At 45.6% G+C, this 72,089-nt stretch overlaps 4 protein-coding genes across 4 annotated transcripts; all 4 read left to right on the forward strand.

Annotated features, from left to right (window-relative positions):
* Nucleotides 1-12,697: 12,697 nt before the first annotated feature.
* LOC144124026 (uncharacterized) lies at nucleotides 12,698-16,142 on the forward strand. Its single transcript, XM_077656704.1, has 3 exons — nucleotides 12,698-12,705; nucleotides 13,822-13,852; nucleotides 15,558-16,142. The coding sequence occupies exons 1-3, from the start codon at nucleotides 12,698-12,700 to the stop codon at nucleotides 16,140-16,142; spliced, it is 624 nt and encodes a 207-aa protein (XP_077512830.1).
* Nucleotides 16,143-22,204: 6,062 nt separating this feature from the next.
* On the forward strand, nucleotides 22,205-27,692 carry LOC144124027 (uncharacterized). The gene is made up of 3 exons (XM_077656705.1): nucleotides 22,205-22,300; nucleotides 26,586-26,732; nucleotides 27,099-27,692. Exons 1-3 carry the CDS (start codon nucleotides 22,205-22,207, stop codon nucleotides 27,690-27,692), a joined length of 837 nt encoding a protein of 278 aa, XP_077512831.1.
* A 9,729-nt stretch (nucleotides 27,693-37,421) lies between these two features.
* Nucleotides 37,422-42,493, forward strand: LOC144124028 (uncharacterized). Its single transcript, XM_077656706.1, has 3 exons — nucleotides 37,422-37,434; nucleotides 38,962-39,050; nucleotides 41,900-42,493. Exons 1-3 carry the CDS (start codon nucleotides 37,422-37,424, stop codon nucleotides 42,491-42,493), a joined length of 696 nt encoding a protein of 231 aa, XP_077512832.1.
* Nucleotides 42,494-50,909: 8,416 nt separating this feature from the next.
* Nucleotides 50,910-54,160, forward strand: LOC144124029 (uncharacterized). The gene is made up of 4 exons (XM_077656707.1): nucleotides 50,910-50,921; nucleotides 51,527-51,673; nucleotides 52,040-52,599; nucleotides 54,133-54,160. Exons 1-4 carry the CDS (start codon nucleotides 50,910-50,912, stop codon nucleotides 54,158-54,160), a joined length of 747 nt encoding a protein of 248 aa, XP_077512833.1.
* The last annotated feature ends 17,929 nt before the right edge of the window (nucleotides 54,161-72,089 follow it).

Consider the following 72,089-nt stretch of genomic DNA (forward strand, 5'->3'; position numbering starts at 1 on the left):
GTAGCTTTATATATTGAGGAAATCAATCCTGATCCACAACATGTGAATACCCTGAGACCGCACAAAACTTTCCAACGCGATCCCGAACAGACAAGTAAACTCTCAGGAGGCGTCGCAATTGTCCCTCAAAACGGCGTTCCTGCAGAAGAATTTAAAACTTAAGACAAAATTTGAGGCGGTTGCTGTCAGCATCGGCAGCTACAAAACAATAACAATATGGTCATTTTTCCTCACAGCGCACCAAAGACGGGACGACAGCGCTTGTTTGTGTCTTGCCTTGGTCATTCGTCGCGTCTTCACGGCGCTGATATTAAAAATGAACACACACCAACTTGCCCAAATTTCTGCTTTACACAAACAGCAATATGTTCAGCATATATTCACCCTCATATCACATTAACGGTCCAAGATTGAGAAGCCCTGATTGATGAACTGCCGGTGCCATATTTGGTAGCGGCTGATTTTAATGCTCTCTCCCCTTTTGAGGGAACCGAATGCTGTGACTGTAGGGGCCAAATAATTGAATATTTCATGCTCGCAAATAATGTAGGTCTTTTAAATACAAAAAAGGCCACGGATTGTTGCCCAAGCTCCGGAAAAATCAGCTTCCTCGATCTGGCTTCCGCATAACAATTTGTTTTAACTATTTTAAATGGGATGTTTTAAATGACCCTCTGGGGAGCGATCATCTACCTGTAGTCATCAGGCTCTCATCGTCTACTCCTGTGATCCCCGCAAGACCATGGCGCTGGAAAGTTCATCTCGCTGACTAGTCACTTTTTAGAACAAATGCAACTTTGGAAAACTAATTTCCTGAAAAGCGCAGCTTAGATGAAATTACTGAAAGGGTTACTTTATGGATAATATCGACCGCAACACTAGCTATTCTATAAACAGGACTCGCACAAAAAAATGCACAAATCATTGTGGACACACGGATGCACATGGCGAAAAAGCCGCTAAACAAAGCCTGGAGCGCTCTTTGTTGTTATTCCATTGCAGAGAATTTACTTATCCTGAAAAGGGCTAAGTTCAGAGCGCTGTACGTTCGAAGGATTGCAGAGAAACCTCCTGGCACAAAAACGTGTCCTCTACAAATAATTCCACACCCTCAAAGAAAATGTAGAATCGTGTTCGCAAATTCACTGGTGACCATACTCTTTTATTGTTTCCGTTGTTCATATCACCCGGTACACAGAGATCATTACAAGGATAGCCCTATATATTGGACGGCGTTTTGCTGATGTCTCAAGTTCTTCCAACTACACAGACACATACCATGTACACAAAACGATATCGGAAAAACAAGACCTTCCTCTGGAGAAGACATGCATAAGGGTTGCAATCAGCGTATCAAACTGCATAAATTACAGTATTATCCTCCGGCAAAAACACAGCACCGCACCCAGACAATGTGCATTACACTATGCTTGCCCACCTCTCTGAAGCTGCAGTAGGAACACTGTTCAAATTATTTAATAAAATATTGGCAACAGAGAAAGCACCTCAGGCGCTGTACAAAGCAGTTATGGTACGTTTTATTAAACGCAGAAAACCGTGAGGTCCTAACAGTTACAGACCAATAGCCCTCACCGGCTGTATTGCGAAATCATTCTGAAGTGTTGTGAGCATTAGACTGACTTTTGTACTTGAATCCAGGAGACTTTTGGAGTTTCAAACATGATTCACTCGCCCACGCTCATAAGCACTTGCAGGCAGACGTATCAGAACTACACAGCAGCGAGTTCTTTTCCTCAGACTACGTCTGTCTTTTTATCGCCCAGGAAATAAATGCAAAGATGTTCTCTGTTTTTTTTTTTTGACATATGGAGAAAGCTCAGCCCTTCCTGTTTTCTTGTTTCAGCACTTCCTGCTGTTTTTGATAGTTAGCTGAGGCACAAAATTTGGCTTCTGCGATGTCTCACCTCTCGTTTTAACTAAGCTCTTATAGTTAGGTTACTTGGTTGCGCGCTGATTTCTACAAGCCTCTTTTATTATGCTTCTCGTTTTTAAAAGTTGTTCCGCCCAAGGTGGAATTTTTTTCATCCATCGGTAGGTTTATGACAGTTGGAGATGACAAGTTTGAGATGGAGCCTGGGGCAATTCCTGTTGGCTTTTTAGAACTAACTCTCTTTTTTTGTGCCCATCCTGCTTCGTTCTTCTGTTAATCTCGGATAAGAGTCTTTATGGTCTAAAGTGAAAATGAAAGTACGTTTTCTCAACCTTCATCCTTTACCTTAAATAAAAGCCCGTTTGATGTCTGAGCTGCACACTTAAGTTTAGCTTTGTATGCCATACGATGGCCAACCACACGCTGCAAACGCGGCGAGAGATTTTTCTCACAAGCCAATCTTGCACGGCAAATTGTGGAAGGATCGACCAGAAGGTTTCTCCTATTTACATCCGACTTGCACCGAGAGAGGCAGCAATAAGCCCTTTCAGTGATGATCAGTCATATGATCACGCTAAAGTACACGCTGCTCAAGCCAACACCAGCACCAAAAATGGTAAGAACAACGCGAATGAACGGGTGCCCAAGGAAACGCTTTGAATAACACGCTCAAAAGGCATCATCCTTGTCCACTTGGCGCCTCTAAGCGCACTCCAAGCGTGGAGACGCGATGATGTTCTCAGTGTGTAACTGATGGGTGCTGAAAGAATATTGAAAGAACTGCCGCTACGGTACTTATAGCCGTTGCATTTTTTAACTGAATAGCCATAGATTTATGCACCCCTTCGAAAACATGACGAAATTTGCAACCATAACGTCAGGTGCCAAACCTTTCACCTGTTTCTGCCTGTTAAGTATTAACAAATCCTTTAAAATTGAATGCCGAGAGGTCCTATGTGACGAAATAATTTTTATTTCCTGGTGATTGTTATTCATTGTGGTTACTCAATAAACACACAGATGGTGGACGTCACATCGATGCTGGCCCAACACCCGGGGTATGCCACCTGTGGTAGCATGAGCACCTTGATTGAGCGTCCCCTCCTCTGTTCTTGGTTGGACGCCAGTGAAAATCATCATCATCATCATCATCATCATCATCATCATCATCATCATCAGCCTCACTGCTGCTACTGAAAGGCAAAGGTCTCTCCCATGTATCTACGATTAACCCTTTCCTTTGCCAGCTGCGGCCATCGCATCCCTGCAAACTTCTTTATCTCATCCGCCCACCTAACTTCTTGACTCCCCGTGCTACGGTTGCCTTCTCTTGGAATGCGCTCCGCTACCCTTAAGGACCTTGCCTTCAAATGCATGCCTTGCCCAAGCCTATTTCGGCCTCTCTTAATTTCGACTAGGATCTCATTAAACAGTGTTTATTACCTAAGCCACTCTGGCCACTTCCGGTCTCTTAACGTTCGCCTATCATTTTTCTTTCCATGGCTCGCTGCGTTGTCCTTAACTTAATCTGAAACCTTTTCGTTAGCCTCCACATCTCTACCCCTTAGGTGCGTACCGGTAATATACTGCTGTTGTATACTTTTCTCTTGAGGGATATTGGTAAACTCCCATTCATGATCTCAAAGAACCGGCCATATGCGCTCCACCTAATTCTTATACTTCCAGTTATTTCCCTCTCATGGTCCGGATCAGCTCTCACTACCAGCCCTTTTAGCACTTCCAACACCTCGCTGCCAATTGTGAACTTCTGCTCCCTTGCTAACCTGTTGAACATTACTTAGTTTTCTGCATGTTAATTTGTATACCCACCGTTCTGCTCTGGCTGTCTAACTCATTGGTCATGATTGGCAGTTATCCTCCCAAGTAATGCAGCAAGGCAATGTCGTCACCGAATCGCACATTATTTAAGTATTCTCCATTAACTCTTATCCCTAACCGCTCCCAATTCAGGTCTCGGAATACCTCTGTAAAGATGCGGTGAATAGCATTGGCGAGATCTTTCCTGCCTGCCTGACGCCTTTCCTTATTTGAATTTTATTGCGACTTTATCGAGGACTATAGTACCTGTGCACTCGTTACAGACATTTTCCAATATTTTCACTTAAGACTTTTCTACACCCTGATTCCGCATTGCCTGCATGACTGCTGAGCTTTTCAAGAAAAAAATACGCGTGCCGATGGAATTGCAGAATCCAGGCAGTGGGGCCTGATTTCCGTGACTAGAACCGATAACGCACTCTTCACCAGAACAGGATTTAGCCATTCTCGTGTAATATTTGTCCATAACCTACTATGAACAAACCAGTAACAAATATCTTGATCTTTCTTAAAGAAAAAACAAAAGTCACAACTCGGAAACCGAGAACACGCACGTTGTTACAACACCGTATTTCACAGACTAAAAAAAAGCTTCCTGAAGAAACCTGCAGACTGTGTTCCTTCTATATCGTGCTCCCGACTGCGAAAAGCGCGAAATCATATTATGGTTGTTTGCTACGCCCCTCAGCAAGCAGTTTGTGACGAAAGCCACGCTGTTAACCAAGAAGCTACTCAACCTCCAGCAACTCTCTCCACCTAACCGGGTCACAACGAAGTAAACAAAACAATAAAAAGGGGTTAAATCCCTCTCTCTCCCTAGCAACGACGTAAAGCGCGCTGCCTGTCGTCGTCAAAGTCTAAGGCACCAGCAAACAACGTTTGGCACAGCTTCGACGCCTCCTTTTTCAACTACGACGCGTACTCTACGGTTTCAAACAAGTTGAAATGCTCCCACAGGTGAGGCCATTCACTTTTATGTACTAATTTCAGATGTACCAACTAGACATTCGTCGATAAACGTTTTCTGCCGAAGCTACTTTTCTATTCAAGAGCAATAAGCTTATCGTACGAAGTGTCAGTTTTAAAACTTCTTTCACTCATTTAAAAAGGAATACCGCTAAGTTCAAACCAAATAACAGACAGGAACATTCTTTCGCAATGCGTGTTCAGTTCCCACGCAAGTATTGAACCTCCAGAGTCATCTTTTCATATTATGCTGCATGGAATTTTTGCTTACAAAATTATTCAAAGGTCTCGCGCTCAGATTAGCAGTTCAGATGTTGCACCAACTGCTCTTTTCACTTGACCTTTATTCTGCATACAAATTACGTCGAAGGGTGTCTGTTCCTTCCTGTAGAATATTTTCAACTGCTCATAAGAACCAGTTTTTTTTCTTTCTCAAACACGCAACGAAACACGATTTTCATGGGCACGTTCCTGCCTCCTTTGCTGTCGTAGTAGCAGCATTCCTGATACTCTCAATTCAAGACGCATTTCATTTTCAAAATTCCATCATTTCCCACAGGTAAAGCTGCTCGTCGCCTGCCTTGTGGCCGTTACGTGCGCCCTACATGACCACCAAGGCACAGCTCCATACCAGAACCCCGTATACGGCGGATACTTCCCATCAGTAGCCGCCGCTCCTTACAGAGCCTACGCTGACTATGCCACGGTAAGTGGCTTAAGTTAGAGCTCAAAGCTTTTATTACAATCAGCCATTGTAAATAGACTCACATATAGCGATCGCAAAATGTTTTTTTCGACATTAATAGACAGTAATTAAAAGACACATTGGAGCCTGTATTATTGATAGGCTCATGGCCCTTCTTTGAATGAGAGGATAAGCTAGCAACACGAGGACCCGGCTAAGCATCAGAGCAGATCTCAACCTTTGTAATAGGCTTTGAACCCTCAGCAATCGTTGTGGTTCTCACTTTTCGGGCTGTCTACCCTGTAATAACGAAATAATCAACCTGCAGCAGAAAACCCGCCGTGCTCATCCTCCGATAGTTCGAGCTACTTAAAGTAGTCGTCAGACCCGCTTTATGCATTTTTAACTACTCGCGTCTGCAACCTTCCGTGGCTACGCGTTTTGTTTACCGCTGGTGCTTAAAACAAGTGACAAAAAATATTTTCAAGCCTGATTTGTTCAGGCACTTAAACGTAATCTCCGTGAAGTAATCAGTGCAGCGTAATGCATTTGCAGAATGGTGCTTGGTTTGTCCGAACTATTGAACACTTATATTCACGCAGCCACCTCAGCCGTACAGCTTCGGCTACGACAACGTGGACGAGTACGGCAACCGCCAGTTCCGCAGTGAGCAGGGTGATGCCAACAACGCCAAGACCGGCTCGTACGGCTACCGGGACGTGAACGGCCTTTACAGGCGGGTGAACTACATCGCGGACGCCAACGGTTTCCGGGCCACGGTGGACACCAACGAGCCAGGCACTGCTCCCGGTGCCAGCGCCGACGTGGTCTTCAACGCCGCACCGGTCGTCCCACCAGTTCCGGGCCGAGCAGGAGCCCCCGCTGCCTACGGATCAAGTGCACTGGCTCCTGGATACAACAATGGATTCGGCGGATACGGTGGATACGGCAGTGGCGGCGCCTATGGACACGGGGGCTACGGTGGCTACGGTCCCTACGGGTCCGCTTCCGGTGGGCCCGCCCTGGGTGGATATGCCTACGGAGGATACGCTCCATATGTCCAAGGTGCCGCTGGCTATGCTGCTGGCCGCTACGCACCGGGTGGCTACGGTGCTGCCGCTGGATGGGCTGCCGGTCAGTACGGGTACCGTCGGCGGTAGTAAATGCTGCCGTTGAAGTCTAAAACACCTTGCAGATAGAAGCGGACCAGTTGCGCCGAATAAAAATTTCATACTTCTCATTACATTTTTGTTTTTCGCAATACCACTCTACTGCATCGACTCAATTCCCCAGTCTGCAGTGAGAGTCCAATCAAGACTGTTCTCAGCTTTCGTCCCATGTGACCAACGTGTATAAAGTACGTGCAAGATGCCGTGTACTCGCATAAGGGTCTTCCAATAAATAAGTATTTTACAGGGCGTATGTTTTGACCCAAGCACACTCGAAAGCCTCCCGAGTGACTGCATTATATTTATTTGTTCAAATCGACTAGACAAGTTCTCAGTCATTATCATTGCAGTTTTGGTTCAAGAACACTTGAGGTCATAAGGTTATCTGGTCCGGAATAGGTTCTTCTGTCGTACTAATAAACGATACTATAATAAGCGAATCACTAAGACAGCTGGAAAATTGCAACACGACACGGTACTTTTCTTCATTGAATCTGAGAACGAATGCGCCACTAATTGTCTATACCAGCCACAACGGTGTCTTATAACATCTGTGTAGGATGTCTCGGACGTGACTTTCGGATGATCGCTTGGTAGTTTGCACGAAAGCGCATGCTCCGTAGTTAATTCAGTTCAATTCCTGCACCTGCAGTGGGTCTGAATATTTGTGCTTTCTGTTTACTGTACTGAGTGAAATGTTTCATCAGAATTATTTGTGTTCTTTGTGAAGAAAGGGAATGATAAACGTGCGCTTGGCAGGGATTAAAAGAATGCATATGCTTTACATCCCCCGAAATATTGGGCAGTGCTTTGATAATGAAGAAGTTCATCGTCCTGCCCTTTCCAAACATGAGGCGAATACTGCCTTGAACGTTTACGCTGCATACATGTTATTGAGCACTGAAAATTGCAACTGAAAAGGATTTTGTTCACTTCGTGTTTGGTAAATGTTAAGTTAGTGGCATGCTGTCATTTTTTTTGCTTTATTATCATAGATCAAAGAACAGAGCGTTGCATATCATATGCCATAGCCTTTCCCAAAATTTCGGATGCTCAGGTGCTCTTTCTTAATGTGCGTTAGTTACAGAGCCGTCTGTATGATGTCGCTTGTCTTATTTAATTCTTCCTTGATAGTCTGCTGTAGCATGTGGTAGGTCGTTATCCGGATTTGCTCATTTTCCCATACATCCCCTTGCTTGCTCATTGTTTGAGCGCTTGTTTGAGTGTCGTTGGTATTCTGCTCCAGCCATCAAAATGCATCCGGTTCGTCTCAATTGATGTTATAAAAACGGCATGAATGCCATAGTGCGGAGCATACCAAAAGACCTATATATCAGGAAGGCTTCCCGCCTGCTCAAAATTTCGTTAAAGACACTGATCTGGACACGGAAGGTGACAACAGCATTTGCTAATTACCTTGAGTGTTTGTGCGGATGCCAGCGTAGCCATACTAAGACGCCGATCTGTGCTCTAAATCTTGCATTTAACGAATACATAATTGCCGCTACGGTAGAGCAACTGCCGGCAGAAAAATCGAAAGGCTAAACCCAAAGGAAGCTTACACAGCCGCAACCCTAGAAAAATCAGTATGGAAAGCTTCAAAGAATATACATCCTCGCACGAGAAAGATAAAAGTTAAGTCAACTGTACACCCCAGCGCTAACAGTCCTGGTAATATGTCGATTAAGCTTTTTCGCACCTACAAGCTGAACCTGGGAGAGACGAGAGGCTAGCCGCACTGGCGTAAGGACGCCTGCCAAGTTTTTTGAACGCCCCAGTATTGCTTTCCTATTAGCGAAAAACTCTTAGCTCGTTACATGAGATGCGATTTCCGCACCAGGCCCTATGTTTTTATCAATTTCTTCGCTTCAGTAACTTCTCACTCACACGCGAAGTGCTGGGTTTCCTTTCTTCGAGGTTAAATCGGGCCTAGTTCCAAAATGTTTCTCTTGCTTACTGCCTTGTGCTCTTCACCAAAAAAAAAAGATGTGTGACATCCACCAATGCATACGGCACTGCTTCGTCGATTACCATAGCTGCACTGTCGGCGAATGCCTCTTGACGACGAGAACAAATCGAACAACCTAGCGCTCACGCACAAAGCAACACAGTTGCCCCCGCCGTATTCAGTTGTTTATGTTTGCATGATTTAGAGCTGCTCACAGTCGGCTCACATGACGCCACTAGAATGTGTACAGAGGAAAACGCGTCATAAAATTAGTAAACCTGGGCGAGGTTACTCCCCTGTTATGACGTAAACGACGGAAACGCGTAAGTGGGGAGCTTGATAAGCGATTTTGTCACTAACGCAGCCCACCTTGTCCCGCAGAAGAAATACTCGTAGTACTTGGTTAATGCGGCGAGTTGGGCGTGTTGGTACATGGTTTTCTGGAAAAGCAGCGCTGAACAGACGAGGACAGAGACGAGGCGACAAGGACGGGCCCGTCCTTGTCGCCTCGTCTCTGTCCTCGTCTGTTCAGCGCTGCTTTTCCAGAAAATCGTAGTGCTTCCGATCAAAAATGTAACACTCTATATTGACCTATTTTTCTCCTATGGCGTCCTTTTAAGAAGATAAGCAACGCCACAGAGTGCTACACACAAGTCTCTCTGCGCTGGGGATGGCAGTGTGTCAATAGAGCGCGTATGAAACATTATCGCACGGTGGCCGAAGATGCAGCTATTCCTGTTAGCACCTTTTGATGTCCTCAAAGGGCAGCGCGAACGTGCAAGGTACTGATGAATCCAGAGGACATCCCCATAATTAACTATGATTCCATCTGATCGCTGTTCAGTGGCAGAACGAATAAGAAGCTCTCAACTGTCAAAAAATACCTCACACAGGCAACAGTGGAGTATTTACATATAAAAAATGCCTCATAGCTGTCAATCAGGGAAAATACACGAGAGTGTGCGTATCTCTTCCAAAGTACACTCCCATTCTAACGGCAAGCTACACGTGCCGGTCATCACCAGCACATTCATATAATGATGAGCATCTGCGTACTTCTGGCGTGGGTGCTCACTTGTCCCGCTTGTATCGAAAAGGATAAACAATCAATAAAAGTTTTCCATAAATGTGATGGTTGGGGCTGGAGTCGCAACCGATATATTGCAGTTGTGACCAGCTTGTTCTTCCACGTGTTATAAGGTCTCCGTTACATTCAAGGAGAAGGTTTGAATGCCTCTTGGCACATTCGTTAAATCAATAATGGCCGGAGTAGAAGTACTTTTGATTAACGTTGTGCACCCGTTCAACCCCTATTTTTTTCTGATTCACATGCATCATTTTGGTAGGATGAAGTTTCTGCGTTCCGCGGAATGCCATGAACCCAACACAGGGAGTGCACATTTCTAATTCTCACCGGGGTCAAAATTAGAGGACTGCCGTGGATACACAAATGTTCAGATTGTTATTCCGACGTGTCATTCCCAAAAATCTTCATGGGATATGCACTTACAATGTTGGCTGTCGGTAAAGTCTCACGACACGGAAGCTTCAGGCTTCTATATTTTTTTTAAGGGTGTGCGAATATTCGAAATTTCAAATATGATACGAATATGCTTGATATTCGATTCATATTCGTATTCGAGAAGTTGATATTCGAGAATTTCTGAATATTCGAAAATTCCCGAATACTCGCCAGAGATCGTATAGACCGTTTACAGAGAGCAGTTCGCTCTGTCCACGACAGGCGGCGCCAATAGGTTGACAGCCACTTGTGGTCTTCAGAGCCGTCGTTAGTAGCATCGGCTCGCAGTGCGAAACGCCGTGACGTGGATGTCATGCGTATTGTTTAATTAATATCAAGAGCTAATGTCCCTGTGGTCTAGTGTTGGAAAAATGGACGCGCTTGTTACAAATCAGACACTTCGCGACAGAATTGCCACCGTCTTTTAAAGAGCTGTCTTTGGACTTCATGATACTCTCAGGGAGAGCAGAAGGTTAATGCGTTTTACCACAACAAAAATAAACATATTACAAACGTCTTGCGCCAGTTTGTTTCAGAGCCAGGAGTAGCTGCGGGAATGAGAGAACGAGCATACATGCCTGTAACCTTTCTCACCTTCGACATACCCTGATGCAATGCATCGAATACGTTACATTATTATTCGCCGATGCACCTTAATACGCATTTAATGGCCATATTTTATCTTCACCCTTTTTTTTCTTTTAGTTTACCTCTTCTGCACCGCTCTCCTTCCGTCTTTATCTCCCTAATTCCCGTCCCCATGCAGAGTATTATGCCAGTGATTTTCAAACGTTGGCTAAATTCTGTTCTTCCATTAAAGGGCTTCTCTTTGCATATATATAATCGATGCTATTTTAGACCTTTGCAATAAGTGCTCCCTGGGCGTCGGCGCAGTGCTCACTAAGCTGCCGTGCGCACGGTGGTGCGCTGGTACGGTGGAGGCTTTTGCAAAAGTCCTCAGGGGATGTGCTTCGACATGCAATTATCTCGCCCAATGCAAGCTCTACAGAAGTACGCTAATGCAGGAGAAAGCGGGGAAATTTATTAAGGCATGTGTATTTCCGCTTACTGCGGCTGGCAACACCTCTGAGTGCTGAACTCCTGAGCAGTTTTCAGTTTTACTTGGCAAGAAAGCACGGTTGAACGTCACCGTGCTTCTGAAGGGGCCCTTGAAAAACATGCTGAACCTTCTTTTGGAAGCCAGAATGTTAACGGAGCATAACGTAAATACCTGGGCAATCAGCGGGCGATCACACGCACGCCACGTTCGGTTGTAAGCCACGTCCACAGTGATGAGCAGTGAACGCTATTAATAGCATTGAACACATATTCCTCCATCCGGCAAAAATATCGACCTCAAAAAAGCAAGCTTTCAGACATTGTCCCGCCTTTAATCTGCAGTTCAACAGCACGTACTGTGGTCAGCAAATAGCGTTAGACGGTGAATTGACTGAATAAATATGAACGCACACATAGGTGACCGCGGTTTGTTGACACATTCGAGCGGGTGCTACTCATCTTCCAGCAACCCTCTCCCCTTAACCTGGTCACAATAAAGTAAACAAACAAACAAAAGGTATGCATTTAATCTGCACGCCCTTGCTACGACATAACGCGCACAGCCAGTCGTCGTCATATAAAAGCGACGCCGCAAAATCTAAGCCACCAACAAACAAAGTTTGGCAAAGCTTCGCCGCTCGGATAATCACCTACGACGCGCACTCTGCGGTTTCACGCAAGTTGAAAAGTTCTCACAGGTGAGGCCTTACACTTTTATGTAAAAATTCGAGACGTACCAGCTACATATTCATCTTTACACATTTTAAGATGCTATTTTTATATTCAAGACTAATAACCTTATCGTACTAAGTGTCAGTTTAAAAAAGTGGTATCCCTCAGCTGAGAAGAAACACCACGAATTCCAACCCAAAATGAGAGACAGTAGCACTGTCGCTAGTAAAAAAAATATTATCACTATTGACGTCCCTTTCCAGCGGCAGATAATAACGCTGTGCGCTGCGGTTACGAACACGTCGATAACAAGAGTGCCGCATGTGTTCGCAAAGCACGGCTCCGCGCCAGCCGCGCGCTGCGATTCTCGCCGCTGCGGAGACGTCATTGTAGTAATCTTTTTTACTCGCGCCTCTACATTTTTTCCACTCAGTGTGCAGTTCCTAAGCGAATATTAAATCCCTATGGAATGCTCGTTCCTTAGGTACTGCGCGTCGTCATTCCTTACGCAACTGTTCGATGGTATTCCGCTCAGAAAAGCATTTCGTATGGTGCAGCCACTGTTGTTTTCAGTGACCTTTGGTCTCGATACAAATTACCTCTAAGCAATACAGGGTATATGCTTCTCGGTGTACAGTGTTTTGACCTCTTCATACCAACGTGTTTTTTTTTTCTTTTTGAAAGTTGCAACGAAACACTATTTTTATGGGCACGTTGTTCCCGGCCTTGCTGTTCCTAGTAGCAGCTCCGCTGCTCCTGTCAATACTAAAATGCGCTTCTATATAAACACTTCATTGAATCCAGCAGATAACACTGGCTGTTGCCTGCCTTGTGGCCGGTACGTGCGCCCTACACGACCACCAAGGGACAGCTCCATACCAGAACCCCGGATACGGCGGCTACTTCCCATCAGTAGCCACAGCTTCTTACAAGGGCTACGTTGACTATGCCACGGTATGTTGCTCAAGGTAGACCTCCTTTTTAGTTACTATCAGCCATTTGAAATAGATTTCCGCATATAGTAGCTCAAAATGCTTTCTTTCCTGACTTGATTAGATTCTAATTACAAGCACCTAAGGGCATTCGCGGAACTTTTTACGGGGAGGGGGGGGGAGGTGCACGATAGGCGGGAAGGGGGGTAGGTTAGCACCAAAAAGGCACTATTTGTGATCTAAACTACGCATATGGAACAAAAATTAGAAAAAGCAAATTTGTGCTTGGCTTGGAGAACATACATTTGATTTTATTAATGAACAAAGAATTAAAGTTGGTAAGCAAAATGCAAAAAGTTACTATCACTTCGTGAAGTCTCGCTGCGCGAAGGATCTTGTCTCAAGAGAGCTGATGATCAGCACACAACGCAATATGTTCACCAGCATGTAACTGCAGTCCATCAGTCTTCCTTGAAAACGCAGCTGTAGACGTCTAGGGTTTTTTGTGGGAAAACTGCGTGATGACACGGGGGAGAAAGTCATCCTTGTACCTCTTTATGCGCTCGCGATGCATGCTCATCAAACAAAAGCCCCCCAGCCTGCCATTTTTCATTGTTGAGCGAGGCCAGGTTTTTCCTCCCCTAATTGTACTGAAGGACCGTTCGACTGTGCAAGCGGTAACTGGCAAGGCCAATGGCTTTTGCAATGTCTCAATGGCTTTTGCAACAGCGGGGAAAAATGCCTTGCTCTCGAGCAGAAGTCCAGAGTACGTTATTTCTGACAGTCGCCAGTTTTGTGCTCCACATCTCTTACCACGAGATACCCTCTTCCTTGAAGTTTTCGATACAAAAAAAGCCTTGGAGTTCCTCCGTGAGCGCAACAAACCGGCTCAAATACTTCATTTTTGCTATATGCAGCTGGAGGAAGTGTGAAGCTCTTCGCATTGCTTTCAGAAAAGCGGCGCGCCAAAGAGGCAGTGAGAGAGACCAAGTTGGTACATATACTACCACGCGATAGCATGCCTCCCGCAACTGAATCCCGTAGTTGTCTCGTTGTGTCTGACGAGAGGCTTGTCTGGGTACAGATATCAATACGTTTAAGCGACTATCTGGTTCACTTGCTGTGTTCATGATGTCAGAGAACAGGTCTTCAGCGTTACTCCGATGGCCGCGAAAATTATTCTGCAACTCAGTGATGTGGTCTTGTACAGAACTGAACTCCATGGGTACACTTTGCAGAACATTCGTAACTGGTTCCAGTCGTGCGCTGCACTCGCTACAATGTGCAAGTAAACGATGAAAGATGAGCTTGTGGTTGCACAATAGAGGAAGTACGTATGGTATCCTATAACATGAATAGTCTCATGGCCCTTCTTTGAGAGAGAGGATAACCAAGCAACGTGAGGGCCCGGCTGAACATCAGAGCCTATGTCTACCTCTATAATATGTTATCAACCCTGAGCCAGCGTCGTCGTTCTCACTTTCCGAATTGTCTATCTTGTACTAAGAGAATTTTCAATCGACATGCAGCAAGAGTCCCGTAGGACACATCCTCCAATAGTCCGAGCTTCTTACGTAGTCGCCAGACCCATGTTACGCATCTTCAACAACTCGCATCTGGAGGCTTCCTTGCCTACACATTTTCATTTCCACTTCACTTTTTTATTATAACTTCAGATATTACAAAAAGGTTGCAAAAACTGATGGGCCAATAACCGAAGCTAGTAAAGGCCCAATGTACACATTTGTTATTACAACAACAGAAGGTACCAACATAAAGCTCGGTTATAAATGATCAGTGAACAAAGTAATAGCGAGCAACACTCAACAGCGGACATAAAACGATTAACAAACATAACCCTCAATAATAGAAAAATAGAAACACTTAATAGGAAACAGGAACTTGTTAGCCATTTTTATTTAAACTGGTACACTATTCCATACTTTCGCCCCGCGATACTGAATTATGCGCTGAACATAGGCGTTTCGCGTTAGAGGGTAATTAAAATTAACATTGCTTGCATTTCTAGTATTCCTGTTAGGAAACACAAAAATATTGATCGACAGCGGGTAATTCTTTTGTATAATGTTATTTACTACCATTGCAAGTCTCATTTCATATAACACAGTGAACTGCAAAAATCTGTAACCTATTAAACAAAGGAGCACTGAACTGATACCTGTTCGAGTATAATATTATTCGCAGTGCTGTTTTCTGCAATAAAACGGAGAGTTGAGCTAGTTGGCACATATTTCTGGGAATAACAGCGCTGAAACGAGGGACAAAGAAAGAAGAAAAAGGCCGGCGCTGATTATCAACTGAATGTTTATTAGAACAAAACACGCAATGTATACTCCTTCGAGTCCTTTGGTGCAGCGCACGTGCTGCTGGTTGTCAAAGGAGTATATTTTGCGTTTTTTTTCGAATAAACGTTCAGTTGTTAGTCAGCGCCGGTCCTGTTGTCTTCTTCTTTCTTTGTCCCTCGTCTCAGCGCTGTTATTCCCAGCTCATTTCTGCACAGAGATACTTTGATGAACGTAAGATCTGTATGTACAAGCCTATGACTCGCAGCAGTACGCTAAATGACAGTGAAAGAGAGAAAAATAAATGATCTTCAGCGCAGATATGTCCAGCAATCACCGTGTTCTATATCGAATATAACAAGCGGGAGCAAGCTTGGAGCACAGAGTATCAGCATGTTTGTGCCAATTAATGCTCGCCGCAAGTGCCTAAAGCAGGTTAAAACAAAGGATTCTCAAGTCTGGTTTATTCAGGCGCTTTAAAGTCAATCGAGCAACATAGTCAGTGCATGACAATGCATTTTTAGAATGCTGTTCGGTTTGTCCGAACAATTCAACTCTTGTACTCACGCAGCCACCTCAGCCGTACAGCTTCGGCTACGACAACGTGGACGAGTACGGCAACCGCCAGTTCCACCGCGAGCAGGGTGATGCCAACAACGCCAAGACCGGCTCGTTCGGCTACCGTGACGCGTACGGCCTTTATCGACGGGTGAACTACGTTGCAGACGCAAACGGATTCCGAGCCACGGTGGACACCAACGAGCCAGGAACTGCACCGGGTGCCAGCGCCGACGTGGTCTTCAACGCCGCGCCGGTCGTCCCGCCGACCCCTGGGGGAGCCGCAGGTTCAGCGACCGGAGTAGCCGCATTTGCCTACGGTGCTAGGGGTGCAGCGCCAAACTACAGCAGCGCTTACAACGGATACGATAGATACGGAAACAACCCATACGGTGGCAACCCTGGCGCTTATGGATACGGTGGCTACGGTCGCTACGGCTCCGCTTCCAGTGGGCCAGCCCTGGGTGGATATGCGTACGGAGGATATGCTCCATACGGGCAAGGTGCCGCTGGCTATGCTGCTGGCCGCTATGCGCCGGGTGTCTACGGGGCTGTCGCTGGATGGGCTGCCGGTCGACACGGGTACCGCCGCCGATAGTAAATGCTGCCGTAGAATTCTAGAAACACCTAGCACATAGAAGCGGATGAGTAGCGTCGAATAAAAAGTTCATAGCATGCATTGAATTTTTGTTTTTCGTGATACCACGCTGCTGTATTGCCTGAACTGTCCACTCCACATTGAGTGGTGAAACAATACTGTTCGCATGTTTTGTTCCACGCGACCAGCATGTATGAACTGCGTTCAACGTGACGTGTACTCGCAAAATGATCGTCCAATAAAGAACTGTTTTTACAAGCCCTATACTTTGCCAAAGGGCATTCGAAACCCTGCCCTGTCGTTGTACTTATTTCTTCAAATTTGTTTGACCACCTCTGAACCATTAGCTAGCCGTTTTGGTAAAAGAACACGTGAATTAATATGGCAGTCTCTTTCGCCCGGAATAACTTGAGCTGCTACTGATTAACGATGCTGTGATAAGCACGTCACTAAGATAGTTGGGTAACTCTGCCAAAACCAAGTATTTTTCAATAGTGACGCGTAGCGACGCCGCCTCAAAATACAGGACTACGCGGTAAAGGAAAGAACAATACGTTTTCGCTTTGTTAATGGGAACGTAAGGCCCATTCTCACTGGTCGATGAAGGCGGGGCTTGATAGCTGTCTAGAACCAAGTGCCAGGATATCAGCTGAGGAGAGTAACTGAAGCGCCAGAATTGTTGGTGAGGACGACACAAACGAGAGAAAAATAATTGGTTTCATATTTGTGGTCTTTTTGCCAGTAGCACACCCCTACAGCTATTTTTGAAGTTTTCGTTGTGTACATTTTCTCGAAAAGTGTGACGGTTTTTACAAAAAAAAATGTTCGCGTTTTCTCACAGCGGGCTCCGGCTCCTACGCTATCATCCTTGACTGCTCTGTTCCTTGCTTTCCGCTAGCTGCTGGCTACTGCCGGCCTTTGCTGGCGCATCTCGTAATCTCGTGATTTCGTTGTTTGCGGTTGCTTCCCTTTCTCAGCGTTAATTTCAAGTGTTTGGTTAGTTTTCGTCCGCGTGCTATGGTCTCGTGGCCATACCAGCCACAATCTCACTCTGCGGTTTTGCAGCTGCTGCCTTCGGAAAGGAGGTTTCGTTTGATAACAGCGCAGAGCGCCTGAAGAACTGCTGCTCCGTAGCAAAGCGTCCAAGTGAGAACTGCTCCTCTGACACCACATTGCAAAGGTAGGGTGTTACAGTCGCTTTAATATTGTGGCATACCGTTGCCAATGAGTGCTCATACCAGCCAGAAAGATGTTTTATAACTTCTGTACGGGAGGTGTCAGATGTGACCGTGGGATGATCGCTAGGAAGCTTGCACGAAAGCATCTGATCCGTAGTCAATTCTGTTCAATTCCTGCACCTGCAGTCAGACTGAATTATTCGGCTCTGTGTCGACTGTACTTTGCGAAATACTGAATAAGAATTATTTGTGTTCTTGGTGGAGAAACGCTACGATCAACGAGCACTTAGCAATGGTTTTAAGAATGTATATGATTTATATCCCTCTTAATATTGGAGCAGGCTTTGATAAACGAGAAATCTAGCGTCATATCCTTTGCAAACACGAAAATAATGCTGCCTTAAATGCCCACTCTATATGTACATTTTACTCAGTACTGAAAAATGCAAATGAAAATTATTTTATAAACTGTGTGTTTTGTAGGTATTTTGTTGGTGCGCGCTACCCTTTTGTATTGCTTTATTATCATACAGTAGAGAAAAGATTTGCATGTCACATGTCATGGCCTTTTCCAAAATTGCGGGCGCTCAGGTGGTGTCAGAAACCTGTCTGTTTTGCACTGTGTGAAAAACGCGAAAAGCCAGTACAAACATCATGTGCACGTCTAATTCAACAAAACGGATAGCAACGTTTCTACACCCCTCAAGATTATTTCGAAAGCCTAGCTATTTCAACGCCGCATTGTATACTCCTGTGACGAATACATGCACATATAACCTTAGATTTATGAGGCTAGTTTAGCCGCGATTTGTGATGAGGTGTGTTGTTTATTACATTTTATGCCATGAGGCTAGTTAGTTAAACTGGCTTATAGACTATCAATGCCTTACTTAGCAGGGTGATGTCTTGTCATCCTCAATCCACAGATGTAACACTTAAGAGAATAATCTGTTTCTATCGGTGGCCACGCATTCATTGAGTTGAGCTGAGTGGTTGTAAACTACCGGTGGGATTAGCCTTGCAGTTGCTGGCGGCAATTGCTCCACCGTAGCGACACTTAAATAGAAATCACAGAAACACTGTCCGCAAAAACCCAAATAGACACTCCTGAGGTCACCATATGGAGGCCAAATCCGTGTCCTGCAGGTAAAGTAGAAGAAGGCGAGAAGCATCCCTTCTACTCGACTGGCTCCCGCGCGGGAAAACAATGTCCTGAAGAGAACTGTGAGGAACTCCTGCCTTCTTGAGGGATCCAAATAACACAGCCCGTTCCGCGTTGTACGAAGTACAGCACAAGAGGTAATGTTCTATGTCACCACACACACCACACGTTGAACACAATGGTGACAACGCTAGGCCAGTCGTATACATCCACGCCGGCGTACGAGCAGAATCCGTGCGAACGCGGTGCAGCAAAGTGGCTTGGTACCTTTTGAGACCCTTGGTCAAACATGGCTGATGAGGAGAGCTCCACAAAGAACTGAAGTGGCACAACACCACATCTCTGAACATTTGCTTGACTTCATGAGGGACTCCATTTACTGGAATCCCGGAGAGAGCTGTATGGGCGAGGTTGTCTGCTATCTCGTTGCCTAAGACACCTATGTGCGAGGGCCCCCATTGAAAACGTATAGTGAAGCCTTTGCTATGTAGATTCTGCACCAAACGTAGGGATCTAAGACTCAAGGCTTCAGTGGGGAACCCATACTCTAACCTTTGAAGGGCAGATTTTGAATCCGTAATTATGACAGTAGGTTGAGGCGTACAACACCGTAGCTTCTTTAGAGCTGACTCAATGGCAACGCTTTCGGCCATTGTGGAGGACACGACTTTAGTAAAACGAACAGACCAATCATACTTCAAAGACGGAATATGAAAAGCAGCTGCACTAGATCCTCTGACCTTGTCCACAGAGCCGTCTGTAAAAATTCGAAGATGACTGGCATATTCGGTCTCAAGATGTTCCAGTACGAGCGAACGGCCACGCATTCATGTTTTATCACCTCTGTTTGTGTCACATAAGAAAAAAACTGCTGGTGGTTTAGCTCTGGTTAACCATGGTCGAAAGCGAAAAGCTGCATCTCCCTGGCAACGTTTGTGGTCGAGCGACTGGCGTCGAATTGGCAGGCGTCAATTGAACGCAGGCGTCGCATTGAACGCACCTAGCGTTAGGCTGAACGCATCAAAGTGCACCGGCGTTTTAGGCAGGACCCACTTTGATGCCCTGAGCATGCGATTTGTGCAGACGCTTTCCCGCTCCGCTCGAATGGACGCATGGATGGATGACAACTTTTATTTCCACCGGAAATGGAGACCCGTACTACTCCCCGCCCCAGGGACGCAGGACTGTAGGACGGGGGCCGGAGCCTCCACGACTAAAGGCTAACAAAGAGATTGTGTCTGTTCGCGGCATTGGTTTTGCTACATAAAAAGAAAGATTTTGCTACATATCACAAGAATGGACCATTACCTTCAGTATCTACATAACAGTGTCTTACATTTTTCTAATTTTCAAAATTTTTGCCCGAGAAAGCTGAACTTGATTTCTGGCTATGCAGTGTTAAACCACTCCTACGTTTTGTGCTACACATAACTACAATGACGAAAAAACACCAATGCATTTGGTGTGTATATTCCCTTAACCTTGATTGGGAACATCTGAGGATTAGAGCTAGATGTGAATGCCTTAGTAATCTGCGATTCGCTGATGACATTGTCTTCCTAAGTAACTCATGGGCCGAATTTCAAAGCATGATGATAAACCAAGACATGCAAACCACAAGGATGGATCTAAAAATATTTTACAGAAAACTTAACTAATATTGTAAATTTTCGGAATGAATTAACACTTTACGATCGTTAGCCAGACGCTGAAATTGGTAAAGGAATGCATCTACATAAGGCAGGTAGTCACCGCAGAACAGGGCCATGAGAGTGAATACCTGGAAGACTACGATTGAGATGTAGCGCATTTGGCAGATGCTCCCATGTCAGTAAATGGCAGTTTATCTGCATCCCTCAAGAGAAAAGATGCCAGGTGTTTCAGGAAAACCCATGATTAATAGTTTAGAGATAATTTATTTCAGGTAAACATAAGATTTTAAGGCATTAGCGGACATCAGAAAACAGGCGAATCATGCTAACTAGCAAAGTGAATGACTCAGTTCTAATTCTTAACATTTGACTGTTGCTCAAAGGTGTCTGACTAATATTTTTAAATATATATATTTCTAATATTGTTAAATATTTCTAGCCGGAAGTTAGCAACAGCCATAACAGTTTTACGAACTTAGGAAGCGCGATTAACCTTGCCAATGTGCCTCAAAAAATTTGGGCTACTTCTAGCTCTGTTCGAAAACCTGTCGCTTTCCGCCCGCGGGTAACGCAAAGCGACGCCCATGACATATAGAGGCTGGCAATGCAGGCGGTGAAATTAAAAAAAAAATGCTGTTGGCTTAGTTCTGTTAAGCTAGGATATACGTAGCGAAAGCGTGGCGACTGCTGGATGAGAAAGGTTAGGATATGAAACCCGTGCATTCACTAGATGCGCCTTTATTCATGATGAAACAGTTAGCCGTCATGGACGACATTTGAAAGGTATTCCAAATGTCCGCCATGACGACTCAGGGTTTTGCTTGACTATGTCTTCCCCAAGCCAATATATCGATCTCTGTATAGTGGAGGCCAAGGAGGAAATGTTTTAAAAATAGTAAGGGCAAAGGCTGTGCCAGAGGGCGTGAAGACGTTTTTATTCAAGTAGCATACTGGTACGTTGCGGGTTAAAACATAGATGGAGGAGAGGGAATCGTTTTTACCATGGGGTGCTGACTGCATGTTGTTTCACAAACCAGAGTCAGTAAAACATGCCTTACTGATTGCTGCGATGCACTGCTCTTTTGGGGCATGCTCCAGCGTACAATAAAGAAAGACTTACCCTTGATGCCGTAAGGGATACGATTCCCGGACGTTGAGGCGGATCTTTATAAATACGATGTAATTTTCCTTCTTGGCCTGCGCACCGTTTGGCGAAGCAGGATGGCTGTACGACACTACAATGAAGATACGCGGTCTGTCCGAAATTACGTAAAAAAAAACACATTTAAGCTGCCTGAAGTGTACAAAGAGCTTTGTTTTGGACATTAAGTTATCGAATTGATGGGAGAGTTGTGTTTCTTCAAACAGCTTTGATTTTCTCACGTAAGTGAAACACATGTCAGCTCTTGGTGTTTGAGAGTGCAGCGCTAAACAAATGTTTGCGATCTGTTGTAAACTCTAAAAACAAGGCAATAAAAAAAGAGCCCTCAAGGCGGAGTGGTAACGTCTCCGCCTCAAACGCCAAAAGCCCTGGTTTGAATCCCAGCACCAATACACCTTTTATTTTTTATTCAGTGAGTGTGCGGGGGTTTCAGTGGCTTCCATACATAGCGCCTCCGAATACGTTGGTTAGCGGTTAAGCGCGTAAGGGCGGGTAAGGGCGGCTGCGCGGCGAGGCGTGTGGTGTGACGTCATGCCAGATGGCGCGGCGAGCACACGGCGTCCGCCAGCTGCAGCCGTTGCTAGGCAACGGCCCTGTGCCTCCTCCTGAATAATGCCACAGCGAAATCGCAAGTTCGTGGCCAATGTAGCTTTCGTTACAAAAATTGGCGGTGGTTAGTTCTCGATAAACCTGGAGTGGCGATATATCTACAGCTGGCCAAGTGGAACTTGCTCAGTTGAATTACAAAGTCAGTCTTTCGCAGCTACGTTTCGCTGGGCGTTCCTTCTTCATCTTCGTCCCACTTGACACGGCGCAGGCGCACAGCTGTGGCAGCTCGGTCTCGCCGGCGCGTCGCGTTGCGGGGACCAGCAGCTGCTCCACACCACGTGACCAGCCACTGCACCGCGATGCTGGCAGCGGCTCCGTACCACGTGAACAACCACGTGATCGTGGCGGCGCCACCGTCACGTGGCGCCCCCGCAGTGAAGGCTCGAAATACTACCGTAATGTAGCTATCGCTACAAAATGCAGTCGTGGGTAGAAAGTAATAGGAAACTCAGAAAAATTCAGAACGGGTTCAAAAGGGGTAGGCGCTTAGAAGATAACCTCTTCGTGTTTCCCAAATGCATTGAAATAACTAAGGCAGAAAACAAACCTCTGTATTTAGCCTTCCTGGACATAAGCGGCGCATACAACAAAGTTAACAGGGAACTCCTGTGCAACATACTAAAAGATGAAGGTACCGGCCATGAGGTTTCAGTCTAAGGCAGGTGTGATGATTTTCAACGATACAACTAATCAGGTGCTTACAATAAAAGGCCACGAAATATCCAGAGTGGCTGAGTTCAGATATCTCGGAGTATTGCTGAATGAAGGGCAGAGATATACACGGAAAATCACGATCAGTCTAATATGGCAAAAGGGAGAAACGATGCCGGTATAATGAAACATGGAGCACTATGGGGGAACAACAAATATGAAGTACTGACAGGTATTTCGAAAGGAATAATGCTGCCGGCGCTAACATTCGGGAAAGCGACTCTTTGCTTAAAGGCTCATTCGAGATTAGAAGTAAATCTGAGAGCTATTGGAAGATTAGCACAAGGTGCCCACTGCAAAACCCCAAATGAGACAGTACAGGGTGATATCGTCTGGGCATCTTCCGAAGCACGGGAAGCTCAGGGTAAGATACTATACGAAAAACGCTTGAGGAAATCGGACGATAAAAGGTGGGCAGCTAAGGTATCTAAATACTTATTCAGAAAGAGCGTTGACTCAAAATGGCGCAAAAAAGTAGAACGCTGACCAGTAAGTGTTCCGACACAAGGACGAAGAAAGAAAGAGCATTAAACGACAGGATAAAAACAGGGAAGTTAATATTGGATTATTTCAATGGAAAACAAACATAGTGTACAACTGTATCGATACCGGAAAAGGCCGATCAGGAAGGAAGCGCTTCATGATAACTCGAGGCAGTGCCCTACTCTTGGAAGCAAGTTCAGGGTGTCATAGGACGCGGAGCTACAAAAAGAAAAATAACGAAGAATATGACACATGTGCTGTGTGTGGTAAATCTGTAGAAGCAGCTGAACGCATAATACTCAAATGTGGTGGTATTTATCCGGATGTCGATGCAGCCACAGACACTCTTCCTGACGGCCTAGGGTTTATTGATAAGAATGGCCGTGTAAATAGTTCTGCGGTGGAAGTTAGCAAATAGTGATTGGAAGATTGGTGGCTCGAAAGCAGAGATGTTATATAAGGTTACAGGAGTAAGAAAATGTATTTAAAGAAAATGGCGAATATGAATAGCAAGAACACAGTTAAACAAAATAAAGAAAAAAACCGACCACGGTGGCAACTGCCACCCACCCGTTTCAAACGGGATGCTCCTACCTTCCCTCCATCTATCTATCCATCCATCCACATTGCGACAATCCGCGGCGATGTGCCACGTGACAATCGATGCCCCGCCCACTCTGCGGTGCTCCACGCTTCTCGCCGCTTCGCCGTCAAAATAGCTCTATGTTTAGAACTTAGTGCTGGGCTTCCCTGAAACACTTGAAATAAGAGCTGCACCTTACCGGCACTCACATATGGGGCACAAACGTGGAGGCTAACAAAATGGGTTCCTCTTATATTCACGACAACGCCCCAAGCTATGGAAACGAAAATTATGCGTCTAACGTTAACGCTGAGTTAGATTGATGGGTGTAACATCCCAATGCAACAGGCTATGAGGGACACGCTATGAGGTTCCCCAGTGCGACACGCTATAAGGTTGAATTTTTACCACCTCGTGTTCTTCAATGAGCACTGATATCATACGGCATACGGGCTGTTAGAATCTCTTCTCCAACGAAATGTGACCGCCACGGCCGGTATGGAACCCGCGTATTTCGTGTAAGGAGACGAGCACCATAACCACAGAGGCACCGCGGCGGCCCAGGTGTAACTTTAGTACGGGAACAGTGCAGAATTGGTCAGGGGACAAACAGGATTTAATGACATCCTAGCAAAAATCAAGACCACGAAATGCGCATGAGCAGAGCACATAATGCGAAGGCAAGATAAACGATTGTAGTTACGGGTAACGGACAGGATTCCAAGAGAAGGCAAATGTAGCCAGGAGCGGCACAAAGTTAGGTTGGCGGATGAAATCAAGAAGTTCCCGAGGATACGTTGGCTCACCAGTCAGATGAGTGTGTTAATTACACAGATATGGCAGAGGTCATTGAGTTTCAGTGGGCGTAGTAAGGCTGATGATTATGATCATGACTCTCTTATTAGGATTCTTCACAGCATATAAGATAATATCTATTTTAAAAAGATTTTTGCGCCAAGACAACACACACACAGGAAAGACGACACCACGGGCGCTTGAGGGTTGCCTTGGCACAAAAATCTTTTTAGTATGTATGATCACCATTTAGCCCAGCAGTTCACTCCTCTAAATATGAGATAACTAACACTAAATTACGTTTTTCTGTCCCCAAAAGCATTCATGTCCTCGCCAAAGCGTTGGCTCACCAGCAACTTGATCGCTGCAATTAAACCACTGATTACGTGCTTCCCCGCCCACTCTCTCAACTGTAAAACAACCCAACGATAACATGAAAAAAACCGCTTTTAGATGCAAAATTTCTTTGGCGTTTTCCTGTGACGGCTGCATCAATAAACTTGTATCACTAATTTCTTAATCGGGATAGGATTTTTTTACGTGTACAGCTGTAAATACGGCCATTTATTCGTTATTTATCGGCAAACTGACTCCTCTGGCAAACGAACACACCAATATATACACATGTGGCCTTTGACCTCAAAGGAATACCCCGTCATGGGGCCGGAAAAAAAATTAATCCACCCATAGAAAATATTCTTGGCCGATAAACCCCGCGAACTGCGTAATGAAATAAGCAGCATAAAAATACGCCGAATTTTGAGAACAAAAGTAAAAACCAAACATCTAATCCTTAGAAATAGCTCATTGTATTCCTTACAGATAGATAATTACACAGGAAAAAGCTGAGTAACAGATCGATACAGACACAAAACACAATCTATAATGACTAAGATAACCTGCTCTTCTTGAATGCACGCTCCACCCGACCCTCAAGTCCTGCCCACGGATGTAAAAAAAAAAAATACTGGGCCTATGACACCTAGACAAAAAAAATAAAACTAAAGCTCAACAAGCTAGGGCGGCCATTGTCAACGCCGTATACTCTCCTCGGAGGCAAAACAAAGCAATACTTCTGCGTCCTTAAGGGCAGCAGATGACGTGTTTGAACGTAGCCCCCCCCCCCCCTTCTTTTCTTTTTTTTTTTTGAAATGCTTGAAATCATGCATTGCTCGGTAGCTACGCATACGAGCAACCAGCCTGTCGCAAAAGCCTTCCACTTCACGAGCATGCTACGCCACATAACGTGGCCCCGCAAATGTCAAGGCAAAGAAAACGTGAAGAAACAAAAAGAAAACGTTCTTTTCCTCTGCGCGCCATTGCGTGAGCAGAGCACGTGGGACAGTCCGCATGGTATAAAACCCAGCTGCAAAGGACAGGGAGCCACCAAACAACGCTGCATACAGCTTCGCTGTCTGAATAGTACAGCAGCTTCATTTGTGTATAGTGCAACAACCTATCACTTATTTAAAAATTCGCAATGTTCGCTCAGGTGAGGCCTTTCACTTTCACACACTCGTAAAGAAATGCCTGCTCACATATCGAAAATGCATCTGCCACAAGAGACCTTTGCTGCAACTTCCGGGTGGGCAATACAGTTTTCGCATGCCTGAGCTTAAAAGATAAAATAATTACGTATAACCGACGCTCACCAAATAACGGGATATGGCTATGCGTTCGCTGTACGCTGCCTAAGCAACTCGCTAAACGCTGTGAGTGTGTGTGTACTGAAAGAATGTGTGTGTGTGCAGGGGGGGGGGGCAGTATAGGCGTGCGTGTACACATGCCTGTTATTAGACGATCGAGTCACGTTATAGGAGCTCTTCTATTGTAAGCACTAAGGCCCTAAGGGATTACAAACTGTCGGAGCCGAGCCACGCCGCCAGAGTTGTTAGAAACGGAGATATTGAGCGCTACGAAGACAGAAGCAATGCCCGAGTTTTTTGCACCTTCATTATCTATTCCTTAAAGACCAGCCTGAAAGAGGTGTTAATTTTCGCATCGAATACAAGTACAGAAGCAGCAGTGCTCCTGTCTTTCTGTGGACTTTTTGTCCTCTTGCAATGCGCCAGTACACCCGCATATCAACACTGCATTCTTTCCCACAGTTTAAACTCCTTCTCGTCTGCCTTGCGGCCGGCACCTACGCCCTGCATGACCACCAAGCAGCAGCCCCGTACCAGAACCCTGGATACGGTGGATATGCCGCTGCAGCACCTGGTGCCCCTTACAGGGGATACGATGCCTACGCCTCGGTAAGTGACACAACCGCGGGAACCCACTAGTGCTCGACTTCTTCTCTTAGCAGCTTTAGTGAGGAAAACTGCATTATTTAACCACTGAAAAGGTAAATTCATGCTCTCAATATTATGTTCAGAATTGCTTGTCCTATGCTGTGGTTTTTTACTTTATATTGGCTATGGCCAGGAATTCTCAATTTTCCAGGCATGCCAATTTAGGCAGCGTTCACGTTTGCTCAGACACTCGAAAATAAAGTGGGCGTTACGGACGCCGCTTTTCGAACGTAATAAATTCTTCTTTCGAGTGTGATTACGTCAAATGTATGAGCGCACTATTACAATCAAAGAAAGAACCGCCCATTATGCGCTGTTTCCACGCAGCCACCCCAGCCGTACAGCTTCGGCTACGACAACGTGGACGAGTACGGCAACCGCCTATTCCACAGCGAGCAGGGTGATGCCAACAACGCCAAGACCGGCTCGTACGGCTACCGTGACGCATACGGCCTTTATCGACGGGTGAACTACGTTGCAGACGCAAACGGATTCCGAGCCACGGTGGACACCAACGAGCCAGGAACTGCACCGGGTGCCAGCGCCGACGTGGTCTTCAACGCCGCACCGGTCGTCCCGACGACCCCTGGGGGAACCGCAGGTTCAGCGACCGGAGTAGCCGCGTTTGCCTACGGTGCTAGGGGTGCAGCGCCAAACTACAGCAGCGCTCACAACGGATACGGTAGATACGGAAACGCCCCGTACGGTGGCAACGTTGGCGCCTACGGATACGGTGGCTACGGTGGCTACGGTCCCTACGGGTCCGCTTCCAGTGGGCCAGCCCTGGGTGGATATGCGTACGGAGGATATGCTCCATATGGCCAAGGTGCCGCTGGCTATGCTGCTGGCCGCTATGCGCCGGGTGGCTACGGAGCTGCCGCTGGATGGGCTGCCGGTCAGTACGGGTACCGCCGCCGATAGTAAATGCTGCCGTAGATTTCTAGAAACACCTAGCACACAGGAGTGGGTGAGCGACACAAAAAAAAATAATGCGTTTCATCGCATTTTTGTTTTTCATGATGCCACTCTACTGCGTCATGTTAATCGCTCAGTCTTTCCTGGCTCTAAATAAGACAATTATCATGATTTGTTCCATGTGACCAGCCTGTATGAACTCATTACAAGCTGTTCGTCTGCCGTGCACTCCCAAAATGATCTTCTAATAAAGGAACTTTTTACTAGGTGTATGTTTTGACCAATATCATTCGAAACCCTGCCCCGTCATTGCTTTATATTTATTTGCTCCAGTCTGCTTGACAAGCACACTTGGACTCTTGGGCTGATCTCTTTTGCTGAGTAATGATGCTCTCATAAACTTGGCAGTATGATAGCTGGGTAACTTTGAAAAAAAAGGCATTTTTCAGTTTTGAAGCGCAGCAAGCAACGAGCACGAACAACTGGACTACCGAAACAAGAAAATTACACTGTGTTTCTACTTTTTTCGGCATAATTTTAAATGACATTTTTAAAACCGCATTCCATAAAGCTACGGCGACTACACTGATACCTGAAAATCCGATGACGAAGTCGTGATTTTCATACGCACCTAAAGCATGTTGTTTCTCTCATTTGCGGTGGCGTGGTGGTCGACGCAGCGGCGGCGGCGGCGGCGCCTGGCGAAGGCGAAAGTCTCAGCGTTGTGTACACCACAGCCTAACGCGATTCGAAGGTTGGCACTTTACGGTTAACGAACTATAATCAAATTACTAAACGGAAGCTCATTTCCCAAGAACGCTCTGCTACGAATACATGATATTTCAACACGATTGCAAGACGGGCGAGTTGGTGATATATATTTCTCAGAAAATAGCGCAAAAGAGGAGGGCAGCAAAGGAAACAACAGGATAGCGCTGGTCCTGGTGTTTCCTTTGTTTGCTGTCCTCGTCTTTTGCGCTATTTTTCCAGAAACATGAGATTTGCTAGCCGAAGGTTTCCTCTATACTCCACCTTCATGTAAGTGACCATCAAGCAGGGAAAAACTTGTTGATGTGTTTCAGCCGGAACACACGACCGGTCTGCACACGTAAAAATCCACGAAGAAAGATGATCGCGTTGTCGCTCGCGAAGAAGGAAAGTCGCTGTTGGGGGACGCTATCCAAGACTCAAGTGCGGCTGTTACCATCTGTGAGCCGTCCGAGAAAATGCTACGCCATTCCTGCCGCGCATTTCATTCTTACATCTACTCTCGACGGCGAGACAGTCCGTGAATCTTAAAAGCTACTGCATTTGACCACATCATGTCATTTCTCGTCCCATGTTAAGCAAAAAAGTCGCTGACTGGGGAGAGCGGCACGATAGATCACAATAAAAATAATTGGCGGTGGTTTAGCTCTGGTTAAATCTGGAGTGACGCGATAGCTACAGCTAGCCGAGTGGAACTCGGTCATGTGACCGACCACGTGACGAACCACGTGCCCAGCCACGGCGGCGCGCCGCCGGCAGCGGCTCCGCAGCACGTGACCAGCCACGTAACAGCGCGTGGCGGCGGTGGCGGCGCCGCCAGGTTGAAGGCTCGAAATGCTACCGTAATGTAGCTATCGTTACAAAACAAAGGGAAACAGGGAAAGCAAGGCAAGCAGTTCAGAACATGCTATCGGCGCCGTGGTATCCTCCGGCTTCTCTGTGCAGCTCTTCGTCGCTGAATTTGGCGTGCGTCGGGAAGCTGCTGTTGGCATGGCTCCATAACCTACTACAAGTGTCCCTACAATCGCGGCGAGTACGGGCTCGTTCCCAAGTACTTTTACAGCGGCGGTTCCAATGCCGTTTCATTTCACTCTTAAGGTGACGTCAGCATCCCTATATTTTTTTCCCCGCTGCCGCCTTTCTTGAGTCGCAGTCATCGCTCTGGTCACCGAATCGGCTCTGCAACAAGAGAAGTAAATCGAGACCCTTTCCCTCCTTTGTCGCATTTGACGCTCGCACGCACACTCACTCATAAATCGGCCGTATACGAGATGTACATAGAGAACGTTCTTTGCATTGAAGGAATACTTCTCTTGCAATTCCGCAATTACGATCATGATGCTAGGTTTTTCTCGGCGCAAGGGTTTCTAATGCCAAAGAGCGCCAAAATCCGTGATTCGTGACCACACATGCAGACAGCATCAAATCCATTTGTGGACATATTTGTTTGGAGAGTCATACATTTCCCCCTTCCCAGCTTTCCCGATAAAAACAGCCGCGAAGAGGCGAACATCTGTGGTCGCGTATTCCCGAGTGTAGGTTTACAGCCTGCCACGAAACACATTTCCGAGCTTTCTGCAATGAGGTCAAAAGTACCATACCGAGCCTCACTAGTTTATCGTGTACGAAAAAGACAAAAATCGGGTATAAATGACACTTCTAGTACAACAATACAGACAGCAACGTTTCTGCATCTCATCAGATTGTTTCACAAGCCTCTTTTAACGCCGTATTGGATATACCTTCGACATCAACATACAAAGTACCATTCCACAAGGCTAGCCTAGCCGCACTTAATGGTGAACTTTCATTCATAAAATTGGCTGTTATGGTATTCAGCGACGTTTAGAAAACTAACAACGTAAATAAATTGCCAATGACTTACTTTACAGCGTGATGCCTTGACAACAATAGAGAATTGCATGTTTCCCGCGGTCAACGTGCATTTCTGTTTTATCACCTCAGTTGCTGTTACGCATGAAAGAAGCCAACAGAAATTGCAACTATTTGGTTTCTGATCCTTTTGCATTCAACTGTACTAGACACCAAAACAACGTCCTCACAGCTAAGGACTCTTACGCAATATATTCCTTATTGTCCTTCTGTCATCCTGCAACACATTCAGACTGCTTCTATTTCTTTTTTTCATATAAATGCGGGCACCAAATAGTGCACAGTCCTACGGCACCTGAAGATATGTGAATTGCCCATAAAGGGCTACGTTCGAGGAAGTTGTCGCGCGACGGAAACAAATGAAGTATTCCCAATACTGTTAGAGGCAATACTTACACTTGTTTTAATACGAAAGCACTATATGGCCCATCAGCAAAGAAACGCGGCGTTTTTGTCGCTGACCGCAAATGTGGTCCCATAAATTTCAGATGACGTCACTATAGCAAAGAAAAATAAAATTTCTTCTAAAGGCACAGGTAATTGAACCCAGGACTTTCAGGTTGCAAGGCCAGCCCGCAACCCGTAGGCCACAAAATGATTTTTGCAGCGGCAGCTACATTACGGTAGCATTTCGAGATTTAAGCGTGGCGGCGCCGCCACCCTGTGGCTGCTCCGCCGCCCTGCCACTTGGTTGGTCACTTGGTGCGGAGCAGCTGCCGGCGTCGCGGCGCCGTGGCTGATTACGAGGTTCGTCACGTGGTTGGTCACGTGACCAAGTTCCACTCGGCCAGCTGTAGCTATCGCGTACACTCCAGGTTTTACCAAAGCTAAACCACCGCTAATTTTTTTCTCCGTCTCCAAACAATATATTTATTTCACTGATTTTATGTTTTGTTTATATGAATAATTTACAAACATCTTCGGAAACGCCAGGAAAGAAATCTCAAAAGGACATACCAAGAGAGCACCAGACGGGAGGCAAGGTTGAGCACATCACCAAGAGGGGGTGCCGCTCTGGTTTAATATAGGTTTCCTCATAATGCATCCCTCAGATGAACAATAATTTGGAAGTAATGAGATTTCGTCGAAACAACTAATTCACAGCCCCCGTCCATCATTTTACCTTTTCATAAGCTGGATAGTCCAATAAAAACAAAACATATTAGAAGTTAATCATCATATTGCACTGCGGTGAGGTATCGTAGGGTATGAGAAGTCAAATAAATTTGTAATTTGAAGGTACGTTTCCAGACATCAGTACAGAACTGCATCCTTAGAATAGGTGAATCAATGTTCCATTTTTTCAGGAACATCACAGAGACGGCAGTTAACATATGGCACAAAAATTCCCTCTTGTAGAGATAGCTACATTATGGTAGCATTTCGAGCCTTCAGCCATCTGATCTCTGTTCAATGACATAACGAATAAGAAGCTCTCAAGTGTCAAAAAATACCTCACACAGGCTAGAGTGGAGTACTAAGTATCAAAAATACCTCATAGCTCCCAAGCGGGGACAATACACGAGGGTGTGCGCATTTGTTTTTATCTCTTCCAAAGTACACTGTTATGCTAACTGCAAGCTACTCGTTGAGGTCATCACCAGCACTTTCAGATAATGATGAGCATGTGCGTACTTCTGGCGTGGGTGCTCACCTGTCCCCCTTGTATCGAAAAGGATAAACAATTAATAAATGTTTTCCACAAATGGGATGGTTGGGGCTGGCGTCGCCACCGATATACTGCAGTTGTGACCAGATTGTACTTCCACGTGTTGTAAGGTCGCTGTTACATTCAAGGATAAGGTTTGAATGCCTCTTGGCACATTCGTTAAATCAATATTGTCCGGAGTAGAAGTGCTTTTGATTAACGTTGTGCACCCGTTCAACCCCTATTTTTTCTAATTCATATGCATCATTTTGGTAGAATGAAGTTTGTGCTTTCAGTCGAATGCAGTGCACTAAACACAGGGAGTGCACATTTTCGATTCTGACAGCGGTCAAAATTAGAGGACAGCCGTGGATACACAAATGTTCAGATTCCTATACCGAAGTGTCATTCCCAAAAATCTTCACGGGATGTGCATTTATAATGTTAGATGGCGGCAAAATGTCTCACGATGTGAAAACTTTAGGCTTCTATACATTTTTTTAGGGTTGTGCGAATATTATAAATTTCGAATGCGAATCGAATATGCTTGCTATTCGATTCATAATTGTATTCGATAAATTGATATTCGAGAATTTCCGAATATTCGAAAATTCCCGAATTATCGCCAGCGATCGTATAGAGCGTTTACAGAGAGCATTTCGCTTTGTCCACGACAGGCGGCGCCACTAGGATGACAGCCACTTCTGGCCTTCACAGCCGTCGTTAGTAGCATCGGCTCGCAGTGCGAAACGCATGTGGATGTCATGCGTATTGTTGAATTAATATCTAGAGCTAATGCCCCTCGGGTCTAGTGTTGGAAAAATAGATGCGCTTGTTACATATCAGACACTTCGCGACACAATTGCCGCCGTCTTTTAAGGAACTGTCTTGATGCTTTCTGAGGAGCTGTCTTGATGACTTCATGAAGCTTTCAGGGAGAACAGGGGCCGCCGCTGTGGCTAAGTGCTTATGGCGCTCGGCTGCTGGCCCAAAAGACGCGGGTTCGATCCCGGCCGTGGCGGGCAAATTTCGATGAAGGCGAAATTCTAGAGGCCCGTGTACTGTGCGATGTAAGTGCACGTTAAAGAACCCCACGTGGTGGAAATTTCCCGAGCCCTTCATTACGGCGTCTCTCATAGCCTGAGTCGCTTTGGGACGTTAAACTCCCATAAACCAAACCAAACGCTTTCATTGACAACACAAGGTTAATGCGTTGTACCACAAAAAAATAAGCATATCACAAACGCCATGCCCCAGTTTATTTCAGAGCCAGCAGTAGCTGCGGGAATGCCAGAAGGAGCGTACATTCCAGTAACCTTTCTCAACTTCGACAAACAGTGATACAATACGTCGAATACGTTACAATATTATTTGTCGACGCACCTTAATACGCATTTAATGGCCATATTTTATCTTCTCTCTTTTTTATTTCTTTAGTTTACCTCTTCTGCACCGCTCTCCTTCCGTCTTTATCTCCCTAATTCGCGTCCCCATGCAGAGTATCGTGCCAGTGATTTTCAAACGTCGGCTAAATTTTGTTTTCCAATTAAAGGGCTTCTCTGTGCATATATATATTCGGTGTTTTTTTGGACCTTTGCAATAAGTGTTCCATGGGCGTCGACGCAGTGCTGACTAATCTGACGTGCGCACTTGGCGCTTGCACGGTGGAAGCGCCAACGGAGCTTTTGGAAAAGTCCCAAGAGGATGTGCTTCGACATGCAATTATCTCGCCCAATGCAATCTCTACAGAAGTACGGTAATGCACAGGATAGCGGTGAAATTTATTAAGACATGTATTTCCGCTTACTCTGGCTCGCTACACCTGTTAGTGCTGAACTCCTGAGCAGTTTTCAGTTTTTCTTAGCAGTAGACCACGGTCGAACGTCGGCGTGCTTCTGAAGGGGCCCTTGAAAACATGCTCATTCTTCTTTTGGAAGCCGCAATTTAACGGAGGATAAAGTAAATACCTGGACAATACGCCGGCGATCACACGCATGCGCACGTTCGGTTGTTAGTCGCGCGCACAGTGCTGAGCAGTGAACGTTCTTAATAGCTTTGAACACATATTCCTCCATTCGCCAAAAACATCCACCTCTAAAAAGCAAGCTTTCAAGCATTGTCCCGCTTTTATCTGCAGTTCGACAACACGTACTGCGGTCCGCAAATAGGGTTAGACGGTGAATTGACTGAATGACTATGAACGCACAGGTAGGTGACCGCAGTTTGTAGACAGATTCGAGCAGTTGCGGGCGGTGTGAAGGAGACGCGTAAATGAGCTGGTTGAACCAAGCATTTTCCAGTACTAACACGTTCTATGGGCACTCGTAATAAGTTCTTGTGCCGTCCGACAGCTCGTTATCCAGAGCGAAAGCCGGAAAAACGTCTTGCAGCCGGACACCAGCGCTTCGGTAGCCGCCGCAACGAGAAGGCCAGCGATGAAGAAAGGGTCACGGGACCAAATATGGCGCCGCACATGCTCCCGCGTAGTAAAGCGTCTATACAACGCAGACTTTCATAAATTCCATCATGGCAAAAGCACAACATCTGGGCAAAATGGCCGATGATCGCGTTAAATATTCCAAGAAAACAAGGCAGTGTTCCTATTTCCTTCCTTCTCCGTCGTTTATCACGCGGACCGATCGTATTCCGACGCCGCTAGGCTTTACGTCCTGAGAAATTCCACAAGTGGGCTTTCCGACACGTCATACGTGCTGCAAACAATATGGCCGACGGCCCGCTTCGAACAATCTCAGCGGGAAATCGCGCTTTTTTTAATCCTTCCGTAATACGTTATATATTTAATGCCCACATCCGAAGAATGCGTCCTGTCGCCTTCATAAGTCTCCGAGCGTGACTTCCACCACCCCGTTTTGTAAACTATGCAATGCGGGAAAGCCTACTTGCTGAATGTCACGGGAGCCTCCTGAAGGGGTGTGTCGAGTTGTCACAAAACGGCAAGCGATCATGTAAAAATCTCGCCTATTGCATGGTGCATTGTAACCTGCACACCTCTTTAGACGGCGTAACGGCAGGCGTGACAACGATCGGAATGCCCCTGTCGCTAGGTCCAAAAAATAGCCTGGCTGCGAAGTTCCAGTTTCTGGGCTTCACCGCTGCCCCGCGGCAACTGCAACTGTCGGCCCGTGCCTTTGCCGGTAGTCCAATCCCAGCTCCGCGCGGCTTATTTCTTTTCGCGGGTTATTTCTTTTTTTCCTTTTTAGAAGCCGTCTCGCCGTTCCGACGCCAGTGTGTGTTGCCCGGCCCCTTGCTTGCATTTGTGTTGTCCTTCCAGCACTGGAAAACTGGCGGCTCGTCACGGGCTTACACGTTTTAGAGCGATGTAGCCGCCTCATAAGGCCTTGCTGCGTCTTCTGCATTTTCGGCAAGATTTTTTTTTCATGGAGGGGGGGGGGGGGGGGGGGCTATTTTATAAACCGACGCCTTCGGATGAGCCGGGCATTTCTTCCGGTCCCTTGAACTTCAAATGAATGATGCTTTACTAGACATCGTTATTTTTTGTTGTGGGTCCTGTCATATTGTGGATTTTGTTCTGCGCGACCTCATTATAATTTGGATACTGTTATGCTGTCTAATCAAGTAGCATACATTTCTGTGCACATCATGTTTTTTATATGCCACTGAGACAGTCTAGTTTTGTTAATTTTAGTTGCAAAGACCGTACACTACTTTGAAAAAAAATAAGGGAACAACATTTGCTTGTTCATCGTTTTTTCTTTTTTTGCGCACTGAACAGACATTCGATATTCCATTCGATATTCGAAGCCATTTTTTTTCATATTCATATTCGATTCGTATTCGAAAATTTCAATATTCGCAAACCACCACTTTTTCATATCTTTTTTTTGCGACACAACTTACGGCGCAAGAGATGAACTAAAATTTTTTTCTCGCACTAAAGAAACCACCTAGATTAAAACTTTGAGAAATGAACACAGTGAAGTGCTCTACAAAAACCGCTCCGTTGTTTATATTTTTACTTGGCACTCCTCAGGGTGAAATAAACTTGTTTATGATTCAAACGAACGATTCTGCAACTTCAGTACTTTATTTCTCTTAGACGTAATCAGTTTCATCAGCTGTAATATTTTTGATAACAAATATACATCTAGGAAAACAAGAAGGCGAATTCATAATTTCTGAGAGGATGTTGATTTTTTAAAGAAATGTAAAACTTTTGTTATTTTGTAAAAAAAATATTTATATCATCCAAAAATACATGATCTAGATTATATCAAAAGCCAGAATATGAGCAAATTTCATCCAAATAAATTATCAAGTATTTACTAAAAATTTGGTTTCTTTATCGATTCGGAATTTCAAACAGCTCAAACAGGCTTGCAAGAATATTTAGGTTTAGATTACGGACGTTACGATAAGTTTCCAAGAATTTTTTTTTTTACAATTCGGAGATGGTCGAGTACAACGTATGGAATATTTGGCGTGGAATGACCCAGATACGTCCTTCTGAAAATATGAAGGGAATCGGCCAGAGTAATGTGAGGTACTAATCCTGTCGCCGCTTCCGTCTGTTAAATATCAAGAAGTGCTAATTAAATGCCTATAGGTTCTATATCACTAGAGTGTTTTTCATTTTCCGGTTGATTATTATTTATCCTGCTTATTCACTCAAAACAGGTGAGGTGGGCATTGTGTCCCATTGCTGGATCAAAAGCCTTCGTATCCCACCTTGTAGCGCGACCATCTTCATTTAGCATTCGCTCCCCATTCTTAGTTGAAAGCAAATAAAAGATGACTTCAATCTTTGTCAAGAGAAAATTGTCGAAGCTTAGAAACCGAGAACGCACGCTGTCAACACCACAGTCCCTCGTAGGCGAAAAAAAAAAAACCTTGCTGTAGAAACGTACTGACTGCGTTCCTTGCATATCGTGCACTCCATTGCCGAAAAGTGAATAATTTTATGCTTGTTTGCTTCGCCTTTGAGCAAGCAGTTTGTCCGCCAAAAGACATTCTCTCGACGAAAGAACTACTCATCTTCAGCAACCTCTCAACTTAACCCGGTCGCAATAAAGTAAACAAACCAACAAAAGGTATGCATTTCATCTGCACGCCCTTGCTACGACATTACATGCGCTGCCAGTCGTCGTCATATAAAAGCGACGCCGCAAAGTCTAAGGCACCAACAAACAACGCTTGGCACAGCTTCGCAGCTTGGATAATCACCTACGACGCGCACTCTGCGGTTTCACACAAGTTGAAATGTTCTCACAGGTGAGCCCTTATACTTTTATGTAACAATTCGAGATTTACCAACTGCATATTCATCTCTAAGCGTTTCCACTGATACTATTTTTATATTAAAGACTGATATGCTTATCGTACAAAGTGTCAGTTTAAAAAACTGGTATCACTCAGCTGAGCAGAAACACCACTAATTCCAACCCAAAATGATAGACAGTGGTACTGTCGCTACTAAAAAGAAATATTACCATAATTGACGTGCCTCACTAGCGGCAGATAGTAACGCTGTACGCTGCGGTTACGAACACGCCGATAACAAAAGTGCCGCATGTGTTCGCACGGCACGGCTCCGCGCCAGCCCGCGCGATGAAATTTTGGCCGCTGCGGAGGCGTCATTGCACTAATCTTTTTTACTCACGACCTCTACATTTTTGACCCTCAGTAAGCAGTTCCTAAGCAAATAATAAATCCCTATGGAATGCCCCCCTTACAAAAACTTCTTAGACAGTCTATAGACTGTCATAGACTTCTGTTTATAATGTCTGTGGACTCTCTATGGACGAACCCTAGAGAACAGTCGATAGGCAATACATATTCGATAGACAGTCTACAGATACTGTACAGATTTTATGGCCATACACTTTTAGCAGACTTATGTCTATGGACAGTTTATAGACTATAAAGTAGACAGAAAGAAATATCTATAGGAAGGCAACCAAGGTCTATGAGAAGTCTATAGACTGCCTGTAGACCATTTTTATCGCGTCGTTTCCTTGGGTATTGCGCGTCGTTTTTTCCTTACGCAACTGTTCGATGGTATTCCGCTCAGAAGAGCATTCATAATAGTGCAACGACTGTTCTTTTCATTGACCTTTGGTCTGGATGCAAATTACCTCCAATCAATACAGGGTATATGCTTCTTGCTGTGCAGTGGCTTGACCTCTTCATACCAAACTGTTTTTTTTTTCTTTTGAAACTTGCAACGAACACGATTTTTATGGGCACGTTGCTGCTGGACTTGCTGTTCCTAGCAGCGGCCTCCGCTGCTGCTGTCAATATTAAAATGCGCTTCTATATCAACACTCCATTGAATCCAGCAGATACCCTTGCTCGTCGCCTGCCTTGTGGCCGGTGTTACGTTTCGCCTGCGACGCGCGGTATAGCCGGCGCGGATGCAACGGACGCCGGGGCTTCGTTCAAAGTGGCGGTCATTTTGGGCCCGTTCAGTGCTGCCGTAACGCCCTCCCGCCAAGCGCGTCCAGGCAGGTTTCAATGCACGTGTCGTCGTGTGTGCGTGTGTGTGTGTGTGTGTGTGTGTGCATGTTGGTGCCCACGCTTGTCAAAGGCGCGGCAGCCGGGGAGAGGAGCTCCCCAACTGGGAGGCGAGGAGGTCTGACCGGCGCCGGCCCGGCGGACGCGCGCGTCACGTCTGAACATGTCAGAGCGTCGCCGTATCGGGCGCCTCATCCCAAGCCGTTCCTTCTTGCCCTCGACTCCGTGGGTATAAAGGGAGCTGCCCCCGGACGCCAGAGAGACTTCGATTTCTTCCTTCGAGTAACGTGGTCGCCCTGACCGGCTGCTCTTTTGCGATGCCAGAATAAACAAGTTGTTGTGTTGCAGTCGACTCATCTTTTGCCGGGACCTTCGATGTTACCAGCTTTGCCCCCAGGGCCGCCAGGCCAACGCTACCCTTGGGGCTTGCAACCCATTTGCAACACCGGTATGTGCGCCTGCACGACCACCAAGGCACAGCTCCATACCAGAATCCCGGATACGGCGGCTACTTCCCATCAGTAGCCGCAGCTCCTTACAAGGGCTACGTTGACTATGCCACGGTACGTTGCTCAAGTTAGACCTCCTTTTTAGTTACTATCAGCCATTTGAAATAGAATTCCGCATATAGTAGCTCAAAATGCTTTCTTTCCTGACTTGATTCTATTCTAATCACAAGCACTCAAGAGCATCCGCAAAACCTTTGAGGGGGGGGGGGGGGGGGGGCGGGCTCTCGATGGGCATGGAGGGGGTGCAGGTCAGCACCAAAAAGGCACTATTTGTGGGTCTAAGCTACGCATATGAAACAAAAATTAGAAGCAGGAAATTAGTGCTTGGCTTGGAGAACATGCATTGAATTTTATTAATGAACAAAGAATTAAACTTGATAAGCAAAATGCAAAAAGTTACTATCACTTCGTGAAGTCTCGCTGCGCGAAAGTTCTTGTCTCACGTGGGCTGATGATAAGCACACAACCCAATATGTTCACCAGCATGTAACTGCAGTCCGTCAGTCTTCCTTGAAAAGCAGCTGTAGATGTCTTTGGTTTTTGTGCCAAAACTGCGTGATGACAGGGGGTGAGAAAGTCATCCTTGTGCTTCATTACACGCTCTCGAAGCATACTCATCAAACAAAGGCCCCCGTCTATCATTTTTTCATTGTTTGAGCGAGGCCAGGTTTTTCACTACCCTAATTTTACTGAAGGAGCGTTCGACTTTGCAAGCGGTAACTGGCAAGGTCAATATCTTTTGCAACCACGGAGAAAAATATGCCTTACTCTCGAGCAGAAGATTTCAGAGTACGTTATTTCTGACAGACGCCAGTTTTGTGCTCCACATCTCTTACCACGAGATACCCTCTTCCTTGAAGTTTTCGATTCAGTAAGAGCCTTGGAGTTCCTCAGGAGCGCAACGAACTCACACAAACACGGCTCAAATACTTCATTTTTCCTGGATACAGCTTGAAAAGTATGAAGCTCTTCGCAATTGCTTTCAGAAAAGCGGCGAGCCAAAGACGCAAGTGAGAAAGACCAAGTAGGGCACATATACTAAAACGCAATAGCATGGCTCCCGCAACTGAAACCCGTAGTTGTCACGTTGGGCCTGACGAGAGGCTTGTCTTAGTAGAGATATCAATATGTTTAAGCGACTGTCTGCTTCACTTGCTGTGATCATGATGTCAGAGAACTGCCCTTCAGCGTTAGTCCGCTGGCCGCGAAAATGATTCTGCAAATCAGTGATGCGGTCTTCTACAGAATGGAACTCCATGGACACACTTTGCAGAACGTTCGTAACTGGTTCCAGTCGAGCGCTTTACTTCGCTACAATGTAAAAGCAAACGATGAAACATGAGCTTGTTGTTGCACAATAGAAGAAGCACGTATGGTATCGTATAACATGAATAGTCTCATGGCCCTTCTTTGAGGGAGAGGATAACCAAGCAACGTGAGGGCCCGGCTAAGCATCAGAGCCTATATCAATCTCTGTAATATGTTATCAACCCTCAGCTAGCGTCGCCGTTCTCACTTTCCGAATTGTCTATCTTGTACTAACAGAATATCCAATCGACATGCAGTAAGAGTCCCGTAGGGCACATCCTGCAATAGTCCGAGCTTCTTACGTAGTTGCCAGACCCATGTTTCGCATCTTCAATAACTCGCATCTGGAAGCTTCTTTGTCTACATGTTTTCATTTTCACTTCACTTTAATTATTTTAACTTCAGATATTAAAAAAAGGTTGCAAAAACTGCTGGGCTAATAGCCGAAACTAATAAAGGCCCAATGTACACATTTGTTATTACAACAACAGGAGATACCAACTTGAAACTCGGTTGTAAATGATCAGTGAACAAAGTAATAGCGAACAACACTCAACAGCGGACATAAAAAGATTAACAAACATAACCCTCAATAATCTAAAAATAGAAGCACTTAAAAGAATACAGGAAATTGTTAGCCATTTTTATTTCAACTGATACACTATTCCATACTTTCGCCCCGGAATATCGAATTATGCGCTGAACATAGGTGTTTTGCGTTAGAGGGTAATTAAAATTAACATTGCTTGCATATCTAGTATTACTGTTAGGCAACACAAAAATATTAATCTACAGCGGGTATTTCTTTTTTATAATGCTATTTACTACCATTGCAAGTCTCATTTCATATAACACAGGGAACTGCAAAATCTGTAACCTATTGAACAAAGAAGCACTGTACTGATAACTGTTCGAGTATGATATTATTCGCACTGCTGTTTTCTGCAATAAAACAGAGAGTTGAGCTAGTTGGCACATACTGCTGGGAATAACAGCGCTGCGACGAGAGACAAAAAAAGAAGGCCGGCGCTGACTATCAAGTCAAAGTTTATTAGAAGAAACACGCAAAATATACTCCTTTGACTCCTCTGTTGCTGCGCACGCGCTCCGGGTCGTCAAAGGAGTATATTTTGCGTGTTTTCTCTAATAAACTTTCAGTTGATAGTCAGCGCCGGTCCTGTTGTCGTCTTCTTTCTTTGTTCCTCGTCTCAGCGCTGTTATTCCCAGCTCTTTTCTGCACAGAGATACTTTGATGAATGTAAGGTCTGTATGTACTAGCCTATGACTCGCAGCAGTACGCTAAATGACAATGAAAGAGAGAAAAATAAATTATCTTCAGCGCAGATATGTCCAGCAATCCCCATGTTCTATATAGAATGTAACAAGCAGGAGCAAGCTTGGAGCACAGAGTATCAGCATGTTTGTGCCAATTAATGCTCGCCGCAAGTTCCTAAAGCAGGTTAAAACAAAGGATTCTCAAGTCTGGTTTATTCAGGCGCTTTAAAGTAAATCGAGCAACATAGTCAGCGTATGACAATGCATTTTTAGTATCGTGATCGGTTCGTCCGAACAATTGAACTCTTGTACTCACGCAGCCACCTCAGCCGTACAGCTTCGACTACGAAAACGTGGACGAGAACGGCAACCGCCTATTCCACAGCGAGCAGAGTGATGCCAACAACGCCAAGACTGGCTCGTACGGCTACAGAGACGCGTACGGCCTTTATCGACGCGTGAACTACATTGCAGACGCAAACGGATTCCGAGCCACGGTGGACACCAACGAGCCAGGCACTGCTCCCGGTGCCAGCGCCGACGTGGTCTTCAACGCCGCACCGGTAGTCCCGCCGACCCCTGGGGGAGCCGCAGGTTCAGCGACCGGAGTAGCCGCATTTGCCTACGGTGCTAGGGGTGCAGCGCCAAACTACAGCAGCGCTTACAGCGGATACGGTAGATACGGAAACGCCCCATACGATGGCAATGTTGGCGCCTATGGATACGGCGGATACGGTGGCTACGGTTCCTACGGCTCCGCTTCCGGTGGGCCAGCCCTGGGTGGATATGCCTACGGAGGATACGCTCCATACCGCCAAGCTGCCGCTGGCTATGCTGCTGGCCGCTACACACCGGGTGGCTACGGGGCTGCCGCTGGATGGGCTGCCGGTCAATACGGGTACCGTCGGCGGTAGTAAATGCTGCCGTAGAATTTTCAAAAACATCTTGCTTGTAGAAGCGAATGAGTAGCGTCGAATAAAAGGTTCATAGCATGCATTGAATTTTTGTTTTTCGTGATACCACGCTGCTGTATTGCCTGAACTGTCCACTCCACATTGAGAGGTCAAACAATACTGTTCGCATGTTTTGTTCCACGCGAGCAGCATGAACGAACAGCGTTCAAGATTGCGTGTACTCGCAAAAAGATCGTCCAATAAAGGACTGTTTCTACAAGCCCTATACTTTGCCAAAGGGCATTCGAAACTCTGCCCTGTGGTTGTATATATTTTTTCAAGTTTCTTTGACCACCTCTGAACCAATACTTTGCAGCCTTCGTGAAAGAACACGTGAATGAATGTGGTAGTCTCTTTCGCCCGGAATAACTTGAGCTGCTACTGATTAAGGATGCTCTGATAAGCGCGGCACTAAGATAGTTGGGCAACTCCGAAAAAACAAGGTATTTTTCAATAGTGAAGCGTAGCGACGCTGCCTCAAAATGCAGGGCTACGTGGTCAAAGAAAGAAGAATACGTTTTCCCTTTGTTTATAGGAACGTTAGGCCCATTCTCATTGGTCGATGACTGCGGGGCTTGATAGCTGTCTAGAACCAAGTGCCAGCAATATCAGCTGAGGAGAGTAACTGAAGCGCCAGAATTGTTGGTGAGGACGACACAAACGAGAGAAAAACAATTGGTTTCATATTTGTGGTCTTTTTGCCAGTAGCACACCCCTATAGCTATTTTTGAAGTTTCCGTTGTGTACATTTTGTTGAAAAGTGTGACGGTTTTTACAAAAAAAAATGTTCGCGTTTCCTTACAGCGGGCAGCGCCTCCTATGCCATCATCCTTGACTGCTCTGTTCCTTGCTTGCCGTTAGCTGCTGGCTACTGCCGGCCTTTGCTGGCGCATCTCGTTATCTCGTGATTTCGTTGTTTGCGGTTGCTTCCCTTTCTCAGCGTTAATTTCAAGTGTTTGGTTAGTTTTCGTCCGCGTGCTATGGTCTCGTGGCCATACCAGCCACAATCTCACTCCACGGTTTTGAAGCTGCTGCCTTCGGAAAGGAGGTTTCGTTCGATAAGAGCGCATAGCGCCTGAAGAACTGGTGCTCCATAGCAAAGCGTCCAAGTGAGAACTGCTCCTCTGACACCACATTGCAAAGGTAGGGTGTTACAGTCGCTTTAATATTGTGGTATACCGTTGCCACTGAGTGCTTATGCCAGCCAGAAAGACGTTTTATAACTTCTGTACGGGAGGTGTCAGATGTGACCGTGGGATGATCGCTAGGAAGCTTGCACGAAAGCACCTGATCCGTAGTCAGTTCTGTTCAATTCCAGCACCTGCAATGAGACTGAATTATTCGGCTCTTTTTCGACTGTACCTTGCGAAATACTGCATAACAATTATTCCTGTTATCGGTGTAGAAACGCTACGGTCAACGAGCACTTAGCAGTGGTTTGAAGAATATATATGATTTATATCGCTCTAATTATTGGAGAAGGCTTTGATAAACGAGAAATCTAGCGTCATATCCTTTAGAAACACGAAAAGAATGCTGCCTTAAATATCCACTCTACGTACATTTTACTCAGTACTTAAAAATGCAAATGAAAACTATTTTATAAACTGCGTCTTTTGTAGGTCTTATGTTAGTGCGCACTACCCTTTTGTATTGCTTTATTATAATACAGTAGAGAAAAGAGTGTTGCATATCACATTTCAGGGCCCTTTCCAAAATTGCGGACGCTCAGGTGGTGTCAGAAACCTGTCTGTTTTGCACTCTGTGAAAAACGCGAAAAGCCAGCACAAACGACATGTGCACGTCTAATTCAACAAAACGGATAGCAACGTTTCTACACCCCTCAAGATTATTTCGAAAGCCTATTTCAACGCCTTATTGGATACTCCTGTCACGAATACATGCACATATAACCTTAGATTTATGAGGCTAGTTTAGCCGCGATTTGTGATGAGGTGTGTTGTTTATTACATTTTATGCCATGAGGCTAGTTAGTTAAACTGGCTTATAGACTACCAATGCCATACTTTGCATTGTGATGCCTTGTCATCCTCAATCCACAAATGTAACACTTAAGAGAAAAATGTGTTTGTATCGGTGGCCACGCATTCATGTTTTATCACCTCCGTTTGTGTTACATAAGAAAAAAAACTGCTGGTGGTTTAGCTCTGGTTAACCATGGCCGAAAGCGAAAAGCTGCATCTCCCTGGCTACGTTTGTGGTCGAGCGACTGGCGTCGCATTGGCAGGCGTCAACTGAACGCAGGCGTCGCATTGAACGCACCTAGCGTTAGGCTGAACGCATCAAAGTGCACCGGCGTTTTAGGCAGAACGCACTTTGATGCCCTGAGCATGCGATTCCTGCAGACGCTTTCCCGCTCCGCTCGAATGGACGTATGGATGTATGACAACTTTTATTTCCACCGGAAATGGAGACACGTACTACTCCCCGCCACAGGCACGCTGGACTGTAGGACGGGGGTCGGAGCCTCCGCGACTAAAGACTAACAAAGAGATTGTGTCTGTTCGCGGCATTGGTTTTGCTACATAAAAAGAAAGATTTTGCTACATATCACAAGAATGGACCATTACCTTCAGTATCTACATAAGAGTATCTAACAATTTTCTAATTTTCAAAATTTTTGCCCGAGAAAGCTGAACTTGATTTCTGGCTATGCAGTGTTAAACCACTCCTACGTTTTGTGCTACACATAACTACAATGACTAAAAAATACGCATGCATTTGGTGCGTATATTCTCTTAACCTTGATTGGGAACAGCTGAGGACTACAGCTAAATGTGAATGCCTCAGTAATCTGCGATTCGCTGATGACATTGTCTTCCTAAGTAACTCATGGGCCGAATTGCAAAGAATGATTATAGACCAAGACATGCAAACCACAAGGATGGATCTAATAATATTTTACAGAAAACTAAATTAATAATGTAAAGTGTCGGAAGGAATCAACACTTTACGATCGTTAGCCAGTCGCTGAAAGTGGTAACGGAATGCATCTACATAAGGCAGGTAGTCACCGCAGAATAGGGCCATGAGAGTGAATACCTGGAAGACTAGGATTGAGATGTAGCGCATTTGGCAGATACACCCATGTCGGTTAATGGCAGTTTATCTGCATCCCTCAAGAGAAAAGATGGCAGGTGTTTCAGGAAAACCCACGATTAATTGTTTAAAGATAATTTATTTGAGGTAAACAAGATTTTTGAGGCACAGTTGTGTAGGCATTAGCGGACGTCAGAAAACAGGCGAATCATGCTAACTAGCAAAGTAAATGACTCAGTTCTAATACTTAACATTTGACTGTTGCTCAAAGGTGTCTGACTAATATTTCTAAATATATCTATTTCTAATATTGTTAAATATTTCTAGCCGGCAGTTAGCAACAGCCCGAGCTTAGGAAGCGCGATTAACCTTGCCAATGTGCCTAAAAAAATTTGGGCTACTTCTAGCTCGGTTCAAAACCTGTCGCTTTCCGCCCGCGGGTAACGCAAAGCGACGTCCATGGCATATACAGGCTGGCAATGCAAACGGTGAAATTTTAAAAAAAAATGCTGTTGGCCTAGTTGTGTTAGGCTAGGATATACGTAGCGAAAGCGTGGCGACTACTGGATGAGAAAAGTTAGGATATGAGACCCGTGCATTCACTAGATGCGCCTTTATTCATGATGAAACCCTGAGCCGTCATGGAGGACATTTGAAAGGTATTCCAAATGTCCGCCATGACGACTCAGGGTTTTGCTTGACTATGTCTTCCCCAAGCCAATATAGCGATCTCTGTATAGTGGAGGCCAAGGAGGAAATGTTTTAATAAGAGTAAGGAAAAAGGCTTTGCCAGAGGGTGTGAAGACGTTTTTATTCAAGTAGCATACTGGTACGTTGTGGGTTAAAACATGGATGGAGGAGAAGGAATTGTTTTTACCATGGGGTGCTGACTGCTTGTTGTTTCACAAACCAGAGTCAGTAGAACAGGCCTTACTGATTGCTGCGATGCACTGCTCTTTTGGGACATGCTCCAGCGTACAATAAAGAAAGGCTTACCCTTGATGCCGAATGGGATACGATTCCTGGACGTCGAGGCGGATCTTTATATATACGATGTAATTTTCCTTCTTGGCCTGCACACCATTTGGCGAAGCAGGATGGCTGTACGACACTACAATGAAGATACGCGGTCTGTCCGAAATTACGTCAAAGAAAACATATTTAATCTGAGTGAAGCGTACAAAGAGGTTTGTTTTGGACATGAAGTATCCAGGAGGGGGCGCGACATGTAGGCTCCTTAGCGGAGTCCGCCAGCTGCACCCGTTGTCAGGCAACGTGCCTGTGCCTCCTCCTCAGGAGTGCCACAGCGAAATCGCAAGTTCGTGGCCAATGTAGCTTTCGCTACAAAAATTGCCGGTGGTTAGCTGTCGCTAAACCTGGAGTGACGCGATAGCTACAGCTGGCCAAGGGGAACTTGCTCAGTTGAATTACAATGTCAGTCTTTCGCCGCTCCGTTTCGCTGGGCGTTCCTTCTTCATCTTCGTCCCACTTGACACGGCGCAGGCGCACAGGTGTTGCAGCCCGGTTTCGCCGGCGCGTCGCGTTGCGGGCAGCAGCAGCTGCTCCACACGAAGTGACCAGCCACTGCACCGCGCCGCCGGCAGCGGCTCCGCACCACGTGAACAACCACGTGACCGTGGCGGCGCCACCGTCAAGTGGCGCCCCCACAGTGAAGGCTCGAAATACTACCGTAATGTAGCTATCGCTACAAAATGCAGTCGTGGGTAGAAAGTAATAGGAAACTCGGAAAAATTCAGAACGGGTTCAGAAGGGGTAGGCGCTGAGAAGATAACCTGTTCGTGCTTACCAAATGCATACATATAGCTAAGGCAGAAAACACACCTCTGTATTTAGCGTTCCTGGACATAAGCGACGCATACAACAACGTTAACAGGGAACTCCTGTGGAACATATTAAAAGATGTAGGCATCGGTCATTAGGTTTTAGTTTTAGCGCAACTAAAACAGGTGTGATGATTTTCAACGATACAACTAATCAGGTGCTTACAATAAAAGGCCAAGAAATACCCAGTGTGGCTGAATTCAAATATCTCGGAGTATTGCTGAACGAAGGGCAGATATACACGGAAAATCAAGGGCAGTCTAATATGGCCAAAGGGCGAAAAGATGCCGGTGTAATTAAACATAAAGCATTATAGGGGTACAATAAATATGATGTACTGACGGGTATTTGGAAGGAAATAATGACGCCGGGGCTTACTTTCGGGAAAGCGGTTCTTTGTTTAAAGGCAGAAGTTCATTCGAGATTAGAAGTAAATCTAATAGCTGTAGAAAGATTAGCACAAGGTGCCCACGGCAAAACCGCAAATGAGGCAGTACAGGGGGATATGGGCAGGGCACCGTTCGAAGCAAGGGAAGCTCAGGGTAATATACTATATGAAGAACGCTTGGCGAAATCGCACGATAACAGGTGGGCAGCTAAGTTATTTAAATACTTATTCAGAAAGAGCTAGCGCTGACTCAGAATCGCGGAAAAGAGGTAGGAAACTAACCAGTAAGTATTCCGGACACAAGGACGAGGACGAAAGAGCATTAAACGACAGGTTAAAAACACGGGAGGTAAAAATTGGGATAATTCAATGGAAAACAAACATAGTGTACAACTATATCGATACTGGAAAAGGCAGATCAGGAAGGAAGCGCTTTATGGTAACTCGAGGCAGTGCCCTACTTTTTGAACCTATTTCAGGGTGTCTTAAGACGCGTAGCTACAAAAAGAAAATTAACGAAGAATATGACACATGTGTTGTGTGTGGTAAAGCTTTAGGAACAACTGAACACATCATACTCATATGTGATGGTATCCATCCGGATGTCGATGCAGGCACAGTCACTCTTCCTGACGGCCTAGGGTTTAGGGATAACAATGGCCGTGTAAATAGTTCTGCGGTGGGAATTAGCAAAAAGTGATTGGAAGATTGGTGGCTCAAAAGCAGAGATGTGATGAAATGTTAGATGAGTATGAAAACGTATTTAAAGAAAATGGCGAATATGAATAGCAAGAAAAGAGTTAAACAAAATAAATAAAAAAGCCGACCACGGTGGCAGTTGCCACCACCCCGTTTCAAACGGGATGCTCCTACCTTCCATCCATCCATCTATCCATCCATCAACATTGCGACAATCCGCGGCGATGTGCCACGTGACAATCGATGCCCCGCCCACTCAACGGTGCTCCACGCTTCTCGCCGATTTGCCATCACAAATACTTCATGTTTAAAACTTAGTGCTGCGCTTCACTGAAACACTTGAAGTAAGAGCAGCACCTTACCGTCACTCACTTATGGGGCACAAACGTGGAGGCTAACAAAATGGATTCCTCTTATATTCACGAAAACGCCGCAAGCTATGGAAACGAACATTATGCGCCTAACGTTAACGCTGAGTTAGGTTTATGGTGTGTAACATCCGAATGCAACACGCTATGAGGTGGAATATATACCACCTGGTGTTCTTCAATGAGCACTGATATCATACGGCATACGGGCCGTTAGAATCTCTCCTCCAACGAAATGTGACCGCCGCGGCCGGTATTTAACCCGAGTCTTTCGTGTCAGCAGCCGAACACCATAACCACTGAGGCACCGCGGCGGCTCAGGTGTAACTTTAGTACAGGAAGAGTGCAGGGGACAAACAGGATTTAATGACATCCTAGCCGAAATCAAGACGAAGAAATGCGCATGAACAGGGCATATAATGCGAAGGCAAGAAAAAAGATTGTAGTTACGGGTAACGGACATGATTCCAAAAGAAGGCAAATGTAGACGGGAGCGGCAGAAAGTTAGGTTGGCGGATGAGATCAAGAAGTTCCTGAGGATAAGCTGGCTGAACAGTCAGATCAGTGGGTTAATTACACAGATATGGGAGATGTCATTGAGTTGCACTAGGCGTAATAAGCCTGATGATTATGATCATGATTCTCTGATTAAGATTCTTCACAGCATATAAGATAACATTTATTTTAAAAAGAATTTTGCGCCAAGACAACACACACAGGAAAGATGACACCAATCATGTATGATCACCAATTATGTATGATCACCAATTAGCCCGGTAGTTAACTCCTCTAGATATCAGATAACTAACCGGAAACTGCGTTTTTCTGTCCCCAAAAGCATTCATGTCCTCGCCAAAGCGTTGGCTCACCAGCAACTTCATCGCTGTAATTACACCACTGAATACGTGCTTCCCCGCCCTCTCGCTCAACTGTAAGACAACCCAACGATAACATGAAAAAAAAAACAGTTTTTAGATGCAAAGTTTTTTTCGCGTTTTCCTGTGACGGCTGCATCATTAAACTTTCACCACTAATTTCTCAATCGGGATAGGACTTTTTTACATGCACAGCTGTAAATAGGGCCATTTATTCGTTATTTATCGGCAAACTGACTACTCTGGCAGATGAACACGCCAATATATACACATATGACCTTTGACCTCACAGGAGTACCCCGTTATGGGGCCGGAAAAAAAGTTATTCACCCATAAAAGTTAATTCACCCATAGAAAACATTATTGGCCGATAAACACAGCAAACTGCGTAATGAAATAAGCAGCATACAAATACGCCGAATTTTGAGAACAAAAATCAAAACAAAAATCTAACCCTTAGATATAGCCCGTTGTCTTGCTTACAGATCGATAATTACACAGGAAAAGGCTGAGTAACAGATCGATGCAGGGAAAAAACACAGTCTGTAATGACAAAGATAACCTTCTCTTCTTGAATGCACGCTCCACCCGACCCTGTCCTGCCCGCAGATGTGAGAAAAAAACAACCGGGCCTATGACACCATGACAAAAAAAATAAAACCAAAGCTCAACAAGCTAGGGCGGCCATTGTCACCGCCGTATACTCTCCTCGGAGGTAAAACAAAGAAATACTTCTGCGTAAGGGCAGCAGACGACGTGTTTGAACGTAGCCCCCCCCCCCCCCCCTCCCCGTTCTTTTTTCTTTTTTTTCAAATGCTTGAAATCATGCATTGGTCGTTAGCTACGCATACCAGCAACCAGCCTGTCGCAAAAGCCTTCCACTTCACGAGCATGCTATGCCACATAACGTGGCCCCGCAAATGTCAAGGCAAAGAAAACGTGAAGAAACAAAAAGAAAATGCGCTCTTTTTCTCTGCGCGCCATTGCGTGAGCAGAGCACGTGGGACAGTCCGCATGGTATAAAACCCAGCTGCAAAGGATAGGGAGCCACCAAACAACGCTGCACACAGCTTCGCCGTCTGAATAATACAGCAGCTTTCTTTGTGTAAAGAGCGACAAGCCTACCACTTATTTAAAAATTCGCAATGTTCGCTCAGGTAAGGCCTTTCACTTTCACACACTCGTAAACAAATGCCTGCTCATATCTCGAAAATCCATTTGCCACAAGACACCTTTGCTGTAAATTGCGGGTGGGCAATACAGCTTTCGCATGCCTGAGCGTAACAGATCAAAGCATTACGTATAACCGACAATCACAAAATAACAGGATATGGCTATGCGTTCGCTGTACGCTGCCTAAGCAGCTCACTAACCCCTGTTTATGCGTGCTTACGGAGAGAATGTGGGAAGGGAGGATGTATAGGCGTGCGTGTACACATGCCTGTTATTAGCCGATCGAGTAACGTTTTAGGAGCTCCTCTATAGTAAGCACTAGGGCCCTAAGGTATTGCAAACTGTCGGAGCCGAGACACGCCGCCAGAGTTGTTAGAAACGGAGATATTCAGTGCTACGAAGACGTAAGCAATGCCCGAGTTTTTTGCACCTTTATTATCTATTCCATAACGACCAGCCTGAAAGAGGTGTTAATTTTCTCATCGAATACAAGCACAGAAGCAGCAGCGCTCTTGTCTTTCCGTGGATTTTTTTCTTCTTGTAACTGCGCCAGTACACCCGCATATCAACAGTGCATTCTTTCCCACAGTTTAAACTCCTTCTCGTCTGCCTTGCGGCCGGCACCTACGCCCTGCATGACCACCAAGCCCCAGCTCCATACCAGAACCCTGGATACGGTGGATACACCGCGTCGGCGCCTGCTGCCCCATACCGGGGATACCCTGACTACGCCTCGGTAAGTGACACAACCGCGGGAATCCACTAGTGCTCGGCTTCTTCGCTTAGCAGCTTTAGTGGGGAAAGCTGCATTATTTAACCGCTAAAAAGGTAATTTCATGCCTTCTATATTATGTTCAGAATTACTTGTCCTGTACTCTTGTTTTTTTTTTATTATGGCTATGGCGAGGTAGCCTACAATTTTCCAGCCATGCCAATTTAGCCAGCGTTCACGTTTGCTCAGGCATTCGAAAATAAAGTGGGCGTTACGGACGGCACTTTTCGAACGCAATAAATTCTTTTTAGGAGTGTGATTCAGTCAAATGTGCGAGCGCACTTTTACAATCAAAGAAAGAGCCGTCCAATATGCACTCTTTCCACGCAGCCACCTCAGCCGTACAGCTTCGGCTACGACAACCTGGACGAGTACGGCAACCGCCTATTCCACAGCGAGCAGGGTGATGCCAACAACGCCAAGACCGGCTCGTACGGCTACAGAGACGCGTACGGCCTTTATCGACGCGTGAACTACATTGCAGACGCAAACGGATTCCGAGCCACGGTGGATACCAACGAGCCAGGCACTGCTCCCGGTGCCAGCGCCGACGTAGTCTTCAACGCCGCACCGGTTGTACCGCCGACCCCTGGCGGAGCCGCAGGTTCAGCGACCGGAGTAGCCGCATTTGCCTACGGTGCTAGAGGTGCAGCGCCAAACTACAGCAGCGCTTACAACGGATACGGTAGATACGGAAACGCCCCAAAAGGTGGCAACCCTGGCGCCTATGGATACGGCGGATACGGTGGCTACGGTCCCTACGGCTCCGCTTCCGGTGGGCCAGCCCTGGGCGGATATGCCTACGGGGGATACGCTCCATACGGCCAAGGTGCCGCTGGCTATGCTGCTGGCCGCTATGCGCCGCGTGGCTACGGGGCTTCCGCTGGATGGTGTTACGTCTCGCCTACGACGCGCGGTATAGCCGGCGCGGATGCAACGGACGCCGCGGCTTCGTTCATCGCTGCCGCAACGCCTCCCGCCAAGCGCGTCCAGGCAGGTTTCAGTGCCACGTGTCGTCGTGCGTGCGTGTGTGTGTGTGTGCATGTTTTGCCCACGCTTGTCAAAGCGCGGCAGCCGGGGAGAGGAGCTCCCCAACTGGGAGGCGAGGAGGTCTGACCGGCGCCGGCCTGGCGGACGCGCCCGTCACGTCTGGACATGTTCAAGCGTCGCCGTATCGGACGCCTCTTCCCAAGCCGTTCCTTCTTGCCCTCGACTCCGAGGGTATAAAAGACAGCTGCGCCGGACGCCAAGGAGACTCCGATTTCTTCCTTCGAGTAACGTGGTCGCCCTGACCGGCTGCTCTTTTGCGATGCCAGAATAAACAAGTTGTTCTGTTGCCAGTCGACTCATCCTTTGCCGGGACCTTCGGATGTTTCCAGCTTTGCCCCAGGCCGCCAGGCCAACGCTACCCTTGGGGCTTGCAACCCATTTGCAACAATGGGCTGCCGGACAATACGGGTACCGCCGTCGGTAGTAAATGCTGCCGTAGAATTTTAGAAACACCTAGCACATAGGACTTGGTGAGTGACGTCAAAAAAACATCATACGTTTCACCGCATTTTTTTTTTCATGATGCGACTCTACTGCATCATCTTAATCGCTCAGTCTTTCCTGACTCTAGATAACACAATTATCATAGTTTATTCCATGTGACCAGCCTGTATGAACTCAGTGCAAGATGTTCGTCGGCCGTGTACGCCAAAAATGATCTAATAAAGGAACTTTTTTACTAGGTGTATGTTTTCACTTATACAATTCGAAAGCTTGTCCCGTCATTGTATTATATTTATTTGCTCCAATCTGCTTTACAATCACACTGGGACTCTTGAGCTGATCTCTTTTGCTGAGTAATCATGCTCTCATAAGCTTGGTAGTGTGATAGCTGAGTAACTATTAAAAAACGCATTTTGTCAGTATTGAAGTGCAGCAAGAAACGAGCACGAACAACATGTCTACCGAAACAAGAAAATTACACTGCGTTTCTACTTTTTTCGGCATAATTTCAAATGACACTTTGGAAACCGCATTCGATACAGCTACGGCGACTACACTGATACCAGAAAATCCGATGTCTAAGTGGTGATTTTCATGCGCACTTAAAGCATGCTGTTTCTCTCATCTGCGGTGGCGTGGTGGTAGACGGAGCGGCGGTGCCGTCGGCACCTGGCGAAGGCGAAAGTCTCAGCGTTCTGTACACCACAGCCTAACGCGATTCGAAGGTGTCGCTCGCGAAGAAGGAAAGCCGCTGTTGAGGGACGCTATCCAAGATTCAAGTGCGGCTGTTACCATCTGTGAGCCGTCCTAGAAAAGGCTACGCCATTCCTGCCGCGCATTTCATTCTTACATCTACTCTCGACGGCGAGATAGTCCGTGAATCTTAAAAGGTACTGCATTTGACCGCGTCATGTCATTTCCCGTTCTAGGTTTGGCACAAAAGTCGCTGACTGGTGAGAGCGGCACGATAAATCAGAATCTAAACATTGGCGGTGGTTTAGCTCTGGTTAAATCTGGAGGGACGCATTAGCTACAGCTAGCCGAGTGGAACTCGTTCACGTGACCAACCACGTGACGAGCCACGTGCCCAGCCACGGCGCCGCGCCGCCGGCAGCTGCTTTGCAGCACGTGACCAACCACATGACAGCGCGTGGCGGTAGTGGCGGCGCCGCCCCGTTGAAGGCTCGAAATGCTACCGTAATGTAGCTATCGTTACAAAACAAAGGAAAACAGGGAAAGGCAAAGCAAGCAGTTCAGAACATGTTATCGGCGCCGTGGTATCCTCCGGCTTCTCTGTGCAGCTCTTCGCCTCTGAATTTCACGTGCGTCGGGAAGCTGTGGTTGGCATTGATCCATAACCTTCAAGTGTCTCTACAATCGCGGCGAGTACGGGCTCGTTCCCAGGTACTTTTACAGCGGCGGTTCCAATGCCGTTGCATTTTTCTCTTAAGGTGACTTCAGCATCCCCACATATTTTCCACCGCTGCCACCTTTCTTGAGCCGCAGTCATCGCTCTGGTCACCGAATCAACACTGCAACAAGAGAAGTAAATCGAGACCCTTTCCCTTCTTTGTCGCATTTGACGGTCGCACACACGCTCACTCACAAGTCACCCGGGTACGGGATGTACATAGAAAACGTTCTTTGCATTCAAGGAATAGTTTTCTTGCCAATTCCGCAATTATGATCATGATGCTAGGTTTTTCTGAGCGCAAGTGTATGTAATGCTAAATAGCGCCAAAATCCGTCATTCGTGGCAGCACATGCAGATAGCATCGAACCCATTTGTGGACATTTGTTTGCAGAGTCATATATTTTCCCCTTCCCAGCTTTCCCAATATAAACGGCGGTGAAGACGCAAACACGTGTGGTCGCGTATTCCCGAGTGTAGGTTTAAAGCTTGCCAAGAAACACATTTGTTAGCTTTATGCAATGAGGTCAAAATTACCATACCAAGCCTCACTAATTTATCATGGACAAAAAAGACAAAAATCGAGTGTAAATGACACTTCTAGTACAACAAAACAGACAGCAACATTTCTGCATCTCACTAGATTGTTTCACAAGCCTCTTTTAACGCCGTCTTGGACATACCTGTGACATCATAATCCAAAGTACCATTCAAAAGGCTAGCCTAGCCACACTCAATGGTGAGCTGTCATTCATAACATTGGCTGTTGCTCAGCGACGTTTGGAAAACGAACAACGTAAATAAATTGCCAATGACTTACTTTACAGCATGATGCCTTGACATCCTTCATCCACAAGCATAACAATGAAGATAAGTGCGTGTTTCCCCGGGTCAACATGCGTTTCTGTTTTATCACCTCAGTTATTGTTACATATGAAAGAAGCCAACAGAAATTGAAACTATTTCTTTCTGTTTTTTTTTTATTCAACTGTACTAGACACCCAAACAAAGGCCTCAGAACTAAGCGCTCGTAAGCAACATATTCCTTATTGTCCTGCTGTCATCCTACAACACATCGAGACTGCTTCTATTTTTTTTTTCATATAAATGAGGGCACCAAATAGTGCACAGTGCTACGCTACCTGAAAAGAGAGAGAGAGAGAGAAAAAGACAGAAAGGCAGGGAAGTTATCTAGGCAGATCCCGGTATGCTACCCTACACGTAGGAGGGGGAACGGAGGGAGAGATGAACATCTGTGAATTGCCCGTATGGTGCTATGTTCCCGGAAGTTATCGCGCGTCGGAAACAAATGAAGTATTGATACTGTTAGAGGCAATACTGACACTTGTTTTAGTACAAAAGCACTTTATGGCCCATCAGCAAAGAAACGCGGCGTTTTCGTCGTTGACCGCAAAAGTGGTCCCATAAATTTCAGATGGCGTCACCATAGCAAAGAGAGAAAAAATTTCTTCCCAAGACACAGGTAATTGAACCCAGGACTGTCAGGTTGCAAGGCCAGCCCGCAACCCGTAGGCCACAAAATGATTTTTGTAGCGGTAGCTACATTTCGGTAGCATTTCGAGCCTTCAGCGTGGCAGCGTCGTGGCGGGGGCGGCGCCTCCACGTTGTCACGTGGTTGGTCACGTGTTGCGGAGCAGCTGCCGGCCGCGCGGCGCCGTGGCTGATCAGGCGGTTCGTCACGTGACCAAGTTCCACTCGGCCAGCTGTAGCTATCGCGTCACTCCAGGTTTAACCAAACCTAAACCACCGCCATTTTTTTTTTCTCTGTCTCCAAACATGCTATTCATTTCACCGATTTTGTGTTTGGATTACATGAACAATTTAAGAACATTTTAGGAACGCCACGAAAGACATCTCAAAAAGACACACCAAGAGAGCACCAGACTGGAGGCAAGGCTGAGCACATCACCAAGCTGGAGTGCCGCTCTGGTTTAATATAGCACTCCTCATAATGCATCCCTCAGGTGAACAATAATTTGGATTTAATGAGATTTCGTCGAAACAACATATTCACAGCCCCAGTCAATCATTTTAGTTTTCCATAAGCACGATAGTCCAATAACAACAAAACACACTAGATGTTAATCATCATATTGTCCTGCGGTGAGGTATCGTATGGTATGAGAAGTCAAATAAATTTGTTTTTTGAAGGTTCGTTGCCAGACATCTCAGTGCAGAATGGCATCCTTAGAATAGATGCGTCAATGTTCCATTCTTTCAGGAACATAACAGAGGTGGCAGTTAACAGATGGCACAGAAATTCCCTTTTTAGCGATAGCTACATTACGGTAGCATTTCGAGAGCTTCGGCGTGGCGGCACGCAGCCCTGTGCCACCCTATGGCTGCGCCGCCACGCTGTCACGGGGTTGGTCACGGGGTGCGGCAGCAGCCGCCGGCGCCGTGGCTGATCACGTGGTTCGTCACTTGGTTGGTCGATAATACCAGTGATAGCAATAGTGAAATACTGCTGGAACTGGACGATATCAAAGCTGGACAGGCATCTCTTCTAAGCGAAATGAAAACAATTCGTGCCCAATTGGCTTATCAGGAAAAATCCTTCGACGAAATTAAAACAAGACTTGCGAAAATTGAAGAAGACTGTGCTTCATTAGGCTCCCTTAAAGTAGAAATGGAGAACGTCGAGTGCCTTGCCGAAAATAATGCGAGTCAGGTTGCTCATATCGTCCAAAGACTGGATGACTCAGAAGACCGTGCTCGTTGTTGCAATTTGTTATTCTTTGGGCTCAAAGACACCTGCCAGGAAACATGGGTGGATTCAGAAAAATTTATCACCGAACGCTTCAGAACTAACCTCAAGATTTAAATTCAACCAATTGACATCGAACGGGCACGCCGCCTCGGCCCTTTTGACGAAAATAAGAACAGACCAATAATAGTAAAATTCGCGCATTTTAAAGTAAAACAGCAAGTCATCACTAACGCAAAGAGCTTAAAAGGGACCAACTACAGCATCTCTGAAGAATATTCTCCCAACACTCGTATGGCCCGTAAGCACCTCATTCAAATTGCAAAGAGCCAGGAAGAAAAATTCACCCTCCGTCACAAAAAGATGGCCATTGGAAATGCCACATATACTTTTGATCGCGCGTCACAGCAGGTAGTACCACGTGCCCCGTAGCTGTCGCGTTGTCATCATCATAAAGAGGTTTCCAAGCCAATTTTATTTCTGTACACTAAGATCAGAAGCCTCCTACCGAAACGCGATGTATTGGCTAGCATCATTGACACAACTGAATGCAACACAGTCATACTAACTGAAACCTGGCTAAATAAATCCATACATAACAACGAAGTATAGGCCATATTTCCTAACTATGATGTTTTTCGCCGTGACCGCATAGGCAAACGAGGGGGCGGCGTCTTGATAGCCACTCATCGCAATCTTCAATGCTAGAGCTTAAAAGTAGAGTCACCTTTAGAAATTTTATTCATCTGCTCTAGCGCCTCATTCCCTCCCACCGTAATCTGTGCTTGTTACCGTCCCCCCGATAGCGACGCTTCCTTCATCCCTCTATTTCACAGCGCCCTTCACACGGTAACCACAAAGCTTCCACATGCTACTATTTTCGTACTATGTGACTTTATCTTCAACGCAATAGATTGGTCTAACCCGTCTGAGACGTCATCAAATTCCCCTGATTGCGATTTCATCAACACGTGTCAAACCATCGCTTTAACGCAGCTGATATCCTCTCCAACAAGGAACACTGTTCAATCATCTAGCATACTTGATCTGATTCTAACATCGCACCCAGAAAACCTATCTTCACTTTCTTATTTGCCAGGACTTAGTGATCATTCAATAATTTATACCACATTTTTCAGTTACCTGCCCGAACAAAATAAAGTAACCAAAACAATCACACTTTACGATAAAGGCGATTACACTAGCATTAACCAAGAACTCGAAGCTTTCTCTAGTTGGTTCCTAATCCACGTTGAAAAAAGCACTACTGAGACTAACTGGGCACTCTTTAAAAACAAAATGCAAAGCCTCATTAAAAGATACATTCCTACAATTACCGTAACTGAGCGGCTTACATCACCTTGGTTTAATAATACAATAAAGCGCCTTAACAACAAAAAAAGGCTTTTTCGATCCGCTACACAATCTAAGAACGCGAACACATGGAATAAATATTATGAAGCTGAAAAATTTTATACATCAGAAGTTCTCAAGGCGAAGCATTCATTTTTCTCATCTACATTGCCCAATATGCTGCGCACAAACGCCCGTCAATTCTGGAAGTACATCAATCTCAAGTCGAGCGATACGATAACCCTTTGCGACGATGATAATAATCCAATCGCGCAGCAAGACGTTGTATAAATCTTACATTTAACTTTTAGCTCTGTTTTCACTCGCGAACCAGACGGTGACCTTCCTGATTTCCCTTCTTTTGATTTCCAGTCCATGCCTGATAACGTTACACCCTAATGGTGTTGTAAAAATTATAGACTCTTTGAAACTAACGTCCTCTGCAGGTGTCGACGGCATTAACGCAAAAAAACTCAAAAACACAAAGCATACTACTAGCGTCATACTGAACCATATTTTACGCCAGTCTCTTTCATCAGGTATCATACCACATGACTGGAAAGTGGACAAAGTCATTCCAGTTACAAAAAAAGGGCCCATGTTCTTCTCGTCATAATTACCGACCGATATCCATCACTAGCATTCCTTCAAAGTTAATGGAGCATGTAATATACTCGCATATTATGAAATTCCTAGTTTCAGTTAATTTTTTTCAGCCTGCTCAACATGGTTTTCTAAAAGGTTTATCGTGCAACACTCAACTAGCATTGTTTTTTAACAACTTATGCTCCAACCTCGACCTTAACGTTCCAGTTGACGCTCTGTTCCTTGATTTTGGAAAGGCCTTCGGCAAAGTTCCTCATAAGCGGCTCTTTCTAAAGCTTTCACGCCTAAATCTTAATTTGTTTTGTAATGAATTCGAAACTTCCTTACTAACCGACAGCAGTTTGTTTTAGCTAATAAGCGTACATCTTCTTACGCTTCTGTTCTGTCTGGGGTCCCACAAGGCACCGTCCTGGGGCCCCTTCTCTTCCTTATTTATATTAATGACTTACCAGCTAACTTGTGTTCTAAAGTGCGCATGTTTGCAGACGACTGCGTTATTTACCGCCCAATAACCAACAGTAGTGACATCCAACTCCTACAATCCGACATTTACTGCGTAATACACTAGTGTAACAAATGGCTAATGTTTGTAAACGCGAAGAAAACATCTCTACTATCCTTTCATCGACGTCACTCTCAACCTACTTCAAGCTACTCAATCTCCAATTTCGAAATCACTGCTGTAATGGAGTATAAATAGTTGGGTGCTCATTTAACCGGCGATCCCAATTGGTCACATCACGTAGCGCAGACTATTAACGATGCTAATCGTGTTATTGGTCATTTTCACCGAATCCTTCGCCTAGCTCCTCCATTAGTAAACTTAGCTTATTTAAAATTCATTCGTCCCAAACCGGAATACGCATGCGCGGTTTGGGGCCCATATCAAAGTTACCTTTCTAACTTACTGGAAGCAACACAAAACCGCGCAGCAAAATTCATCCACTCGGCCTATTTCTATCATGTAAGTGTCACTGAACTAAAACGTAATGCTCATCTTACAAACTTAGCAGACCGCCGTACTATTGCACGACTGTGCCTTTTACATAAATTTTACTCTCACCCCATGATCAAGTCTATTATCAGCCCTGCCCACCGCATCTCCAGCCGGACGAACCACCAGAAGGCCGTTTACCCTCCCCCTGCCCGGACTAGCGCTCATCTGTCATCATTTTTTGTCCGCACTGCAAAGAACTGGAATGATTTGCCCAACGCCGTCGTACATCACTCCGACCCACCATCATTCAAACAATCCATCGAATCAACTACGTGCCCTCAATTCCGCTCCCTCATGCAATACCCTTTTAGTGGGGCCTTTGAGGTTGTAATAAATAAATAAATAAAATAAATAAAAACCATCTCGAAAAGGATTCCTGGTAAGGTTAATGCATTGGTTCAGCAGCGATTCCATCACTGCCCTGAAAACGCAGATCATTTGTTTACCCGCCCTCTCGCTCAACTCGCTGCAATAACCCAGCGCTAAGATGACATAGTTTGGTGATGTAATTTGTATTTTCCTGAGAAGGCAGCGTCATTTAATTTATTTTACTCTTATGTTCATGGCAACAGAACTTTTTTTTTACAAGCACTGCTCAATGTAACACCACTTATACGTTAATTATTGGTACATCGGCAGCTGTTTCTCAGGAAATAAGAACAAGGTATACTATAAGTGACTTCTGACCGCACAGGAATACCCCCTTATGTCACCGGGAAAAGCCAGCAAGTTACCCGTAGAAAATATTATTCGCTGAACAACAATGCAAATTGCATACTGAAATAAAGGCGGAACAAAATCCGTTAACCCTTATACATAACTTGGAGTTTTGCTCATAGGTTCATTATTACAGTGGGAAGACCTAAGTAATGGATCCAAGCAATGACAATACACAGTGCGTAGTAGCTGAAGAAATATGCTATTCCTGACTGCACACTCCACCCGACCCTCAAATACCTGCCCGCAGATTAAAGAAAAAACAACTCGGTCCTAGGCCGTATTGAAAAAACATTTAAACCAAAGCTCAAGACGCCAGTGCGCCCGTCATCAACACCACAATGCCTTCCGATGGGGAAAAAGACAAAGAAATACTTCTGTCCAAGAGCGGCAGATGTCGTGCTTGAACGCAACGACCTCAGCGCTTTGAAACATGCGAAATCATTTTATGGCCGTTGGATACGCATGCGAGCAACCAGGTAGTCGAAAAAGCTGTCCTCTTCATGAGGATGCTACGCCACATAACGTGAACCCGCAAATGTCAAGGCGAAGAAAACGTAATAAACAAGAAGAAAATGTGCTATTTTCCTCTCCGCGCCATTGCGTAGGCAGAGCACGTGGGAGTATCCCTCAGGATATAAAACCGACCTGTAAAGGATAGGGCACCACCAAACAACGCTGCGCACAGCTTCGCCGTGTGGTTAATACAAATTTCATTGAGTCGAGTGCAGTAAGCCTATTAGTTACTTAAAAAGTCGCAATGTTCGCACAGGTAAGGCCTTTCGCTTTCATATACTTGTAAAAAGATGCCTGCTGATATCATAGAGGAGTCATTTGCCACAAGAGACATTTCCTTTTGCTTCCGGGTGGTACAACATAAGCGCAGTACAACTTTCTCATTCCTGAGCGTAAAAGAGAAAAGCTCTAAATATAACAAACACTGACAAAATAACAGATCATGTCTATGCGTTCGCAGTGCACTGCCTAAGCAAATCACTAAACCCTGTAAGTGTGTGTGTGTACTGAAAGAATGAGGGGGGGGGGGGGGACGCACGTGTGTCCATATGCCTGTTATTAGCCGATCAAGAGAGGTGTTTAGGAGATCCTCCGTGGTAAGTAATAGGGCCCTAACGCATGGTAAACTATCGGACCAGAATCACGCCACTAAAGGTGGGGAGAAGGGACATAGTGGGAACCACAAAGCCATCATGAAAGCCCTCGCCATTTTACTTCTAATCTACCTCTAAACTAATCCTTTAAGATCCTTCTGAAAGAGCTCCTCTTTTAGCATCGACTACCATTGCAGAAGCAGCAGCGGTTTTCTATTTCCATGGACTTTTTGTCCTCTTGTAATGCGCAAATACACCTGCATATCAACAGTGCATTCATTCCCACAGTTTAAAATCGTTCTCGCCTGCCTTGCCGCCGGTACCTATGCCCTACATCGCCACCAAGCCGCCACTTCATACCAGGGGCCTGGATTCGGCGGTTACATCGCGTCAGCACCGAGTGCCCCTTACAAGGGATACCCTGACTACGCCTCGGTACGTAACACAACCTTGAGATACCACTAGGTCTCGGATTCTCCTCTTAGCAGCCTTAGCAACAAAGAAAAATTCTACAAATCAAATTAGCTCAAAAAGTGATTTGTTACTCAGAACAGTCAGTTCACAATTACTTGTGCAATATTGTGATTTTTAGCATAAGCCACGCTGAAGAGCTTCTGCAACGACACGACCTGTCACTGAACTATATGAGGTAACTCTGTTTACAGCTACCTACCTCTAAATCAGTATTAAGTCTGTCATGTTAAATGAGATCGCAGTTCTCCACCTGAGTGCTGACAATCGTATTTTCAGTAAATATCCAGAACATCTTTCTGTGAAATTCACAGCCAACCCGATTAAATACTTTCCAGAGCTCTTTTATACCTCCTTTGGTAAAAGTTAGTATTTCGAAAACATAAAAATACCTACAAATTGGCCCTCTCAGTGAATTTATATCAGTTAACATCGGCGAAGAGCTGCCACAACTGAACACCGAAGGTAGAGCAGTTTGACGCAACCGCTGGACGCAGTTTAGTCGTTTTAAGTTGCTCAGCATCTCTAGCTTCTATTTTCTGCGCGTTTTTCTTTCTCACCAACAATCAAAGCAATCTACAGTTTTGCAAGCCTACATTAACACCTCTCTTTGGGCAAGTTGGTGCATGCATGAATTAGAGAAAAACTAGCTCCAAACCATGCAAACCACAAGATAAGAACGAAGACGAGAAACAGGCGCTTGTGTCTTGTCTTCGTTCTTCTCTTGTGGTTTGCATGGTTCGGCACTAGTTTTTCTCTAATTCAGGCAAGACTGCAATTTTGGGGATGTTTACTAAATTGCTCAGGCACCCAAAAGTTGACTGGGTGCTACACACGCCACTTTCCGATCGTTGTAAAATTTTATCCCCGAGTAAAAATCGGTTATCTAGGCGATAGCACTTATGCAACCAAAGAAAGAACCGACCAGTATACACACTTATACTTACGCAGCCACCTCAGCCGTACAGTTTCGGCTATGACAACGTGGACGAGTACGGAAACCGCCGGTTCCGCAGCGATCAGGGAGACTCAACCAACGCCAAGACCGGATCGTACGGCCTCTACCGCCGGGTGAACTATGTTGCTGACGTCAATGGCTTCCGGGTCACGGTGGACACAAACGAGCCAGGAACACCACCGGGTGCCACCGCAGACGTGGTCTTCCACGCCGCGCCGGTCGTTCCACCGACCCCTGGCGGAGCCGCAGGTTCAGCACCCGGAGTCACGCCATTTGCCTACGGTACTAGGGGTGCAGCGCCAAACTACAGCAGCGCTTACAACGGATACGGTAGATACGGAAACGCCCCATACGGTGGCAACCCTGGCGCCTATGGATACGGCGAATACGGTGGCTACGGTTCCTACGGCTCCGCTTCCGGTGGGCCAGCCCTGGGTGGATATACGTACGGAGGATATACTCCATACGGACAAGGTGCCGCTGGCTATGCTGCTGGCCGCTACGCGCCGGGTGGCTACGGGGCTGCCGCTGGATGGGCTGCCGGTCAGTACGGGTACCGCCGTCGGTAGTAAATGCTGCCGTAGAATTATAGAAACACCTAGCACATAGAAGCGAATGAGTAGCATCGAATAAAAAGTTCATAGCATGCATTAAATTTTTGTTTTTCGTGATACCACTCTGTTGTATCGCCTGAACTGCCCATTCTACGTTGAGAGGTCAAACAATACTGTTCGCATGATTTGTTCCACGCGAGCAGCATGTATGAACAGCGTTGAAGATGACAAGTACTCGCAAAATGATCGTCCAATAAAGGACTGTTCTTACAAGCCCTATACTTTGCCAAAGGGCATTCGAAACCCTGCCCTGTCGTTGTATTTATTTTTTCAAATTTATTTGACTAGCTCTGAACCATTACTTTGCAGTCTTCTTAAAAGAACACGTGAATGAATGTGGTTGTCTCTTTCGCCCGGAATAGCTTGAGCTGCTACTGATTAACGATGCTCTGATAAGCGCGGCACTAAGATAGTTGGGCAACTCCGAAAAAACAAGGTATTTTTCAATAGTGAAGCGTAGCGACGCTGCCTCAAAATACAGGGCTACGCGGTCAAAAAAAGAACAATACGTTTTCACTTTGTTAATGAGAACGTAAGGCCAATTCTCATTGGTCCATGAAGGCGGGGCTTGATAGTTGTCTAGAACCAAGTGCCAGCAATATCAGCTGAGGAGAGTAACTGAAGCGCCAGAATTGTTGGTGAGGACGACACAAACGAGAGGAAAATAATTGGTTTTATAATTGTGGTCTTTCTGCCAGTAGCACACCCCAATAGCTATTTTTGGTTTTCGTTGTGTATATTTTGTTGATAAGTGTAATGGTTTTAACAAAAAAAAAATGTTCGCGTTTGCTCACAGCGGGCCGCGGCTCCTATGCCATTATACTTTACTTGTCTGTTCCTTGCTTGCCGCTAGCTGCTGGCTACTGCCGGCCTTTGCTGGCGCATCTCTTGATCTCGTGATTTCGTTGGGTGCGGTTGGCCTTCGTTTATCAACGTTAATTTCAAGTGCTTGGTTAATTTTCGTTCTCGTGCTATGGCCTCGTGGCCATACCAGCCACAAACTCACTCTACGGTTTTTAAGCTGCTGCCTTCGGAAAAGAGGTTTCGTTCAATAAGAGCGCATAGCGCCTGAAGAACTGGTGCTCCATAGCAAAGCGTCCAAGTTAGAACTGCTCCTCTGACACCACATTGCAACGGTAGGGTGTTACAGTCGCTTTAATATTGTGGCATACCGTTGCCACTGAGTGCTTATACCAGCCAGAAAGACGTTTTATAACTTCTGTACGGGAGGTGTCAGATGTGACCGTGGGATGATCGCTAGGAAGCTTGCACGAAAGCACCTGATCCGTAGTCAGTTCTGTTCAATTCCTGCACCTGCAATGAGACTGAATTATTCGGCTCTTTTTCGACTGTACTTTGCGAAATACTGCATAACAATTATTCCTGTTATCGGTGTAGAAACGCTACGGTCAACGAGCACTTAGCAGTGGTTTGAAGAATATATATGATTTATATCGCTCTAATTATTGGAGAAGGCTTTGATAAACGAGAAATCTATCGTTATATCCTTTGGAAACACGAAAAGAATGCTGCCTTAAATATCCACTCTACGTACATTTTACTCAGTACTTAAAAATGCAAATGAAAACTATTTTATAAACTGCGTCTATTGTAGGTCTTATGTTAGTGCGCACTACCCTTTTGTATTGCTTTATTATAATACAGTAGAGAAAAGAGTGTTGCATATCACATGTCAGGGCCCTTTCCAAAATTGCGGACGCTCAGGTGGTGTCAGAAACCTGTCTGTTTTGCACTCTGTGAAAAACGCGAAATGCCAGTACAAACAACATGTGCACGTCTAATTAAACAAAACGGATAGCAACGTTTCAACACCCCTCAAGATTATTTCGAAAGCCTATTTCAACGCGGTATTGGAAACTCCTGTGACGAATACATGCACATATAACCTTAGATTTATGAGGCTAGTTTAGCCGCGATTTGTGATGACGTGTGTTGTTTATTACATTTTATGCCATGAGGCTAGTTAGTTAAACTGGCTTATAGACTACCAATGCCTTACCTTGTGCGGTGATGCCTTGTCATCCTCAATCCACAAATGTAACACTTAAGAGAAAAATGTGTTTCTATCGGTGGCCACGCATTCATGTTTTATCACCTCCGTTTGTGTTACATAAGAAAAAAACTGCTGGTGGTTTAGCTCTGGTTAACCATGGCCGAAAGCGAAAAGCTGCATCTCCCTGGCTACGTTTGTGGTCGAGCGACTGGCGTCGCATTGGCAGGCGTCAACTGAACGCAGGCGTCGCATTGAACGCACCTAGCGTTAGGCTGAACGCATCAAAGTGCACCGGCGTTTTAGGCAGAACGCACTTTGATGCCCTGAGCATGCGATTCCTGCAGACGCTTTCCCGCTCCGCTCGAATGGACGTATGGATGTATGACAACTTTTATTTCCACCGGAAATGGAGACCCGTACTACTCCCCGCCACAGGCACGCAGGACTGTAGGACGGGGGTCGGAGCCTCCGCGACTAAACGCTAACAAAGAGATTGTGTCTTTTCGCGGCATTGGTTTTGCTACATAAAAAGAAAGATTTTGCTACATATCACAAGAATGGACCATTACCTTCAGTATCTACATAAGAGTATCTAACAATTTTCTAATTTTCAAAATTTTTGCCCGAGAAAGCTGAACTTGATTTCTGGCTATGTAGTGTTAAACCACTCCTACGTTTTGTGCTACACATAACTACAATGACTAAAAAATACGCATGCATTTGGTGCGTATATTCCCTTAACCTTGATTGGGAACAGCTGAGGATTATAGCTAAATGTGAATGCCTCAGTAATCTGCGATTCGCTGATGACATTTCCTTCCTAAGTAACTCATGGGCCGAATTGCAAAGCATGATTATAGACCAATACATGCAAACCACAAGGATGGATCTAATAATATTTTACAGAAAACTAAATTAATATTGTAAAGTGTCGGAAGGAATCAACACTTTACGATCGTTAGCAAGTCGCTGAAAGTTGCAAAGGAATGCATCTACATAAGGAAGGTAGTCACCGCAGAATAGGGCCATAAGAGTGAATACCTGGAAGACTAGGATTGAGATGTAGCGCATTTGGCCGATACTCCCATGCCGGTTAATAGCAGTTTATCTGCATCCCTCAAGAGAAAAGATTACAGGTGTTTCAGGAAAACCCACGATTATTTGTTTAAAAATAATTTATTTGAGGTAAACATAAGATTTTTGAGGCACAGTAGTGCAGGCATTAGCGGACGTCAGAAAACAGGAGAATCATGCTCACTAGCAAAGTGAATGACTCAGTTCTAATACTTAACATTTGACTATTGCTCAAAGGTGTCTGACTAATATTTCTAAATATATATATTTCTAATATTGGTAAATATTTCTAGCCGGCAGTTAGCAACCGCCATAGCAGTTTTACGAGCTTAGGAAGCGCGATTAACCTTGCCAATGTGCCTCAAAAAATTTGGGCTACTTCTAGCTTGGTTCAAAACCTGTCGCTTTCCGCCCGCGGGTAACACAAAGCGACGTCCATGGCATATACAGGCTGGCAATGCAAACGGTGAAATTTAAAAAAAAATGCTGTTGGCCTAGTTCTGTTAGGCTAGCATATACGTAGCGAAAGCGTGGCGACTACTGGATCAGAAAACTTAGGATATGAGACCCGTGCATTCACTAGATGCGCCTTTATTCATGATGAAACCCTGAGCCGTCATGGAGGACATTTGAAAGGTATTCCAAATGTCCGCCATGACGACTCAGGGTTTTGCTTGACTATGTCTTCCCCAAGCCAATATACCGATCTCTGTATAGTGGAGGCCAAGGAGGAAATGTTTTAATAAGAGTAAGGAAAAAGGCTTTGCCAGAGGGTGTGAAGACGTTTTTATTCAAGTAGCATACTGGTACGTTGCGGGTTAAAACATGGATGGAGGAGAGGGAATTGTTTTTACCATGGGGTGCTGACTGCTTGTTGTTTCACAAACCAGAGTCAGTAGAACATGCCTTACTGATTGCTGCGATGCACTGCTCTTTTGGGACATGCTCCAGCGTACAATAAAGAAAGGCTTACCCTTGATGCCGAATGGGATGCGATTCCCGGACGTCGAGGCGGATCTTTATAAATACGATGTAATTTTCCTTCTTGGCCTGCACACCATTTGGCGAAGCAGGATGGCTGTACGACACTACTATGAAGATACGCCGTCTGTCCAAAATTTCGTCAAAGAAAACATATTTAGGCTGAGTGAAGCGTACAAAGAGCTTTGTTTTTTGGACATCAAGTTATCCAGTTGATGGGAGAGTTGTGTTTCTTGAAACGGTTTTGATTTTCTCACGATAGTGAAACACATGCACGCTCTTGGTATTTGAGACTGCAGCGCAGAACATGAGTTTGTGATCTGTTGTAAACTCTAAAAACAGGGCAATAAAAAAAATAGCCGTCAAGGCGGAGTGGTAGCTTCTCTGCCTCAAATGCCAAAAGCCCTGGCTTGAATGCCAGCACCAACACAGCTTTTATTGTTTTTTTATTCAGTGAGTGTGCGGGGTATTCAGTGGCATCCATGCATAGCGCCTCCGAATACGTTGGTTAGCGGTTAAGCGCGTAAGGGCGGGTAAGGGCGGCTGCGCGGCGAGGCGTGCGGTGTGACCTCATGCCAGATGGCGCGGCGAGCACACGGTGTCCGCCAGCTGCAGCCGTTGCTAGGCAACAGCCCTGTGCCTCCTCCTGAATAATGCCACAGCGAAATCGCAAGTTCGTGGCCAATGTAGCTTTCGTTACAAAAATTGGCGGTGGTTAGCCGTCGCTAAACCTGCAGTGACGGGATAGCTACAGCTGGCCAAGTGGAACTTGCTCAGTTGAATTACAAAGTCAGTCTTTCGCCGCTCCGTTTCGCTGGGTGTTCCTTCTTCATCTTCGTCCCACTTGACACGGCGCAGGCGCACAGCTGTGGCAGCTCGGTCTCGCCAGCGCGTCGCGTTGCGGGGACCAGCAGCTGCTCCACTCCACGTGACCATCCACTGCACCGCGCCGCTGGCAGCGGCTCCGTACCACGTGAACAACCACGTGATCGTGGCGGCGCCACCGTCACGTGGCGCCCACACAGTGAAGGCTCGAAATACTACCGTAATGTAGCTATCGCTACAAAATGCAGTCGAGGGTAGAAAGTAATAGGAAACTCAGAAAAATTCAGAACGGGTTCAAAAGGGGTAGGCGCTTTGAAGATAACCTCTTCGTGTTTCCCAAATGCATTGAAATAACTAAGGCAGAAAACAAACCTCTGTATTTAGTCTTCCTGGACATAAGCGGCGCATACAACAACATACAACAGTGTTAACAGGGAACTCCTGTGGAACATATTAAAAGATGAAGGTATCGGTCATGATGTTTCAGTTTTAGCGCAACTAAGGCAGGTGTGACGATTTTCAACGATACAACTAATCAGGTGCTTGCAATAAAAGGCCACGAAATACCCAGTGTGGCTGAAATCAAATATCTCGGAGTATTGCTGAATGAAGGGCAGAGATATACACGGAAAATCACGATCAGTCTAATATGGCAAAAGGGAGAAACGATGCCGGTTTAATGAAACACGGAGCACTATGGGGGCACAAGAAATATGAAGTACTGACATGTATTTCGAAAGGAATAATGGTGCCGGCGCTAAATTTCGGGAAAGCGACTCTTTGCTTAAAGGGTCATTCGAGATTAGAAGTAAATCTGAGAGCTATTGGAAGATTAGCACAAGGTGCCCACTGCAAAACCCCAAATGAGACAGTACAGGGTGATATCGTCTGGGCATCTTCCGAAGCACGGGAAGCTCAGGGTAAGATACTATACGAAAAACGCTTGAGGAAATCGGACGATAAAAGGTGGGCAGCTAAGGTATTTATATACTTAATCAGAAAGAGCGTTGACTCAAAATGGCCCATAAAGAAAGTAGAAAACTGACCAGTAAGTGTTCCGCACACAATGACGAACAAAGAAAGAGCATTAAACGACAGGTTAAAAACACGGGAGGTTAATATTAGATTATTTCAATGGAAAACAAACATAGTGTACAACTATATCGATACCGGAAACGGCAGATCAGGAAGGAAGCGCTTTATGATAACTCGAGGCAGTGCCCTACTCTTTGAAGCAAGTTCAGGGTGCCATAGGACGCGGAGCTACAAAAAGAAAATTAACGAAGAATATGACACATGTGCTGTGTGTGGTAAATCTGTAGAAACAGCTGAACACATAATGCTCAAATTTGATGGTATTTATCCGGATGTCGATGCAGGCACAGACACTCTTCCTGACGGCCTAGGGTTTATTGATAACAATGGCCGTGTAAATAGTTCTGCGGTGGAAGTTAGCAAATAGTGATTGCAAGATTGGTGGCTCAAAAGCAGAGATGTGATATAAGGTTACAGGAGTATGAAAATGTATTTAAAGAAAATGGCGAATATGAATAGCAAGAACACAGTTAAACAAAATAAAGAAAAAAATCCGACCACGGTGGCAGCTGCCAGCAACCCGTTTCAAACTGGAGGCTCTCACCTTCCATCCATCCATCTATCCATCCATTCACATTGCGACAATCCGCGGCGATGTGCCACGTGACAATCGATGCCCCGCCCACTCTGCGGTGCGCCACGCTTCTCGCCGCTTCGCCATCACAATAACTCTATGTTTAAAACTTAGTGCCGGCCTCCCCTGAAACCCTTTAAATAAGAGCTGCACCTTACCTGCACTCACCTATGGGGCACAAACGTGGAGGCTAACAAAATGGATTCCTCTTATATTCACGAAAACGCTGCAAGCTAAGGAAACGAACATTATGTGCCTAACGTTAACGCTGAGTTAGGTTTATGGGGTGTAACATCCCAATGCAACACGCTATGAGGTGGAATTCATACCACCTTGTGTTCTTCAATGAGCACTGATATCATACGGCATACGGGCCTTTAAAATCTCTCCTCCAACGAAATGTGACCGCCGCGGCCGGTATGGAACCCGAGTCTTTCGTGTCAGCAGCCGAACACCATAACCACTGAGGCACCGCGGCGGCTCAGGTGTAACTTTAGTACAGGAACAGTGCAGGGGACAAACAGGATTTAATGACATCCTAGCCGAAATTAAGACGAAGAAATGTGCATGAGGGAATATAATGTGAAGGCAAGATAAAAGATTGTACTTACGGGTAACGGACAGGATTCCAAGAGAAGGCAAATGTAGCCGGGAGCGGCAGAAAGTTAGGTTGGCGGATGAGATCAAGAAGTTCCCGAGGATACTTTGGCTCAACAGTCAGATGAGTGGGTTCATTACACAGATATGGCAGAGGTCATTGAGTTGCAATGGGCGTAATAAGGCTGATGATTATGATAATGACCCTCTTATTAGGATTCTTCACAGCATATAAGATAATATCTATTTTAAAAAGATTTTTGCGCCAAGACAACACACACAGGAAAGACTACACCACGGGCGCTTGTGTGTGTTGCCTTGGCACAAAAATCTTTTTAGTATGTATGATCAAAAATTAGCCCGGCAGTTCACTCCTCTAAATATGAGATAACTAACACGAAACTACGTTTTTCTGTCCCCAAAAGCATACATGCCCTCACCAAAGCGTTGGCTCACCGGCAACTTCCTCGCTGCAATTAAACCACTGATTACGTGCTTCCCCGCCCTCTCTCTCAACTGTAAAACAACCCAACGATAACATGAAAAAAAAACAGTTTTTAGATGCAAAATTTTTTTCGCGTTTTCCTGTGACGGCTGCATTATTAAGCTTTCATCACTAATTTCTTAATCGGGACAGGACTTTTTTACATGCACAACTGTAAATATAGCCATTTATTCGTTATTTGACGGCAAACTGACTCATCTGGAAAACTAACACGCCAATATATACACATGTGACCTTTGACCTCACAGGAGTACCCC

The sequence above is a fragment of the Amblyomma americanum genome, chromosome 3, assembly GCF_052857255.1.
Source record: "Amblyomma americanum isolate KBUSLIRL-KWMA chromosome 3, ASM5285725v1, whole genome shotgun sequence".
Classification (NCBI taxonomy): Eukaryota; Metazoa; Arthropoda; class Arachnida; order Ixodida; family Ixodidae; genus Amblyomma; species Amblyomma americanum.

Excerpts from the sequence above, each read along its gene's own strand:
- LOC144124026 (XM_077656704.1), top strand. Across the intron at positions 13,853-15,557 it reads TCAGCGTTACTCCGATGGCC|CCACCTCAGCCGTACAGCTT; the intron begins GCGAAAATTATT and ends GTACTCACGCAG.
- LOC144124027 (XM_077656705.1), top strand. The coding sequence starts at position 22,205 with ATGCTGGCAGCGGCTCCGTACCACGTGAACAACCACGTGATCGTGGCG. Across the intron at positions 22,301-26,585 it reads TGAAGGCTCGAAATACTACC|TTTAAACTCCTTCTCGTCTG; the intron begins GTAATGTAGCTA and ends TCTTTCCCACAG. Across the intron at positions 26,733-27,098 it reads GATACGATGCCTACGCCTCG|CCACCCCAGCCGTACAGCTT; the intron begins GTAAGTGACACA and ends GTTTCCACGCAG.
- LOC144124028 (XM_077656706.1), top strand. Across the intron at positions 39,051-41,899 it reads GCTACGTTGACTATGCCACG|CCACCTCAGCCGTACAGCTT; the intron begins GTACGTTGCTCA and ends GTACTCACGCAG.
- LOC144124029 (XM_077656707.1), top strand. Across the intron at positions 51,674-52,039 it reads GATACCCTGACTACGCCTCG|CCACCTCAGCCGTACAGCTT; the intron begins GTAAGTGACACA and ends CTTTCCACGCAG. Across the intron at positions 52,600-54,132 it reads TACGGGGCTTCCGCTGGATG|GTTTGGCACAAAAGTCGCTG; the intron begins GTGTTACGTCTC and ends TTCCCGTTCTAG.